The sequence below is a fragment of the Cebus imitator genome, unplaced genomic scaffold, assembly GCF_001604975.1.
Source record: "Cebus imitator isolate Cc_AM_T3 unplaced genomic scaffold, Cebus_imitator-1.0 Scaffold129, whole genome shotgun sequence".
In the NCBI taxonomy this organism is placed as follows: domain Eukaryota; kingdom Metazoa; phylum Chordata; class Mammalia; order Primates; family Cebidae; genus Cebus; species Cebus imitator.
The window spans coordinates 2,726,624-2,783,355 of NW_016107444.1; the positions used below are offsets into that span (position 1 = coordinate 2,726,624).

Below are 56,732 nucleotides of genomic sequence, written 5' to 3' on the forward strand. Positions count from 1 at the left end.
GGGAGAGATACAGATCCAGCCAAAAGCCCTCTTACACATCTGCCTCTCCAGGTGGGAGGGGCATTGCTTAGCGGGAATGCCTTGGTCACTTGGTCTCCTTTTCTTCCCAGAGCAGGTGCAGTCAGAGAGGAAGCCCAGGCCAGTGCCTCCTGCGGGCAGCCTGCCTACAGGGTTGGGGGGCTGAAACTATGCTCAGGAGCACCTGAGCCATAGCCCCCTAGCTGGCACTGGTTAAGTGGGGTTGAAGGCCACCTTACCTGCCCCTCACAGTACAGTTACTTGAGGGCAAGAGTGGTCAGAAGAAACTTAGCATGCTCAAAGGCACTGCAGGAGAGGCACGAACTCCACAGCTGCAAATGAGTAGGGGTTTCCAATCTCTGCTGGGAGTGGTGGGTGGGAGAAGGGTGGAGAGGGCAGAAATGGGGAGGCCCGCTGGGTGTAAGGAAGTTCTCGAGGTGAGGAGGGGATGAGTCAGGTAGCATTGGGGAAAGGCTGGGGGTATTGGGGGAAAGGCTGGGAGCACGTGGGGTATTTGAAGAACTAGGGTTGGAGGGAGGGAGTGGAGCAGGCAGCAGCTCGAGCGAGGGAAGGGAGGAACGTGCAGGCAACTAACAGGGTGTGTGTGTGTGTGTGTGCGCGCGCGCGCGTGTGTGCGTGTGTGTGTGTGTGTATGGTGGGGGGCGGGTTACTTTTGGGTGGTCGGAGAGAGTCAGGAACACGCGGGGGTATCTCTGAGCGGCGAGTGGCAATAGCCGTCGGAGGGCGGGGACAGAACGGTAGCTGCCCTGCCTGGGACGGGGGTGGGGGTGGGGACGGGGACGGCTCTTTAAGCGCCGGCCGCGCTAATAACCTGTCCAGGAGATGGCTCGTGGCAAATTGCTTTGTTAGTCTTGTCAGCGCGGCCGGGGCCGCCGTCAGCTCGCGCCATGGATCAAGATGATGAATCGCCGCGGACGGCGCAGATGCGGGCGGCCAGCGGTCGGGCCCCCGGGTAGGGGTGGGAGGTGGAGGGGGCCGCGGGGGGCCGGGTCGCCGCCATTAACTCCCGAATTAGCTCTAAGCCGCCCACCACCCAGCCACTGCCCCGGGGAGCGCCAGCCGTGGGGGCGGGAGCGGGCCCAGAGACCCGCGTCCCGCACCCGAACCTGGACCCAGCCTCCTCTGGACGCAAACAGCAGTGGCTGCTCCGGAGGGGCGGGGAGGGGCCCGGCCTCCAGTTTCGGGCTCGAGCCTTCTTCCCGCAGCCCCGTGTTCCCGCTCTTTGAGGACGTCTCCTGCCCGCGGGGAGGTGCTGGGAGGGCGGCCCCATGGGGCATTAGCTGACCCCACCCACCTGGCCCCAAAACCTCGCTGTGAGCTGCTTGGGAGACTCCGAGTTTTACGGGGGTGGAGGCGGGAACGGAGAGAGAAACAGAGAGAGAGGGACAGACAGAGGGTTGGGGTGGGTAGGGTGGTTGGGTTGGGCGTCGCTGCTCTAAACTGAGCTCAGAGACTCGCGATGGTGGGGCTGGGGCCTGACCTGGGACTTCAAGGGGACCTAGGCCCCTAAAGTGGCTCTGGGCAGACAGCGGAGGCCCTGTGTTCTTTGAGTTTCCAGGCCAGTCGGGAACCTGTGAGCACCTAGTTTTCCCAAGTTCCTAAATCAACCCACCCCTTCCCCACTTCCCCATTAGTCCAATTTAGAAACCTCTCTTCCAAAACACACACACACACACACACACACACACAAACAAACACCCAGGAGTTTACAAAATCACACAATCCACAGAAACACAGTCTACATTCACAAGTAAATGTGTATACGTATATATTACACACAAATATCGGAGTATATACTTATATGTATTCATATACTCAGAGCACAGAAAAATGAATTCTAACAATATAAAAGCACATCCAGAAATGCACCACTGACTGCAGCCCAGGGAAGTGTATTGGGGGCAGGTCCCCAGTTCCTCAGGGGACGCCTTTCTCTTAAGCCCTTTGAAGGTGTCAGCCACATCCCTGGGCAGGCGGGTGGGGCGGCTCCAGGAGGAAGGCCCTGAACCATTTCTGCTTCTTAATTCCTGTCTAGATGGTGGCACTTTCAAAATGGTTTTGTGAAATCACTAAAACCCACCCACATTGTGGCACATCAAGCTTCCCTGCGCCTGGGCCTCCCTAAAGGATGTGTTCACTTTCCCTGTCCTGTCCTGTTTTCCTCTGGACTTTCCATCCCAGCAAGGGAGCTTGCTAGGGATTTTTGTTTTTCCCCCAGCTTTGTTCCCACACCCAGGAATCTACAACCAGCCCTGAGCACAGCCCTTGGCTGCAATGTCTGTGAAATGTGTGGGGATAGGAAGTGAGTGAGGGACTGCAGCTCTCTCTGTCCATGATGTGTGTCCCTGTGAAAGTGGATCTGGCCTGTTAGTGTGGGCTTCTCCAGGTATCCGGGGATCTGAGTTTGTGGAAGACTGGCTGTATTACGAGGCTCAGGGCATACTGCCCACCCAGCCGCACACCACCTCAGACCTCCGGGATGGGGACAGCTGGCACAGGTGGGAGCCTCGGTAGCCTGGGATAAGAGGCAAGCAAGGGTTTCCCAGCTGGACTTAGAATCTGTGTGGTAGATGACTTCCTTCCAGAGCGAGTGCCTGGCTGAGCCGCATGCCCCACTGCCTCAGTAGTCCTCAGCCAACCAACAGTGCTTGTGCGGTTCTCAAGCCGCCTTCCCCCAGCTCCGGCAGGTCTGGTGCACTCAGGCCAGGCTGAGTTGAGGTCATCATTCCTCCAGCCTGCCCTTCAGCTCCTGTGCTGTCTGAGGTGGGGACCTAGGGAGGAGGTAAGTTGGAGTTGAGTCCCTGGGCAAAGAAAGATGATGCCCCCTCCTACTGGAAGGGGAGACCCAGTTGGGAATGGGGGCAGAGGGGACAAGGCCTACCTGAGCAAGCCTTCCTCGCTCCACCATTAGGGATGGCGGGGAGGGATTTTGGTGCCCCCTCTTTTGTTTCTCCATATGTGACCCTTCCACATGTGCACCCGTGCCCCTGTCTGTGTGTGTGACTGAATGATGGTATGTGTGTGCAGGGGATTGCAGTTTTCTCCAGAATCATCTGTGTGCCTGATTATGTGTGGAGGTCAGCCAGGTGGGGGCGCAGTGTCCTTCCCACCATCTCCCTGGCTGATTTGGAGCGCTACTGGCAGTCCCGATCATCTAAGCCAAAGAGGCAGCCTTGGTTGCCCTGCCCTTCCCTCCCCTCCTCTCAACTCCCTCTCGAACAGGGCCAGGATCCCTGAAGAGAAATTAAAAGGTTATTTAAAGCCCCCGCCTCCGCCTTTCTTGTCCCTTTAAATCGAGCCTAAACGGTTTTGCTTTGGCAGAAGAAATCTTTTCTGGAGCTTTGGGGTGGGGGTGGGGGATCCTGGTGGGAGAGAAGGGTCTAAGCGGCCTAATCCTCTTACCGCCCCCTCCTCTCCCCTCCTCTCTCTTCTGAGGCCCACTGCTCCCCCCACCCCCCCTCAGTCATCAAGCCCCTAACTCTGACTGAAGATTGACCCCAAACCTCAAATCTGACTGTGGCCCTTTCTGCCCCACCCAGGCCAAAATTCCTGATGCCCTCAACCCAGGCTGGGGCCCTAAAATCTACTGGCAGTATTGGCTAGCCAGCATCAGCTCCTCTCAGTGCCTGATCCACTAAGCAAGCAGCCCAGCTCCCAGGAGCTAGACCGGAGAGCTTCACTTATAGACCAGGGGGACTGCCAGAACCAGGGTCCTGCTGCTTAGGTCCCAAGATTGAGTGGCCACCCTGTGCGCAGCCACCTGGATTTGCAACTACGTTTGAGCTGAAAATTGCACAAGGACTTGCTACACACACACAAAGGACTCAACACCATAAGAAACCCCACAGCTGCACTTGGATTCGTGGTCATGGGAGCACCAGTCACAAGGGCACACTCAACATGTGAGTCACAGTTGCAGCCACTGAGGCCAAAGGCTGGTTGCACAGGGTCCCTTCCCCACCCACCCCACAGCCTCCACACACTTGGCCAAGACCTCTCCAGCCATCTCCACACAGCCACATCTACAGAGCCTCCCAGAGCCTCTATACAGCAACTTGCCACCCCTGCATCCACTGGCAGTGTGGGCGTAGCATACACCTGCCTCCTGGCACACAGCTTAGACACACACCTTTTGGGAAGCCGAGCCTCTGCCTGGTTGAGAGCCGGCCCCAGAACGTCCTCTTCCTGTGAGCGAGTTCCCGCCTGGAGGAAGCAGAGCGCTGGTAAGAGCAGGACAACCTCGGGCCCAGGATTTTCCCAATGTGAGCCGGTCTCGGAGTGTGTTTGTCCCCCCAGTTCCGGCGACAGGTGCCTGTGCTGTGTGTGAAGCCGTGAATTCAAGCCCGCAGCCTCTCGGCCCAGAGGCCGACATCCAGCTGCCAGACAGGTGAGCGGCTGCTAGGAGCGCCAACCAGCGCACCCGCGGGGTGTGTGGGCGGCGAGTTCAGAGTGCGGGCTGTGGCGCTGCGTGGTGGCGCGGGGGTGGCAGTGTTGCAGGTGGTGTGGAACTGATGGGGAGGGGTGTGTGTGCGTGCCTATGTGTGCGCGCAGCTCCAGACCAACCTTGAAGGGGCAGTGAGGCCGGAAGTCCGTCGGGGCGTCCCCAGGCCACCTCTACAGACCCCAGGTGCTAAGCATCGGGTTGGGACAGGGGAGAGGGAGGTTTCTCAAGACCTTTCAACACCCCAGGGATCGGCCTGCGGCTTCCGCGGACCCAAGAGAGGCAGAGATCCCAGGACCGGGAGCCAGAGATCGAGGAGCAGAGATTCGGGAGAGGTGACGGACGCGGGCCCGGCGCTCAGATCCACCGACTGTCGGGCCCGGGCCACCTTGGCCTGGAGCTGCGGCACCAGCGGGGCGGGGCAGGGCGGGAGCGACGCGTGATTGGCAGCCACCAGGGCCATTAGGAAGCGTCTGGGCCCGCGCCGGGCGCCCGGGAAACGCAGTTTAAAACTCCAGCCCCGGCCCTGGCGCGCGTAGATGGCAGCGGCGGCGGCGGCGGCGGCAGCGCGGGCCGGGTTGACCAGGTACGAGCGGGCGGGGCTGGCGGGCCGAGCTGGGAAGGGCGCGGGACTGTAGCTGCGGGGAGGACGCGGGCCGTGAGACCCCGGGGACAGCCTTCCCTCTTGGTGTCCTGTAGTCCCGGACCCACTGGGCAGATCAGAAAGTTTGCAGGGAGTCAGGGACTTGGGGACAGACAGAAGGCGCAGGGACAGAAGAAGCGGAGGGACTCCAGAAAGACGGAGAGTCGGGGACAGAGAGACCCATGGTGAGACAGAGGAAGCGATACCCGGGGCTGAAAACGGAGGCAGAAAGTGAGCAATCTAGGAAAACAGAAAGAGCGCAGAACTCGAAATTCCGAGGCAGAGAGAGCCAAGGGCGAGCCTTGGGCAGAGACGCGCCGAGGCGGAGATGCAGGCCTTGGCCCGCGGAGACGCAGGCATCCGCGGAGAACGCCTCGGATCCGTCATGGTTTTGCCTCATTTGGAAGATATTACTTCGCCCCTGAAAAAAAAAAAATACAAAAGAGGTTTGGATATTAAGCGGAGACAAATCCTTCTTAGTTTGGAAGGGGGCGGCATGGAGAGGGAGGTGGCCGGCGTAATGCTGAGCAGATGTGGCCCGGGGAGTCGCGAAGCCTGGGGTGGAGGCTGGGGAGGGGGCGCGGCCGGCAGCCCAGTTCCCAGCCCGCAAAGCGCAGAGGCCGCCCACACCTCCCCAGCTTCCTGGTCCACGCAAACCCCGCAGTGCCCCGGGCATTGCCCGGGATCTGGCTCTGGTCTCGACTGCGCGGATCCTGTTCAAACTCAGCTGCCACCAAGTGCGCCTTTTTTTTCTTGATTGCGATTCTGCACAAATTTTCCAATTGAGGTCGGTTCGGCGCTCAGCCAGCCTCTGCTCTCGTAGACGTGGTCTCGGGCTAGGGTCCTCCAGGTGGGTGTTTGGGGCGCAGTGGCCCTGGTTCCCTGGAATTCGTTTTACCTCCCGAGGCCTCAGCCGGCGTGGATCAGGTGAGCGCCGGTGGGGAACGGCAGGCTGGGGGCAGTCACCGGAGCGGCTCTCGGGGCGCTTCTAGGGGAGCGGTCAAAGCGTTGGGGAGATGGCCAGAGTCTTTCCTCTCTGGACTTCCCACACCGGATGGCCTGGCCGTAACTCGGTCGTGGACGACGACAGGCCAGGGGCCCTAATAGACTATGCAGGGTTCCAGGCACCACCGGCTGAACTTTCTGACGGTCACAAATTCCCGGAACCTGTGCAGAGGCTTCGGTGGCACTGGTAGTGCACTTAAGAAGCTTGAGAGAAACCTCCTTTTCCCCAAATTCGCACCAAATCTGGGGTCCCGACTTTTCCTGGATTCCAGCCACACTCAGTTTGGGAGGCAGTGGGCTCCTTAGGCTTGTGATTTGGGGCAGGAAGGAGTCCCAGAATGGGGAAACAAGGAGGATGAGCTCCGAGGCCTTTTCACCCTCTTTCCAAGCTTGCAATTCCCCAAAGCGGAGAACCCTCGGAGCCTGGGGCACCTCCGATACTTCAATCCCAGGCCCCAGAAAGTCTTTTTCGTTTGACAAAAGTTCTCCGAGGCCGCGGCAGGCCAGGCCGTTGCTGGTTTTCTAAGAGCAGCTCCGGTTTGACGACATTGGGGAAAGAGGAGGGCTTTATTGACTCGATGGGCCTCGGAGGAAGGGGCTGTCGGCACCGCAGGGGTTGTGTGCTCCACATCCGAGGAAATTGTGCAAGTTCCCAGCTGGCTGTGGCGATGGCAGGACGACCAGAGTCCTTTCCTCTCTCTAGTGCCGGGGCTCCTTTGCGCTGCAGGCGGGTCAGCTCTGTCTGAACCCTTTCTAGGAAGTTTTGTGGCCTGTTAGTTTTAGGTGGGCGTAGTGGGGGTCGTTTTCAATTTTTCGGGGATTTGTGTTTCACTTACCTTCATCCCTTGTCCTCCCCTCAAGCGGAAAGGCACTTTGGCCTAAGGACCAATGAATTTAGTTCCTACCTCCCCTTTCTGCAAACCAGCTGTGTTTATGTATATGTCTAGATGTTCAAAAAAAATCGAATTTGCTGCCTAGTGAGAGCAAATTATCTGGATAATTGGCTCAAAGCTCTCTCCTCTATGGCTGGGGTAGACACACTCTTGGGAAAAGAAGCAGGGCATTGCTACTCAGGAGGGGGGTAAACACCATACCCCACCCCTGCAGACCTTGGGGGCACCAACTCCTGCAAGGAGGTGGGAATTTGGCAGCCCAGACCCTGAACGGAATGCAGAACAGAAGGGCAGAGGTACAGAGGAGTGGAAACCCGCCCCAGGCGAAAGGCTATGATGAAAGGCAAGGACTCGTGCCTCTGGAAGGTCTCTGCCGGATAGCGGGCTTATGGGTCAGCTTCACGGGCATCGGGTGAGTGTCTGCAGGATCCCTGCACCCCTGTCCTGGCCACTTTCACATGCACAATCCTATGTGTTTGGGAAATATGAGCTGCTTCTCCATTCTTAAACATAACTTGCACTTGACACACTGCGGGCACACACCCATGCACACACTGCTGATTTTGAGCAGGAAATAAAGTTTCCATCCCCTCCTGGGCCTGGGCGCTCTGGGAGCATACAGCCTGGAATGAGGAGTCCACCATATCCCTTAGTGTCAGCCTCCCGGAGGCCAGGGGCCTTCTGAGGAGCAACCCATCTGGTGTGACTGGAGCATAGGGACATTGCCGGCGGTTTTTGAGGGAAGGGGAGAACCAGATCCAGAGGCGCAGTCCCCCCTGTGTCTGAATGAATGCTGTGTGTGCACACATATTTGCCAGCTGTCTAAATTGGCGGTCGTACACAGACACACATATAGAGGCTGACAGGCACACAGAACGGGACTCCTGGGTTAGAGTCACCCGGGCTATGGGTATCACACTCAGACTCACTTTGAGAAGTCACACAAGAAGATGCACAGGCAGATCCACTAAACCACACAAAACCCCTCTGATAGACACAGTTCCGTACTCACAGGCTAACCTCACACAGACAGACATGCCAACAAACGCAGATACCCGCTAGGGCAACAGTCCCAAGCGTCAAGGCCCTGCTTTGCGCAGAAGCCCCACGCAGCCCCAGGCAGGGTGCGTCTACATTTTTGCTTGGCCTCTGCGCTCCCTATTCCCGCCACTCTCTCCGGGCCTTGAAGCTTAGTCTCCTGGCCGGTCCTAAGTCCTTGAGGAGCCAGTCTTCACCTCCCCCACCCCTGCCTTCCCATTTTGCCCTCAATTCCACCCCTTCCCCACAGACTCGCTCGGCCGCCCCGCGGTGCCCATGTAAATGACAGCAATAAATATCTAATCAAGGCCCCGGGCGACGCCACTGCTGCCCGCCAAAGCCCATTACCGAATGAGTGTGGCGGGGGAGCTGGGGTGGGTGGGTGAGCTTCAGGCGGGGCATGTGTTCTGGTCTGCACATTCATCCTGTGTTGAGTGCCTCTTCTGTCTGCCCTTGAGTGAGTCTCAGTTTCCCCTTCTGTGAGAAGGGCACAGAGCCGGGCTGTCCCTTATCAGATTCAGTGGCCTCTCTATTTGGTCACTTGTCTGTTCTTCCGAGCTTATTTGACTCGGCCCCAGTGTTGCCTGATGGGTGGACCTCCCAGTTTGCACGGACCACAGATCCCAGTTTGCACAGACCAGAGCTCTGGTGGCTCTGGCCCCAGCTGTTGTTCGGACTTTAGCCAGGTTTTCGCCGGCAAAAGGGAATTCCCTGGATAGGAGAGCGGCAGGAGGGAGCACATTTCCCCGAACGGTGTCACTCCTTCCTGCCAGTCTACTGCCACTGTGGACATTACTTCAATGTGCCCGAGGCCAGTGGAGCCGACTGGATTTCACAGCCCCCTCCACCATCCACGGCTCTATCTTCAGGGTGTGTTTGCATCCCCAATGCGCTGTACATCTGTCAGTGTGCAGAGCTGTCAGTGTGCAGAGCAGGAACCGTGCTTTCTGTGCCCGAAGAACAGAGCCTCCTCCGAGTTCCTCCAGCCATTTGGAGGCCCTAACTTGGGCTTGGAACAGCTCTTCTCCACAGCGGACTCTGAAGTCCGTTTCCCAGCCCCTGCTTGGATCTAGATGGCCAAGAGCAGACCTGGTCATCCCTGAGGGACTTCGGGCCAGGGCTAACCCAGCAGGCAGGGCCACCACTTCTGCACCATGGAGAGGCCCGGAACATCCTGAGGTCCTAACCTATGCCCTGCTGCATCTTAGCTCTGTCCAAGTCTCCTTGATCTCCAGTGCGCTAGCTGGATCTCTGCCAGAAAGGAAGCAGAGAATCAAGCAATTACCCAGACAACTCTACTCTCAAGACTTGCAGTCAGGTCCTTCGGCCTCCTCCACTACCTGCCTGCTCTCAAGTGCTGAAGCTGGACCAGATTCGAGAAAAAGCAACAAAAAAAGTGGCTTCTCCCATCCTATTTTCCTTCCCTGGCTGCATTTTGCCACCTTAAAAAAAAAAAAATTACCTCCAGCCGCCTGATTTCTCTGCACCCTCAACATTAAGGACCTCGGGAAGCTGGAGGACTGTAGGCAGAGGGGCCTCCCTCAGTCTCGGCCCATTAGCCTGCGGGGGGCTAATTACTCCAATTAGCGGTTGATTTATAATTAATGACTCGGACCAAGGGATAATTGGATGTTAATGGATAACAGTTTGTGTAGGAACTAAGAGCCCCCCGACTCCTTCAAAGGGCCGATGGCCGGTGGTCGGCCCTGAGACCCACCGGGACCCTGGAGCTCTCCAGGTGGGTTCTTCTTGTAATCACTGGGTCCTCATTCCTGAGCCAAGAGGGGAGGTGAGAATCTCCTTTGAGAAATTTATGAGCTCTGTGTGCCCCTTATGATGTCCAGCACCCCTTCTAACCTGACCCTTGCAAAGCCACGTACTTCTAAGTCCACCTGCCTGCCACGCATGGCTCCAACTCCAGGCTCAGTTTGGGAGCCCTCAGCGGAGACGAAAGGAGGATGAGCAGATTCTTTGACCTCTACAGCTCATCCTCTTCCCATAAGGATCAAGCAATGTGGGGTTAACGGTGGCGACGTGAGGGTCAAGATGTCTATGTCCCTGGCAGGGGGAGGGAACATGGCCAAGGTGAGGGCAGTGGCCAGGGCTCATGTAGGATAGGGTTAGAGCTTAGTCTGTGACAAGGTCAGGGCCACAGCTGTGGCCGAAGGTGGCTTGGCTTCTGATGAGGACACTGGATTTTCCCTGCTGGGGCAGGGCAGAGCAGGCAGGGTGAGGAGGAAACTTTGGACCTTGGCTCACTCATTTCTGGGCTCTGCTGGCCTTCTCTCATCTCCCAGAGCTGGTCATGTGACCATCTGCAATTCCCCTAGAATCTGAGCCCCTTGAGCTGGAATTCATGACACTACTCCCAAAGTCCATCGCTCAACAAGCAGTGGCTCCATCTTTCTTGGTGGAATGAATGTCTGAATGGTGAAAGGCAAGGACTCGGGCCTCCGGGTTCTTGCTCTGGGAACTGAGTACTGAGTACTAGCTGGGGAACCAAACCCTGCCCCCAGTCAAGGGTAAGAGCTCTAGTGGGCACTGAGTTCACATTTTAGAGTTAGACTCCCGGGATTCCATCCTGGCTAAGCTGCTTAGCTGGGTAGCTTTGGATAAGTGACTTTACCTCTCTGGGTCTCAGCTTCCTTAGCAGTCAAATGGGGATTATGAGGTTGTTTTGAAGATTAAATGAGATGCTGCCAGTCAGGTCTCTATGAGGATAGCTGGTAATAATAGTTATTTATTATAAAACTTGGCAAAAGGTAGGCAAACAGGCAACTACAGTTTGGTAAGGATAGGAATTTAAAGAAGTCACCAGACCCAGTCAGTGACTTCTGGACCCAACCAGTGATAAAACTGGATGATTATAGCAAATTATCCAATCTTTCTCACCTTCCATTTCTGAATCAGTAAGATGGGGTTGGCAGGAGAGGCTCCCTGGAGAAAGGGGTGTCCAAGCTTAGTGTGAGAAGTCTGGAGTTCTCCAGGTCATGCTGGTGGAGAGACAACATTCCCGGAGTGGGAGGCAGCCACCTGGTAGCTTTGGAGGGCCCTGGCTCACTGGAGGGGGGAGGGTAGGAAGGAAGAAGGAGGAAGGAAGGGGAGATGACAAATTTGGATATGCCTTTTAAGAAATATGGCTTTGAAGGTATCTGGTAGAACTGGTCTGAGAGATGGGTCTGTTTGTTTCAAAGGAGGCCTGGCCCACCCCACCCTCTGGTGGGGATCCCTGGCTGGGAAGAATCTGGCCCCTGCCAGGAGGAGGAAGAGGCTGATCCCTGGCTTTCTGCACCTTTGAGTGCCTGATACTGACAGGAGATTTGGGGAGCGTGGAGGGTTCAGCGTGACCCATGAATGATCTGGGGCTCTTGGAGGAGCCCCTGTAGAATAAGCAGCATCTGAGAGTAATAGCTGGGGTTGTCCTCATGTCAAGTTTGCTCCCAAACCGTATGCCTGCAGGGTCCTTGGCCAGGGTAGGACCGGGATCTTCATAGCCCTTACGTCCTATGTTCCCACTGCAGATTCCTGGCAACCTGAACTAAGGACAAATGTGGAAACAGGGGTACTTCCCCATTCCCAAGCAGGCCAGCCAAGGGGACTCACCTTCCTTGAGCCTCAACTCCTCATCTGCAATGTGGAGATAATCATAGTGCTTCCCCCATAGACTTGGGGTAAGACATTAATGAGGTGCTGACGCTGAGTATCTGGCATGTGCCAGGGACAGAGCTTCCCTTAAAATCTTGGCTGCAAAGGCTCAGAGTTGGAAGGCTTCTAGGTCATCTTGCTCAGCCTGCCCCACAACACCCACACACTCGTGCACACACACATGCATACACATGAACGAGTCCCTCCTCTTCCGCCTCCCTCACATGTGGCTGGCCAGCCCTGGGTTACACACTTTTCATGACAAGGTCTCTTTCATGAGCTCAGAGATGGTAGGACCCTAGCTAAGGTCACAGGGCAGCCTGGAGTTGGGGCAGAAGCCCAGGCCTGCTGCTCCTGGGTTCATGTATTCATGATCTTCTACCTGAGAGAGTAAAAGTCCTTTTGGACTCCAAGCTGCGAAGCAGGAGGGACAGTTGCAGCGGCCTCTCCCCTCAGAGGGTCACTGGAGAACTTCCAGAGATAAAGGCAGCAGCATTTCTCAGGGAAGAAAGTCCATGGCAACAGGCTACTCTCCATCCCTCCCTCTGCCATTGACACTCAGGGCTAGTCTCACCAGGGCCTATCTCTTGGTCACACTGTGAAAATAAATACCAGGTAGCTCTCAGAGACTCAGAGACCTGGGTTCCCATCCCGCCTCCACCACTTACTAGCTGTGAAACCTTGGGCAGGAGACGTTGTCTCCCTGAGTCTCAGTTTTCTCATTCATATGCTGGGGATAATTATACCTACCTGGAAGGGTTCTGTGGAAGTTTATTAGGTGATACACCTGGAATGAGTGAAACAAGTCTTGGCTCGCAGTAGATGGCCAAAGAGAGGTGGCTGGTGGTGATGTCAATGAGATGACGTGCCTCACCGTGCCTGGAATAGACAGCGGGGTGAGACTCTCAGAGAATGTTGGTTTCTTCCTCTTCTGCTTCTCTTTCTTTTCCTCTAAATAAAGTTGTTTTGCCATGTTTCCACTGTGAATGGGAATGAGAAGTAACTGAGGGAGAATTAAAAGTTCAGAGAAGGAAAGGGAGAGGCAAAGAGTGGCGGGGTTGGCCTGCGGGGTGGCTGAGCCGAGTGTGACCCAAGGAAGGGTCCATTTTCCTTTTAATCAAAGACGTCTTGCATGCATTTTCATGGTACTGCTGCCGTTAATTTATAAAAAATGCCCTCTAATAAAATTCTGCTTGATTCTTCGATTGGCTGGGCATTAGGCCGCAGCCAGCAGCGACGCGGGGACATAACGGATGCATTTGCAGATTTGGAAAATTAAAGCCATCTATATGGCGCCTGTGGCGGGAGATCCGCCGATCTGCTTGCTTAATGAAATATAAAGATTCTTTTAACCAATGTAAGCACAATTCGACAGCTTGTGAAACGCGGCCGCGCCATGATGGATGGCTCTCCTGGCTTGCCAGGAATTGCGGGGCGGCACCTTTTAAATATATAATTGATTCTGTTTGGAGTGTGCAGTGGGCTGAGCCCACGCAGGGCCCAGTCTGGGGCCAGGAGTGTGGGGCCTCTGTTTAGAGGCTCCTGCAGGCCTTGTAGGTTCCAGCCTGGGGGGCCTCCCTATAGGGGCCACCAGGATTCAGAACTGGATGTGGAAGGGGCTCCTGCGGCTGGGCCTGGCTGAGGACCACCGTATTGCAGGTCCTGGCTGCCCCTACTGCTGGGAAAGGGCCCACTAGGCAGGAGTCGCCCCCACGAGGCCTACAGTCCTGGGACAGAGGAGGTCATGGGCTGGGACTCCGGGTCTCCCTTTCCTCCCGTGGACCATCCTGGGCTGTGTTGGTCCTGTCTCCCTCACAATCCCTTGGTCTAAAATTCCTTCCCACTCATTCGAAGTTACTGTTTCCTAAGCACCAACTGTGTACCAGGCTCTGTGCTAGGTGTTGCAGAAACAATGGCTAAGACAAATTATTTATTTGCTGTGTTGATTTATCTCCTTGCTTTTTTTTCTCTCTTTGTATTTTTCTCTTGTCCTCTCTCACATCCTGTTCAGGGGTGGAAGAGCCACAGTGCACTGACCTAGCAGCAGGGGATGGGGGCCACATGACTTTCCAGGGTACCAGTTAGTGTACATTTACCTGGTCACACACTCAGAGATACATTGTTTGTACACATGGGCTCACAGGCATGCACACCCACTGAGACACATAAAATAGCCAGATACACACATAAACAAAAGACAGGCACATACAGTCATGTGGCGGATCCCAGTTGGGTTGTGTACACACATGGCCACACATGGACACTGAGGTGAGCCACAGACCTGTGGCTGTGTGGGACTGCATGTGAGCAGCTTGGTTGGTAAGTAGCATCCACCGACAAGGGTCCCTCTGTGGCCTCAGAGAAGAGCAGGGGCCTTGAGATCCAGCTGTAGTGAGGCAGAGGAGTATGAGGCTGGAGGGAGAAAAGCTTAGCAGGGAAGATTTGGGCTTACATACGGCTTCATTTCACAGCACACACACATGCACACAATGTGCACACGAGCATGCATGCCAGAGGGAATGTGTTTTTTCTTTTCTTTTTTTTTTTTTTTGAGACCACGTCTCGTTCTGTCCCCCAGACTGGAGTGCCGTGGCGCGATCTCAGCTCACTGCAACCTCCGCCTCCCAGGTTCAAGCAATTCTCCTAACTCAGCCTCCCAAGTAGTTGGGACTACAGGCATGCACCACCATGCTTGGCTAATTTTTGAATTTTTAGCAGAGATGGGGTTTCACCATATTGGTCAGGCTGGTCTCAAACTCCTGACCTCTTGATGTGCCCGCCTCGGTCTCCCAAAGTGCTGAGATTACAGGCATGAGCCACCTCAGCCAGCAGAATATGCTTTTTCTTGCTGTCCTCCTATTGTCTTGGACCAATTAAGAGATGATAGAAATCAGAGAATGAGGCCAGGTGCGGTGGCTCACGCCTGTAATCTCAGGAGAATCGTTTGAACCCGGGAGGCGGAGATTGCGCCATTGCATTCCAGCCTGGGCGACAGAGCAAGACTCCGTCTCAAAAAAAAAAAAAAGGAAAGAAAAGAAAAAAGAAATCAGGGAATGGAATATGCTGGGGTAAGATCCTGTGTGACTGGGGCTAGGAAACACTAGCTAGTGGGAAGAACTTCACTGTTGACACCTGTTCCACCACTTTCTAACTGCATGGCCTTTAGCAAATTATCCAATCTTTCTCACCTTCCATTTCTGAATCTGGAAGATAGGGATAACATTTTCTACCTCCTACAGTGTTGGGAGAATTGATGGAGACGTCTGATGTAACAGAGGCATTTAATACACAGTTGTGATCATTAATTCATCATCTAATCCTTATTTCCTAGCCCTGCTTCTGCATTAGGCCCTGTGATCTGGGGGTGGGGTGGGTGTCCCGAAATGCATGAGATAATTTCTGCCCTCACGGAGCTCAGTCTGGTCTAGTCAGGGAGGTAGAAGTGTCATCACAGCACTGTGCTGCAGGCACTAGAATGAAGAAAATCCACCGAAGGTGTTGAGTGTGGTGTCCGGCACAGTGTGTTCAGGACATGATAGCTAGTATTGTTGTTGTCACCATTGCGGTCATCGTCATTTCTATGATCGGTGCATACAGATCTTATCTGAGCCTTGAGCGGGGAGAGATTCCCTGTCAGAGGAGAGCAGAGGAAGGCCCCGTTTCTGAAGAGGGATCAGTTCAGCTAGGTCTTATGGAGAGGGAAGAGTTTGTCGGGGGAAGGGAAAGAAGAGAGATGGTGAATCAGGTAGAGAGCCCAGCAAGAGTAAAGACATGGAGATGAGAAGGAGTGGCAGGTAGTCTGGTAGTGCTTGGTGCTGGGGAGGGGGAAGGCATCAGGCCAGGCTGGGAAGATCTCAGAGACCCTCAGAGGGCCACGGGGATGGGGCAATTGTGGGGCCCAGAGAGGCATCTCTCTGGCTTCAGTTAATAAAGCTGCGTTGTGCATCAAAAACTGTGAGATCAGCGATAATTAAGTCAATTAAAATGTCGCTTACCACATCAACAGCAGTGAATTTTAAAGCAACAAAGCCCCTGAGTTTGGTGGGGGAGAGGCATTCCAATAGCAGGAGTTGGAATGGATGAAATGACTTCTAAACTCCGTTCCCCCTTCCTCACCTGGAGCTTCTGACACACTCTGGAGCCTGGTTTCATCCTCATATCCAGCAAAAGACGTGGATACCTCCTCCCAGCCCCTACTCCCACCAAAAAAGAAAGAAAGAAATAATATAAATGTGAAAATCACCTGTAATCCCATCTGCTATCTCCCAGAGATAACCTCTGTTAACATTTAACGGTATCACCTTCCAGACTTTTTTCTATGCATATTTATACATGCATTACAAAAATGGGATCACATCATGCATATTGTTTTGTTGCCTATTTTTCCCACTCAACAGTATATTGTGAACATCAGCACATACAGATACACATCGTTTTAAATTGCAGTGCCGTATTCCACTGTGGGCCTACCTGTCCGCTCACTTGCTAAACTAATCCTCTCTCGATGGATAGTTAGGTTTTCAATTGTTTGCCATCGCAGGCAGTGCTGTGATAAATATTCCCATCATATCTCTGCATACTTGAAGGGTACATTTCTAGAAATGGAATTGTTGGGTCAAAGATGATGTACTCTCTAAAGGCTTTTGATGTAAGGAGTAAATAGCTCTTCTGCCGTCAAGGTAGGAGAAGAACCATTTCCCACTCCTCTAGATAACCCTGTGTAATAATTTTTCTTTATATTTGCTAATCTGATTGGTAAATAATGATCTTATTATTTTTGTTTTTGAGACACAGTCTCACTGTTGCCCAGGCTGTAGTGCAGTAGTGTGATCTCGGCTCATTGCAACCCCCGCCTCCCGGATTCAAGTGATTTTTCTGCCTCAGCCTTCCGAATAGCTGGGATTACAGGCATGGGCCACCACACCTGGCTAATTTTTGTATTTATTAGTAGAGGTGGTGTTTCACCATGCTGGCCAGGCTGGTCTCGAACTCCTAACCTCAAATGATCTGCCCACCTCAGCCACCCAAAGTGCTGGGATTACAGGCCTAAGTCACAGCGCCCAGCCTTTTTCTTTCTTTGTTTATAAATAAGGCTGAGCTTTTTGTCATGTCGGTTGGCTATTTGTATTTCTTTATTAATGAGTTGTTTCTTCATTTACTTAGCCTATCTTTCACTAAGGTAACCATCTTTTTATTTATTTATTTAGAGATGTGGTCTTGCTATGTTGCCCAGGCTGAATTCAAACTCCTGGGCTCAAGTGATCCCCCCACTTTATCATCCTGAATGGCTGGGTCTACAGGTGTGTGCCAGTGCACCCAGCTTTATTTTTTTATTCCCAAATAAGAGTTCTTTGTATATTATGGATATTCCCTTTTATTTGATTTGTGTTATTTATTTTTTATGAATTCCTCTATGGCATATACAGTATATAACAGATACTTTTCCAAATTTGTTGTTTGCCTTTTAGCTTTGTTTATGGATATATTCTGTTATATTGAGGGGTAAATTCTTCATCTCACCATGTCTATCACTCTTTTCTCTTTATTTATTTATTTATTTTTGAGACAGAGTTTCATTCTTGTTGCCCAGGCTGTAGTGCAATGGCGAGATCTTGGCTCACCGCAACCTCCGTCTCCTGGGTTCAGGCAATTCTCCTGCCTCAGCCTCCTGAGTAGCTGGGATTACAGGCACTACTACCACACCTGGCTGATTTTTGTATTTTTAGTAGAGATGGGGTTTCACTATGTTGGCCAGGCTGGTGTCAAACTCCTGACCTTATGATCCACCTGCCTCGGCCTCCCAAAGTGCTGGGATTACAGGTGTGAGCCACCGCGCCCCGTCGTCTATCACTCTTTTCTCTTAGCTTTCTGCCTTGAGGTTATGGTTCTGGTGTGTGGAGAAGGCTTCTGTAAGTGAATGCCGTTGGAGGAAGCTAGTGTGTTAGTGCTGACTCAGAATCTGTAAATCTAGCCCTCAGCTCCAGACTCCCACATCCAACAGCCAATTCAACATGCTTACCCGGAAGTTGAATTCATGTCAGTCACTCTTGCCATGTCCCTCCAAACCTTGATTTCCATTCTCTCCCTCCCCAGATCTGCTTCTCCAACTCAGTGCTCTTCATTCAGGAAAGGACCCATCTTTACTCAGCTGCTCAGGATGGAAACTTGAGTTATCCTATTTTTTTTTTTTTTTGGCCTCTTTTTCTCACATCTTGTAACTAAGCTATCAGCAATCATGCTGATTCTACCTTCAAACTACCAGAATCTGACCATTTTTTGTCACCTCCTCCACTCTAGTGAAGGCAGCATGGTCAGCAGCCTGGACTTCTGCGGTGTCCTAGTGGCCTGCTCTCTCTGCTTTTCTTCTTGCAACTCTGCAGTTTATTCTCTGTATAGCAGCCAAATTGAGCTTTTAAAAATAAATCATAGGCCAGGTGTGGTGGCTCACGCCTGTAATCCCAGGACTTTGGGAGGCCAAGGCAGGAGGATTGCTTGAGCCCAGGAATTTGAGACCAACCTGGGAAACATAGTGAGACCATGTCTCTATAGAAAAATTTAAAAAACTATCCTGGCATGATGGTGCACGCCTGTAGTCCCAGCATACCCGGGAGGCTGAGGTAGGAGGATTGCTTGAGTACCAGAGATTGAGGCTGTGGAGAGCCAAGTTTGTACCACTGCACTTCAGCCTGGGAGATACAGCAAGACCTTCTCTCAGAAAAAAAACAGAACAAAGCAAAAAACCCAGATCATATTATGTTACTCCCCTCAAGACCCTCCAGGGGCATCCCATCACACTCAGGATAAAATCCAGATGGGATTTCCATTGAGCCATAGGATTACAATGGGCGGTGGAGCCCTCTGGCTAGTGGCCTCTCTCTCTCCAACCTCACCTCCTTCGCCTGCTCCCTCCCTCTGTGCTCCATCCACCCTTGTTTTCTTGCTGCTCTACAGTCACAGCCTGTCCATGCCCCAAGGCCTCTGTCCTTGCTGTTCCTTCTGCCTAGAAAGTCTCCCTGAGAGCTCCACGTGCCTTGCTTCAAGTTTCTGCTCAAATGTCAGAGAACCCTTTCCTGACTACATGTTCTACAACAATTTCTCCTTTCCCTCTTGTCATCCTCCTCCCCTGCCTTATTTTTCTTCAGAGACTGTATTCCTGTCTGACATTAGTATGTATATTTTTATTCATTGTTATACATCCCCCCACATCTAGGAATTTAAATTCCATGAAGCTAGGGACTTTGCTACTTAGTAAGTGGGTGCTTAATAAATATATGTTGGATGAATATGTGTCATATAGAAATGGATGTGTGTGAGTGTAATGTTTGTGTGTAGATGTCTCTGCTGCATGAATAGATATCTGTGAGCATGTCTGTGTGTGGAATGGTGGGGAAATAACATTTTGTGTCTGTGAATAGGCCAGCTCTATGAATGCCTTGCCAAGAATGTCTGCCTACGTGTATTTGTGCATGGAACGTGCGTGTGCTTGCCTGCAGCTGTGCGTGATTCTGTATAGCCCGCATCTATTTCAGTGAGGAGCTGAGATACCTGCATATGTCTTCCTTTTATCAAATGGACCTACCATTGCCCCACCTTTTCTTTTCACCTCCCACACTTGGGAAATAAGAAACACTGTTGTGTTTTGGGGAGATTCCAGATGTGGAATCAGTTCCAAAAATGACATTTCACACTGCTGCAGGGTGGGTGAGGGTCCGGATGGGACCTTGGCAGCCTCCTGCTGACGGTGGAGCTGTCTCAGAAGGATGGACGTCTTCTCTGAGGAATGGAAGATTTCTTTGGGACAGTTGGCCATGAAAGAATAAGACTGCAGGAATGTGGAGTGGGGCAGACCCTGGACTGGCTGTGTGGCCTCAGCTTGACGCTGTTCTTTCTCTAAGCCTCAGTAGACTCAGCTGCAAGTGGGGCTCATCATTCTTGGTTGGCTTGCTTCTTGGAGATACAGTGAGAATAATGGGAGGTAATGGCAGGGAGCATACGACAGTCATAACAACGGTATTCTTACGTTTGTGAAGGACATTAGGGTTTATCACATTTCAAAGCAAATGCCTCAGTGGAGAATCTAGCTCTGGGCTTGGCTCCAAGTGGCCCTCAATGGGTATTGGTTGAATAAATAATAAGTGTGTGAGTGAATCAATGAAGGTAAAAATGAGTAAGTGCCCGAATAATTGAATGAAGAGATGATTGCATAAAGCAGCAAATGAATTTGTAAATCACAACGACTAATACTTTTGAGTACTGTATATAATATGATCCAGTCCTTTGTAAAAGCTTCTGTTAATCCTTGCAGTAACCCTATGAGACAGGTACTGATATTAACCCCATGTTGCAGATAGAGAAACTGTGGGTCAGAGAAGTGAAGTGACATGCCCAAAGCCACAAATCTCCTGAGTGGTGGAGTTGAGGTTTTAGCCTGTCCTGAGGTTCTGGCCCAGAGCCCACACTGGCCCTGCTGAGTGAATCAATGAATGAGTGGGTGAATGAAGGAGTGAATGCAAGAGCCCTCACATGGTAAGCCATGGACAAGACAGCCTCCTTTCTGATAGAGAGAGCTTCTGCCCCATCAGAAGGTGGGCATCAGCCGGGCGGGGTGGTTCATGTCTGTAATCCCAGCACTTTGGGAGGATGAGGTGGGCGAATCACCTGAGGTTGGGAGTTCGAGACCAGCCTGACCAACATGGAGAAACCCGTCTTTACTAAAAATACAATAATTAGCTGGGCATAGTAGTACATGCCTGTAATCCCAGCTACTTGGGAGGCTGAGACACGAGAATCTCTTAAACCTGGGAGGCGGAGGTTACGGTGAGCTGAGATTGTGCCATTGCATTCCAGATTGGGCCACAAAAGCAAAAACTCCATCTCAAAAAAGATAAAGAAGAAAAGAAGGTGGGCATCCAGTCTGGACTGGGGGTGGGTCCCCCTGAGGGCAGAGTCTGAAAGCCCTGCCTCATGTCTCTTTCCCTCTTCCATCTGTAGGCGGATGCCGCCATGCAGCACTACGGGGTGAATGGCTACTCGCTGCATGCCATGAACTCACTGAGTGCCATGTACAACCTGCACCAGCAGGCAGCCCAGCAGGCCCAGCATGCCCCTGACTACCGGCCTTCGGTGCATGCGCTTACATTGGCTGAGCGCCTGGCTGGTAAGGGCCCTGGGGACTGGACCACAGAGACGGGACTGTGGGGATTGGGGGTGGAGGTTCTGGAAGGCAAACAGGAGAGGGAGCACTGGGCAAGCTTCTTCCAGGCAGCTCCAAAAGACTCAGGTCACTTACCACACAGAGAGATGTCAATTCATCTCTGTGTGGTAAGATGTGTGTATATCCAGAGCGTCTTTTGTTTGCCAACACTGTCCAAGGCTCTGGAGCTGCCCTATGCCTTCAAATTCTCATAACAAGCCCATGAGGGAGGCATGCATTCGACTTATCTCACAGATGAAGAAATGGGGTAGGAGGGCCCAGAGTATTCCGGCTGGGAAGTAGCTGGAAGAGGCCCGGAGTGCCCAGGCAAGGAGAGTTCAGGCACAGGGAATTGTAAATAACGGCTTCTGTGTTTTGACACCAACTGTGGGTTAGGCACTGTGGGGGTCTCTCTTTCTGTGTGTATCAAATGATCCAATCCCCATGTAGAGAGGTATTTCCATTTTATGAACAAGGAAATGGAGGCTCAGAGAGGCTAAATCTGGGCTGGGTGGGGTTGGAAAATAACATGGCTAAAAATATGAGCTTTGGAGTCCCAGACTTGAAGTCAGCTCGGGGCTTTCCCACTCAGCTCTCTTCTCTGAGCCTCAGTTTCTCTTTTTATAAAAAGGAGACAACGGCCATGCCTATCCCCTAGGGTGGTTGGGAGGTGATCTGTGATAACATATTCAAAGTATTCAGCAGAGACTTGAGCAGCTGGTAAACCCACATGGGCCCAGCCCTGTGCCAGGCAGGCCTCAGATAACTTCAGGGAACTCCTAGGGAGAACAGGTGCCCATGACCCATAAGAGGGCACAACAGGAGGATGTCCAGGGTCAAATGCTGGGGCCGCTCAGAGCAACAGGATCAGCTGGGGTAGTCAGCTTTCTGAAGGCCATAGGGGCAGGAACCAGGCCTCAAAAAGGCATGGCAAGGAGTAGGGGGCCAACATAAGGAAAGGCACAGAATGGGAAGGGATCTGAAGACTCCACATGGGTAGCGGCACTGGCCTGGCAAGGAGAGCATGGCCAGTCTCACTCCTTTAGACTCCGCCAGGCCTCTGGGCAGAACTCAGTGGGTAAAAGTTTCCCTGGAGCAATGTGGAGGCATGAGTTTCTAGTGTGGGGATGTTGGATACAGTCCTGTGCCCAACCTGGTGGTGACATCAGCTCCTGACAGTATTCCAGGACCCGAGGACCAGAGCACAGAGAGGAGTCAGGGACAGGGGCTCATGTCCGCCGGTGGGGGCAGAGGAACTGGGGTGTTCAGCCCACCCCCAGCTAATTCTTAAGAAGGAAGAACATGAACTCCAGGTGAGCCTTTGTATGGAAGCCTTGCCTTCTAGCAGAGGCTCTGCCCAAGGTTTAAAGAGTCTGGCTTCAGAAAATAAAATAAAATAAAAAGAAAGAACAAAAAAAGAAAAGAAAACAAAAAACAAAAGAATCTGGCTTCCTTGTGACACCTACCCTGACTCCACCCCTGCAGTCCCTGGAGCCAGCAGTAGGATGCTGAGCTGTTGCTCCTCCCCGCAACCAGAGTAGGGCTGACAGAGCAGTCCCCATGTCTTCGCCTGCCCCAGGATGACCGACAAGAGCTCAGGGCTGAGTCAGGCCCAGGATTAAGGTCAGTCTGTGAGGGGTTCAGAGATTCTTTTTTAAGATGGAGAAGCATCTCAAAGTCTGGGGCTTCCTGGATACCAAGTTGCCTCTTCCTATTTTTTTTTTAGATGGAGTTTCCCTCTTGTTGCCCAGGCTGGAGTGCAATGGTGCCATCTCGGCTCACTGCAACCTCTGCCACCCGGGTTCAAGTGACTGTCCTGCCTCAGCCTCCCGACTAGCTGGGATTACAGGCATGTGCCACCACGCCTGGCTAATTATTGTATTTTTAGTAGAGATGGGGTTTCACCATGTTGGCCAGGCTGGTCTCAAACTGCTGACCTCAGGGGATGTACCGGCCTCCCAAAGTGCTGGGATTGCAGGTGTGAGCCTCCACACCTGATCTTTTTTTTTTTGAGATGGAGTTTTGCTCTGTCACCCAGGCCGGATGGAGTGCAGTGGTGTGATCTCAGCTCACTGCAACCTCTACCTCCTGAGTTCAAGGGATTCTCCTGCCTCAGCATCCCTAGTAGCTGAGATTACAGGTGCCTGCCACCACACCCAGCTAATCTTTTGTATTTTTAGTAGAGATGGGATTTTGCCATGTTGGCTGGGCTGGTCTCGAACTCCTGACCTCAGGTGAGCCACCTGCCTTGGCCTCCTAAAGTGCTGGGATTACAGCCGTGATCTGGCTTGTGCCTGGCTGCCTCTTCCTATTTAGGGTGTTGTGGATGACGTCCCATTCCCTGGAGCGCAGGGGAAGGACTCTGGCAGCCCAATGCAGAGGCTGAGATGACTCGAGTTCCCTTCAGCACAGACAGGGCAGGATCCAATTATGACATGATTGGAGGCAGTGAGGACAGAGGTTACTGTCTATTCTCCAGGGGCTATTCAAGCAAAAGGGCTAAAGGCTAGACCCCAGGATGGAGGCTAGACCCCAGCCCCAGGCAGGTACCTATCCTGGGTGTTATCATATTACCAGACATGTAGATGGTACCATGGAATCAACAGTCCATAGTCCTGTCTCCCCTCCAAGCCTGCAGTGGTTAGAACCTGGTCTCTTTGTCCTTCTGTCCTTGGGGAGGCAGCCACAGGATAAAGACGGAGTACAACAAGCCTTACCTGAGACCTGAGCCCTGCTGCCCCCACCCTCCCCTCTTCGTTCTTCCCCCAGCCAGGCTCTCTGTTCATGAAACAGAAGAGCAGGAGCCTCAGGCCCTGCCATCAGAGACTCTAGGCCAGCCGGGATGAGGTGGTTTACGTGTAGAGAACAGAGGATGGAGTGCTAGTGAATTCCATTTGCTTAGTCAGTCCTCCCTTAACTAGACGTTGAGATGGGTACCAGCCCAGCCTGGCTTCTCATGGGCCGAGACCAGTACTCCAATGCTAAAGATGTCTTAGTATTCAGAATCTAAGGGCTGTAGGGTCTTAGGACTCTTGTGATATAGACTTACAGATTATTAGCGTCATGGAGTCTCAAAATATACTCACAGTATCCATCTTAGGGCAATACCCACTTACCCACCCCCAATGCCGAATAACAAAGACCCCCCCCCACCCCAATCGTATGCCTGACAGCCATTTGTGGAGTTGAGTTAGACCTCTGTGGTACTGATGCTGCATAATGGGGTGGAGAGAACTTGAAAGCCCACAGCCATATGGAGATGGGTGATTTCTAAGGGCAAGGGACTAGGGCCAGCTCTGGCAGCAGCCTGGGTATCCACAGTGGGTCAGAGCAGGATAAGATTCAAAACTATTTCCCGTAATTAAATGGGCCCCCTCTCCTTGCCCTCCAACGGCTGTACATTTCAAGACATCATCTTGGAGGCCCGTTATGGTTCCCAGCACCGCAAACAACGTCGCAGCCGCACGGCATTCACGGCTCAGCAGCTGGAGGCCCTGGAAAAGACCTTCCAGAAGACTCACTACCCAGATGTGGTGATGCGTGAGAGGCTGGCCATGTGCACCAACCTGCCCGAAGCCCGGGTGCAGGTAGGGCCCAACTCTCCTGACTAGGCCTTGCAGACAAACACCAGCCCATCAGTCTGGCCTTGTCCAGGAGCCAGCATGTCACCCCTGTGCCAAGGTGCAACTGATCTCTCCATCAAAGCCTTCGGTGATAGGAGGGCAGTTTGGGAAGGGACAGAAGGTGTGTGTTCCCTAGAGGGGTGGGGGCAATGTGATCATGTACCTCTTCTCCTGGAGCACCCTGCTCCACGCCAACTCCACTTCTTTCTTGCCCACCTCGGACTGCTCCTTTCCTGTCTCCAGGTGTGGTTCAAGAACCGCCGGGCCAAGTTCCGGAAGAAGCAGCGCAGCCTGCAGAAGGAACAGCTCCAGAAGCAGAAGGAGGCTGAGGGCTCCCACGGGGAAGGCAAGACCGAGGCCCCCACTCCAGATACCCAGCTGGACACTGACCAGCCCCCACGTCTGCCTGGCGGTGACCCCCCTGCTGAGCTTCACCTGAGTCTGTCTGAGCAGTCGGCCAGTGAATCAGCTCCCGAGGATCAGCCGGACCGTGAGGAGGATCCTCGGGCAGGGGCTGAGGACCTCAAAGCTGAGAAGAGCCCTGGGGCTGAGAGCAAGGGGCTGGGCTGCAAGAGGGGCAGCCCCAAGGCAGGTGAGGTCTGAGGGGTGCCATGGGAGAGCTGGGGCCTGGGGGACCTGAGCGTGTGAAGCGGGTCAGAGGTAGGGAGGGAGTAATCAACTGCCCCTCAGGGGCATGGCCCATCAGAATGGACTGGCCACAGCAGGCTTGGGCCAGGTCTTCACCCTTTAGTTGCTGAGTTGTGGGAAGGTCCAGGGGGTTCTGAGGGATGGGCTGAGTAGCAGGGGAAGGATACTGCCAGAGCTCAGGGCAAAAATTATTTATCAACCATTTGGAAGTATTCCAGTTTCTTTTTCTGAGGCAGAGTCTCGCTCTGTTGCTCAGGCTGGAGTGCAGTGGCACCATATTGGCTCCCTGCAACCTCCACCTCCTTGGCTCAAGCGAATCTCCTGCCTCAGCCTCCAGAGTAGCTGGGACTACAGGTGTGTGCCACCACGCCTGGATAATTTTTGTATTTTTAGTAGAGACGGGGTTTCACTGTGTTAGCCAGGATGGTCTCAAACTCCTGACCTCAGGTGATCTGCCCGCCTCGGCCTCCCAAAGTGCTGGCATTACAGGCATGAGCCACCACACCCAGCCAGTATTCCAATATTTTAACAACCAGTTGGATGTCCTGGTGCATACTGGGCAAATACTGCATTGGTATTAGAGATTTCCACATGCAGCAGAGATTCCGAGCACATTTCTGAAGAAACAGAGCTCTGGCATGAGGCATATCTCAGACACAAACCCTAAGCCCAGCAGGGAGGGGACCAGGCTGTGAGCTGAAGGTTGGAGGGAGGGAATGGGAGCACTGGGCAGGGGAGCGGCAGGGGAGGTTACAACCCTTGAAAAGAAAAAGAGACAGACATGGGGGCCTTGGCAGGGCCCCCGGGGCTTTCCCAGGAAGCCTGGGTCCCTTTCTCCTAGGATTCTGAGCCTTGCTTCAGGGGATGCCCTGGCTGGGATGGGATGGATGTGGTTTCAGCCGAAGCCTGTCTTGTCTGTAGCGCCGAGGGGGTGAGAAGGCTGAGCGCACTTCACCTGGCAGACAAATGCTCTTGTCCTGAGTGCTTTATTCTTGGGTTCTCTGCTTGCAGATTCCCCAGGCAGCCTGACCCTCCCTCCTGCGGCCCCAGGGGGTGGCCTCCTGGGACCCTCCCACTCCTACTCCTCGTCCCCTCTGAGCCTCTTCCGTCTGCAGGAGCAATTCCGTCAGCACATGGCGGCCACCAATAACCTGGTGCACTACTCATCCTTCGAAGTGGGGGGTCCCGCCCCTGCTGCTGCCGCGGCGGCTGCTGCCGCTGTGCCCTACCTGGGTGTCAACATGGCCCCGCTGGGCTCACTGCACTGCCAGTCCTACTACCAGTCCCTGTCAGCAGCCGCTGCTGCCCACCAGGGTGTGTGGGGGTCCCCACTGCTGCCTGCACCCCCAGCGGGCCTGGCTCCTGCAACAGCTGCCCTGAACAGTAAAACCACAAGCATCGAGAACCTGCGGCTCCGGGCTAAGCAGCATGCAGCCTCCCTGGGACTCGACACACTGCCCAACTGACTGTCTGGCCTCCAACCCAGCCAGGGGTCTTGGGTGTCCCCTCCTCGCCCCGTGGTTATCCCCAGGTGGCTCTCAAGGAGTTAACTTCATGAGCCCAGGGATCCTAGGGCCTGGTGTCCTATTCCCTGCCCCACTTCCCCATACCCAGCCCGAAGTGAAGCCCACACCTACACACCCTCTGCATGGCCCTGCCCGGACCCCCTGGAGGCTGAATGGGGAGGAGGTGAGAGGCTGGGGTGCCCCAAGCTTTCCTCCGGGAAGTGAGAGGCTCTCCCTGGCTAGATCCCCATCTCAATAGTGCCTCCTCCCTTTCCTCCCTCCCCTTCTGCCACCCTAGTGAGTCTATGTGTGGAATGTGAGATATAAATATAAATATATAAAGCTATATTTTCAGGCACCTGCCTGCCCCAGGCCCCCTGCCCTGCCCCCATCTCTTCTTCCCTCCCACCCCTGCCCTGCAGCCTCTGTGGCTCACTCTAGCCATCCCTTCTCTTTCTGCTTCTCTCTCCTTCCTTCTTCCCTTGATCTCCCTCTTCCGGTCTCTGTCCAGGTCCCTGCCCTCATCTCCACCCAGCCTCTGTATTCTCCACCCTTGATCTTTCTCCCTGTTTCTCCCCGTGCCCTTGGTTTCTTCCTTTAGTGCTGGCTGTGTTGGTGTTGTCAATTCTTAAGCTATGTTTTGTTCAGGGCTGTGGCTGGTTTTGGGTTTTAGTAATTTTGCTACTTCTCGTTCCACTCCTCTTCCCTCCCTTCTGCCCTGCCTGCCATTCTCCTCCCTGCATCCACACCCTCTCTAGGCAGCTGTTCTTTTCCATGCCCAATAGAAGCAACAAGCCCCTAGCTGGAGACCCTGGGGATCTGGAGCTGCAGGTGGGAGGTGGCACTGGCTCCTACTCCCACCCTCACCCAGGCTGGCATCTAGAAGGTGTCATGAATTACTTTCTCTTCCCTCTTCTCAGTGTTGAGGTCCTCATTCCCAAGATTGAGGAGGCAGTAGTCAGGCTGGGCAGGCAGTAGAATGGCCAGCATTCCTGCCTGTAAAACCTCCAAAGACAGAGGCCTAGTGTCAGTGTTCATCCAGGACTGACCGCAGGGCTCTAGAGCTAAATTTGGAGAGACTTCCCTAGTTGGAGTGTGGCAGCAGGGGAAGAGGTGCTCTCAGAGACACCAGGGCTGGTGCTCCTCTCCCATAAGCCCAGCCTCCACATCCAGCAGGTACTGTCCATGGCAGGTGTGTGGGTGACCAGGAATGAAGGTTGAACTCTGCTCCTGTGCACAGTGTGTGCAAAGCATACAGCAACACATAGGCTTAGGCTTCTGTGGGCTTCCTGCCCTAGAGCCAGTTATGGAGGTAAGGGCTTCTCTCCAACTAGTCACTGGCATGGAAAAGTGTGTTCCTGTTTATAGCCAGGAAACCCAGATCAGCAAACTGCCTTTCAAAGCTGTGTGACTGACCGGGGGCAGTGGCTCATGCCTATAATCCCAGCACTTTGGGAGACCGAGGCAGGCAGATCACCTGAAATCAGGAGTTCAAGACCAACCTGGCCAACGTGGTGATACCCCATCTCTACTAATAATATAAAAATTAGCCAGGTGTGGTGGCATGTGCCCATAATCCTAGCTATTCAGGAGGCTGAAGAGGGAGGATTGCTGGAACCAGGGAGGTGTAGGTTGCAGTGAGCCGAGATCATGCCACTGCACTCTAGCCTGGGCAACAACGTGAGAATCCATCTAAAAAAAAAAAAAAAAAAAAGTTGTGTGACCTTGGGCAAGCCTGTAGCCTCTCTGGGTCTGTTTCCCTGTCTGGGTTAGATGGCTGTAAGGTCCTAGCCAGCTCTACTTTCTGCATTCTGTGCACAACCTTGCAGGACCGAAGTTTTTAGTTCAATTGACAATGACAGAAGGTTCTCAAAAGCACAATGTATGAATTAGAAAATTACTGTAGCCTTGCTGTGGAGCAAGGAGTGTTGTACGTAAAAGCCTCTCTGTAGACACTGCCTTAGTTTCCCCATAAGTATAATGGATTCCCTCTAGTTCAGACAATCTGGATTTGATCCTGATTTTCTTGAGTTCCAGTGCCAGTCTCTGGGATCACCCCATTTTCATACCTTTGCATGATCTCAGGGGCTCTGGGCAGTGGGAAGGGTGGCTTGGACAAATTCTGGGTCATGCTCCCCAACTCTTGGCTCACCATTGAACACTCCAACCCCTGCTTAAAAACGATCTGAAAACCAGGGTAAAGATTCTTAAGGCTTGTCTCCTCACTCAGTGGGAAGAGAGGGGTTCTGTTGGTTTCCTGGAGGATTGGTTTGCGAAGAAGTCAATGTCTATCACCCTTGAGGGGGTCAGCCTCGGCTGGGGCAGATGGAGAAGGCTTCGGACAGGAGAAAAGTGAGGGGGATGGTAGTCTGGGCCAGGAGAACCATTTGAAAAAAGCAGCAGAGATGAGACTCCACAGACCACAGGAAAGGGGTGGCTGGCTTCACGAGAGGTGAGGTTAAGGGGCCTGGAATCCAGGCTAAAGACCTCACCTACATGTGGCAAGTACCAAGACAGGCAGCTGAGGGTTTCTGAATCCTCAAGTGTCTTGCTGGGTCTGGAATCTGGAAGGGGAATCCACCAGCCATGGGAGCATCAGAGAAGAGACTGGCAGCGCTGTGGGAAGTTGGCAGATTCCAGGAGGGATAGAGGAGGTTTTTGGTTTGGGAGGGCTTCTGTGGCCAATGGCCCATCCACTGTCCTCTGGGATTAGCTCCAGGAAGTTCTGTTTTGAAAAAAAAATAAATAATCATCTGGTAAGGTATGGGAAGCTTCCTAGCTGCTTTTAGACTGACACTTTTTGTCAGTTCCTGGGTATGAGTGATTGTCACTGGGCCTTGGAATCCAACAGCCCTGGATATCACCACCTCCTCCAGGAAGCCTCCCCTGACCTCCTAAGGGGCAATGTTCTGTCATGGCGGGAGGCAGGCCCACTCAGGAGCAGCCCAGCTTCCCTCAGATGTTTGTTAACACTTGTCCCATTCAATTGACCCAAATCTACAAACCCAGAGAAGGCAGGAAAGGTCCATGTGGTCCTGCCCTTGGAGGGCTCTCAAGTTTAGGGCACCAGCCTTGGGTATGAAAGCGGCTGGAGAGCAAGAGCAGAGCACGCTCGTGTATCACGCACACTGGTAAGCGGCACCATGCATCTCCTCCGAGCACACTTGTAAGCAGCACTGAGCGTCCCTTCTGGTGGGCAGAGGGTACAGGCCCACCACACCTCATGCTGGAGCCCCTCCCAGGCCTGCGGGGCCAACCTGGGCCTGAGACCAGAGGCTCAAGCTCTGACTGTCCCTTCGCAGAATGCGGAATGCCTCAAGCCTGGCCCCTCCCTCCTATCGGAGTCTCCCTTTCCCTGCTTGCTCACTCCCCCAGAGCATGGTCCAGGGACCTGGGTCCCCACCCCAACTCCAAGGCTGGTGGGCTGTACAGACTGCTTTCCAAACCAGCTGTTTTGTGACCATTTGTGCTTAGAGCTTGTGCCAGCCCATGGCAAAAACACTGTGTACTGTATTTATTTATTCTGTTAGTTGAAAAAGCAAGACTTAATTCACCCTTGCCTGTCCCCTCCCCTGCCCCCTATGTAGTACAGCATGACACTCTGTGTATCTGTCCTTCTGTCAGTCTTATTCCCTGTGATGTTGTGACCTGTTCTTTACCTGGCAAATAAAAGAGAACCCAGCAGCCCAGACGTCAGTCCATTTCATTCCCAGAGATGCCTGCAGTAGGCTGAACAGGCAGGGTCTCCAGATCTGTTCACTGCCCCTCTGTTGACGTGGCCAGTGGGGAGGGAGGCCCGCCTACCTCGCTATTGGCATTGTCACTCTGACTGTGTAGTGTAGCTCTCTCTGTGGCCCTTACCACTCTGGTAAGGAGCCACTCTGGAGTGGCTGCAGGAGAGCAGATAATGGGGGAAGTTTCCATCTTCTCTAGGCTGCTTGGACCTCACCCAAGCACAAGTGGCAGAGTAGCGGGGACAGGAGACACCGGCCCGCCCGGGATAAGCAATGCCTGGGAGTTTTCAGGGGAGCCTGCAGGATGGGTCTGCAGGACAGAGAGAGGCAGGGGATTCTGTGGGAAACTGCAAGTAAGCCAGGGCCACAGGGGAGTGGTAAGAAGACACATTTGGATATACAGCCAGAGCTGTTCTCCAGGGCAGAGGGAGGCCTTCAGAGGGTATGAGCTCTGTCCTCAGACGTGAGCAAGCAGAGGATGAAGGGCTTTCTGCCACGGTGCACTGTGGTGTGTCTGTGTTATTGTAAGTCTATCTGCAGGTCTGAGAACCTGTGCTATGAATTCCTAAGTGTCTGTTTGCATCTGTGTGTGTATGAGCACATTCACGATGCTCAAGAGAGACGGCGTGAGATAGATGGCGAGACTGTACATACAGGCAATAAGGGCAGAAAAAATGCACAGCCAGGAAGTTCTTGCTGTGAAACCCTGCTCCCTCCGGCTGCATTTCAAGAAAAAGAAGATGAGATTTCTGCTCAGTCCGGGCTGCTTTGGCTCCACCTCCTTCCCCCGAGCTCCAGAGCGCCTGCACAGGGACGAGAGCCAGAAGGGGTGATGCTGACACCTGGCTGAGGTTTGGGGGAGGTGACAGTCTACCCTGCCTGCGGATTTCCTGGTAGGAGAACCCAGCAGTCCTGAATGTATGTAGAAGGCTGTCTGCTGGGCTTCCCAGGGGCGGTCCCTGACCTCCCCACTTCCCAGGTCCACCCCAGGAGACGCATTCCTCTCTCCTCTGTGGCCTAGGATCTGGGCGGGGAGCATCTTGCTTTCACCTTGTCCCCGGCCTCCCTGGGAGGAGCTGAGAGATCAAATGTCTGCCTCAAATCTCCCACTCCTCCCCCAGCCTGAGCCATTGAGTGCCTCCTATGTACTTCAGCCCAATTGGACACACCTTCCCTGGCATAAAGGACACCCTGGTAACACTGCAGTTCAAATCACTCATGTACTCAGCATATACAGAGCACCTGCTGTGTGCCTATCCCTGTGCTGGGAGCTGGGTGGAAAGCAATACAACACAGGGTGATATGGTATTCAAAAAATGGAGACCTTGGGCCGGGTGCTGTGGCTCACCCTGTAATCCCAGCACTTTGGGAGGCCAAGGTGGGCAGATCACCTGAGGTCAGGAGTTCAAGACCAGCCTCCAACACAGTGAAACCCTGTCTCTACTGGAAATTACAAAAATAGCCGGTCTTGGTGGTGTGTGCCTGTAATCCCAGTGACTCATCTGCTCTGGAGGCTGGAACTCGAGAATCACTTGAACCCGGGAGGTGGAGGTTGCAGTGAGCTATGGGGTTACTGCACTCCAGACTGGGTGACAGAGCAAGACTCTGTCTCAGAAAAAGAAAAAAAAAAAAAAGAATATTTGTGGGCACACAGAAGAGGACCCTTAGCTCAGTCTAGGGAAATCAGAAAGGCCCCTTGGGAAGGAGACTTTTGACCTGACTCTCATGGATCCAGCGTTCACCAGGAAGTCAAAGAGAAGGGTTTACTGGGAGAGGCACAGCTCATAGAAAGCTGCAGGACTGAGCCAGCTCACCAAAGCCCTGAGCCCTGAAAGAGAAAGGGATCTGTCTGGGTGGGGCTTGAGGATGGTGGGCATGGTGCCAGTGGGTGAGGATGAGAAGGGAATCAAGGGCCTTGCACTCAGGCCCAAGGGCCAAGGCTGTGGGGGGCACTGGAAGCTGTTCCCAGTGAGGGAGTGGGGTGATCAGTGTATGTTTTAGTTACCCTCACCTTTGCTGCATGACGGTGCATGAGAAGGAGCTGGGGTAGGAGATCAGAGGAGGCCAGTGTCTGTCACTTCCTGGTAGAGTCGGATGGCATCCATCTGGACTGGGGGAGGGGTGGGGAGCAGGGGTCTGATTGATGAGAGATTTCAGAAAGAAAATCGTTGTGATTTTCAGCACGATGGGCAGGGTCAAGGGTACTTTCGAGTCTCTGGCCAGACAATAAGGTAGATGGAGACCCCCTACACTGTTGAATGGGGTGAGTGTCCGAAAATGGTCCTGAGCTCAGAGTAGTCTAATTTGCTGCCTTTGAGGATCCTTCAGTTTATTCAAGGGAAGATGTAGGGTCTATCTCTGCTGCTGACACAGACTTTCTCTGTGCCTGGGATCTTACACATAAGAAGTCACTTAATTCTTACCCAACTCCATGGGGTAGGTACTATTACTATCCTCATTCACAGATGGAAAACTGAGGCACAGAGGGGTTAAATAACTTGCCCAGGGCCACATAGCTAGTCATGGGCCAACCAAGGGCTGAACCTGGCTGGCCTCAGAATCCATGCTCTTAACCTTGATGGTTGTCATAGGGAGATGGAATGAAGCCATGTCACTAAATGAGATTACACAGAGAGAAGTGGAGAATGGGACCTCAGGGAAATGCTGACCACGAAGAGAAGGGGAAGCTACTGATGGAGCCAGGAGGAGCTAAGGCTGGCTTGCTGTTGACTGAGGGCAAATAACTGCCTCTCTCTGGCCTGCAGTCTCCTCTTCTGCTGACAGGGAATCTTTAGCCAGGTCCAGCCTGCTTCCTGGGTGGCTCAGAGGAGGTAAAGAGGAGAAGGTACTGGGGAGGCTGAGAAGCTGAGCAGTTCTGGGCCCAGCGTGTTGTTGGTGCTCAGATAGCCCATGGTGGGGGAAATGGGAAGGGCTGGGGGGGGTCCCCAAAGCTTCTGTCCAAGTTCTCCCTTCTTGTTCTCTGTTTTTTTTGTTTTGTTTTGTTTTGTTTTTGAGATGAAGTTTTGCTCTGGTTGTCCAGGCTGGAGTGCAATGGCGTGACCTCGGCTCACTGCAACCTCTGCCTCCTGGGTTCAAGTGATTCTCCTGCCTCAGCCTCCCAAGTTGCTGAGTCTATAGGCACCAACCACCACACCTGGCTAATTTTTTGTATTTTTAGTAGAGATGGAGTTTCACCATGTTGGCCAGGCTGGTCTCGAACTCTTGACCTGAGGTGACCCACCCGCCTTGGCCTCCCAAAGTGCTGGGATTACAGGCGTGAGCCACCACACCTGGCAATTCCCCCTTCTCTTAGGCCTAGGTCGAGGTGTTCTTGCAGTTCAGGGGTCTGGTTCCTTAGGAGCCCTCGGGGAAGGGGCCCCTGCTGAGAGGGTCTGGGGGATGGACCCCTTTAGGGCAGGGCACCTCCCTCATCTCTTTCCCACAGGGCTGCTCTGGGCTGGAGCCCTCCACCCCCATCACTCATTCTCCTTTAGCTTCTGGGAAAGCCGATTAAGAGGTGGCCTTCTGCCCGCCCCTCTGACAAGTGTGTCTGAACTTCCAACAAAGGCCCTCAGAGGGTTGCAGACGGAGGGTTCGGCACTGGGAACCTGACACCACTGGCCCAGGATCACCCCGCAGCCTAGGAGGCAACTCTGTGGGGCTGCCCACCCTTCGCAGGCAGGAATGTCGCTCTGAGAGGGGACCGGGTCCCTCAAAAGCCTGGGGGCTGGGCTGGGGCAGCTGGAGAGGTCTTCACCTGGGAGCCCCTCACAATAGGGAAGGCAGCAGGGGCCAGCGCCCAGGAAGGCAGGTGGGAATAGGCATACATGCCCCCATACACTGACAGTCTCTCTCCCACTCTCCCACACAGTCACAGCACACGCGCACACACACCCTCTCACACCCACGGGACACACTGACTTCTCCGCTGTACCACACCATGCCAGGGCGACTGCCTCCTATCTCCCATGCCTGTGCATGCAGCCCCACTCCAAGCCCGCAGACACACAGCCATGCTCTGTTGCCTGATGCTTCACACACCACTCCACCCCCAGACATGCATTCTTCCTGGCTTGCTCACGCTCCAGACAGACCCCGTATGCTCAGTGGCACCAGCTCCCCTCTAAATACGGCCTCCCGAGCCACACTGCTGGCTTGGTGCCTACAGACTTGGCGGCAGCTGCCCTACGCTTGTGGAAGATGCCACCCAAATGTCCACATGAGAGTCAGACACTGGTGCCATGTGAACACCCATGTGCACCAACCCCCACATCCACCCCAAAGGGCTGCCCTGAGACCCCCTCCTCACAGTGTGCTCCCTCCTGCTGCTGCTTCATGGGAGTGTGATCCGTGCAGTCACACAGGGCCCTGGGCTAAGGAGGGCCCGTAACGTTCTGATGTCACCATCTTGAAGTCCTTACTTTTTAAGCAGGGGCCCTGCATTTTCATTTTGCCCTGCGCCCCAGGAAATATATAACTGGTGTCACCCCCACCCCATCTCTTTTTATTTATTTATTTGGGACAGAGTTTTGCTCTTGTTGCCCAGGCTGGAGTGAAATGGCGTGATCTTGGCTCACTGCAACCTCCATCTCCCAGGTTCAAGCAATTCTCCTGCTTCAGACTCCCAAGTAGCTGGGATTACAGGCACCTGCCACCACGCCTGGCTAATTTTTTGTATTTTTAGTAGGGACGGAGTTTCACCATGTTGGCCAGGCTGGTCTCTAACTTCTGACCTCAGGTGATCTGCCTGCTTCGGCCTCCCAAAGTGCTGGGATGTCTTTCGGCTAACTCACTGGCCTTTCTGTGGCTTCAGAATCCCAAGGCCTTCCGAAAGCCCTTGGCTTCTCCCACCTGCCCAAGGACCTCCACTTCCTCTTCCAGCTGAGGTTTCCCTCTCCACCCCATTCCTCACCAGGCCACGGAGTGTGAGGGGCGGAGGAACGACCAAGAGCGTCCTATACTTCTACATGCCTCCTCCGAGTGTCACCTCGGGGCTCAGTATTCTCCTTGGTAAAGTGGAGTGAATGATAAAATGATCATGCCCGCTTCAGGGTTCTTTGTGAGGAATAAAAGATAACATCTGCAAAACACATAGCACAATGTTGGCATTTAGTAAATGCTCAATACTTGCTTGTTTCTGTTTGTCTTTATTTTTATTATTTGAGGTGAAGTCTCACTGTGTTGCCCCAGCTGGCCTCTAGCTCCTGAGCTCAAGTGATCCACCCATCTTGGCCTCCCAAAGCTGGGATCACAGGCATGAGCCGCCACGCCCAGCCAACACTTGCTTGTTATTATTGCTCTTATTACATAATGATAAGTGCTGCTAAACAAAAATAGACTCAGTCCTTGCCTCTATATGTAGTCTAGTGGATAAAACAGAGATTACTCAAAAAATCACATATATATCCACGTAAAGGGGCAGGGGTGAATGAGAAGCGTACACGTCTCTGACCTGGAAGGGCTTATGGCTAGCAGGAGAAGCAATCTGCAGCTAGATGCAGGATCAATCTAGGGCAAGTCACAGCTCAATTAGAGGTCAGAGCTGGAGCTCAGAACGGGCATGGCGGGACTCAGCTCGGGGCAGGGTCAGCTCAGCCTGTGACTGGTGCCAAGTCAGTCACAGTTTCATTTCTAACACTGAGTCGCTGTGGACCACTGAATAAGCTGCTAGGCTTCTGGGAAGCTCTGTTTCATCATCTGTAAAATGGGGAGACCTCTGTCTACCCCCAGGGCTTGAGAGAAATGAGTGAGCTAATAATGGAAGTGAAGGATTAGGCTTCTGTTGCCACCACTAATGACTCCAAGCCTGGCCTCATGGAGCTCTCCTCCCCCAACTCCTTCCAGGCCAGGGAGGCTGTGTGGCCCTCACCCATGTCTCCCATCTCCCGCTGCAGGAAACTGCCACCTCAGCCCGGGATCCTTTCCAAGAAGAGGCTGGAGATTTCACAAAGCCCTTTGAACAACAAAGACTGCAGCAGCGATATTTCCTCCTGGGGTTGACGGCCCCGTGGCTCCTTTATCTTGGCAGCCAGACTTGAAGAGCTGTTCTTGGAAAGAGCCCGTGTGGGCGTGTGTGGGTGCATGCGGTGTGAGCTCGGGCATAAGCTGCTCTTTGTTGTTGGTCTCACCTGAGCAGGACGACAGACGCCCAGGCCTGGCCCTTCACAGGTCACCCTGCCCAGCCCCTGGCCTCTGCACAGCATGTGCTGGGCAGCCAGGAGGGAGGGGACACATTCTTTTTTACCTTAGGATTCTCCTGGAGAGAACTCCAGGACACAGGAGCCCCAGTGCTTCAGAAAGAATCCAGGTTCACCGAGGTGGAAGCTCGATCACAGGGGAGAGGTGAAGGGGAGGCAAGGGCAGGTGCGCCTCGGCTGCCTGTCGCCGGCTCCTCAGCACGCACAGCCCCTGTGGAGGCAGGGCCCAGGAGACATCTGACAGGTTCACCTCCTTCAGGTTTACCTCCTTCAGTCTGCCCTTGATAGGCCGCCTAGAAAGCTCCAACCTGCCTCTCCACCTGTGGGCTATTGGAAAAGCCTGTCTCTAGGCCTCAGTCCCTATTATTTTTTTAAAGACAGGGTCTCACTCTGTCTCCTAGGCTGAGATACAGTGGTGTGATCACGGTTCACTGCAGCCTCACTTTCCTGAGCTTAAGTGATCCTTCCCCCTCCGCCTCCCAAGCAGCTGGGACTGCAGGTACACATCACCATGGTCAGCTAATTTTTGTATCTCTGACAGAGGCGAGGTTTCACCATGTTGCCCAGCCTGGCCTTGAACTCCTGAGCTCAAGTGATCAGGCGGCCTTGGACTCCCAGACTGCTGGGATTACAGATGTGAGCCACCATGCCCGGACCTCAGTCCGTATTTTTTTTTTTTTTTTTTTTTTTTGAGACAGTCTCGCTGTCGCCCAGGCCGGAGTGCAATGGTGCGATCTTGGCACACCGCAACCTCCGCCTCCCAGGTTCAAGCAATTCTCCTGCCTGAGCCTCTAGAGTAGATGGGACTACAGGTGCACGTCACCATGCCCGGCTACTTTTTGTATTTTTAGTAGAGACAGGGTTTCACCATGTTAGTCAGGCTGGTCTTGAACTCCTGATCTCATGATCCACCCACCTCGGCCTCCCAAAGTGCTGGGATTACGGGCGTGAGCCACTACGCCCAGCCATACATTTTTTTTAAGTGGGGCTTTGGACAACTCCTGAGCCTGATTTAAGTACCCCACCCTGCCACCAGACTGGGTGGAAGCCCCGGATACATAGAAGAATGACTGAAAAAGCAGTCTTTCGGTCTGCCTTGTCACTTCCCTCTCCCATATTCCAGCTACCAGCGGCTAGCTGAGCCCAGGAGGATGGACCAGGTGCGGGGGGCGGGGGCGGGGTCGCCTGCTGAAGAGCCAGGCCTGTTGATGTCTGGTCATTTCTGCTTCAGGTTCTTGGGATAGACATCCTCAGGGGTCTCTAGTTCCGCCTCCATCTGGGGAGGAGTCACTGATACCCAGCCCCTACCCACAGTCCTGAAGGGGTGGGCAGCTCACTACCTTCCAGGGCAGACTGCACCCGGGCTGTTGGAAAGTTCTTCCTAATATTGTCTGAAATATGCCACCCAGTAGTCTCCTTATCAGGCCTGGCTTGGCCTGGGAGCCACACAGAACATGTCTATTCACATTCCTCTGGGGTGTGTCACCCAACTGGCACACACTCATTGTGCCCTCTCCCCGGGTACCTCTGTTCTGCCGGTCCCTCCTCCTGAGGAGAGGCTTCACTCTTCCGATCCCAACCACAAACTACCCGCTCCAGGAAGCCTTGCTAGATTATCGCAGGGGAGGGAGATGCCACTCCTTCTCTTGACCCCTCTGGCCACTATATAGTTCTCATCCACTGCCAGATGGAGCTCCCTGGGCAGAAGCTGGCATGGCACACAGCCTGGTACAGAGTTTGTGTTCAACCAGTACTGAACTTGTTAGACAAACTTGGAAGAGCACCTGAGGGACCAGCTCTGGGGAGGACTGCAGGGAACCTGGTTTCTGTCTGGGCCTGGCCATAGCTTTCCATGATGGGCTTGGGCAAGCCCTGGCTCTTTCTAGGCCTCTGTTTCTGTTTCCCATGTAGAGGTTGGACAGCTGGTCCATACAGCCACCTTTTTCAGACAGCCTTTGTTTCCAAGAGTCTTGCTGGGTTTTTTCTTCCATGTGATATCATCCTGTTTCCTCAACTGCTCCATCCAGAGCTGCTTCTTCCCATGCTGGGTCCTCCTGGCTGGGGGTGCAGATGGGGCTTCGAGGTCATCAGAGGGCAAAGGCACATCGGCCTGGGGAAGTGGAATGAGAGGGTCTCCTGGGACGGCACTCAAGGACAGGTGGACCCTCTGTCCTCGCAGGGCTTCTCGCTTTTCCTGCCTGCCTCCCTCATGCCATCCTTAAGAGACAAAGCTGGGCCCAAGGCAGCGACCATGCCGTAGGCGCCTCTCTCCTCCAGAGGACATGGCCCTGTCCCGGCACAGTGTTTAGCTCCCCCCTCCCTGTCCTCAGCATCAACGTCCAGAGTTCAGGGAGCACACCCCAGTCTTTGTGAGGTGGATGGGAAGTCTATGTTAGTTGAGTGAGCACCATTGTGTGCAAGATGCAGCCCCGACACTGGGAATACAGTGCTGAGCAGGGCAGCACCTAACGTCGAGGGGGAGACACACAACAAACACAGAAGCAGCGGAATGCACCTTCGGCAGGCTGATGAAAGGTTGTGAAGACACTACAACAGGGCATGACGTGGGGGCTCAATGCATGGCTGGAGGAGACAGATGGAATGACTAGACCAAGAGTGAGGCCAGGGATGACCAGGCAGGTCAGGATGACCTGACCAGGCCAGGATGACCAGTGCGACTGCCAGGTGGACAGATATGAGGAAAGAAGCTGGCCCAGGCCCGGAGGCAGGACTGAAGGCTCCTGGGGGGAGGGATGGCGTGGGGAGGCGAGATCTATTACGCTGATGACTCCTGGCCCTAATCCTGTGCCAGGCCTGGCGGGTGATGTGTGCGTAGGGGGAGGGGAGCGCCCCCGCTGGGGTGTAATTTCACGCTGAAAGGCCTGATGGGGCGTCCCAGGGACTGATCCTTTCTGGATCAGAAAACTCACTTCCCTTTGTCGTATGCAAGGCGATTAGCGCCTTAACCCTTTGTGGGCTGGTCCTGGGCCAGCCCCACCCCATCGCACCTCCAGAGCCCTCTGCCTTCAATCCAGCCAACTCCTCCACCTGGTCTAGTCTGCAGAGAGAGAGAAGGTGTTGACTGAGGAAAGCCAGGAGCTGGATTCTCAACTTCTGTCTGTGTCCCTGTTCCATGGCATCTAGCTCTCCCAAGCCCGTGTGTCCCCAGAGAAGTGAGCTCACCACACCATCTTTTCAGGCTCCTCTTACAGCTCAGATCAAGTTCAGTCACCTTCAGCAAGTCTAGGGTCTAGTCTAATCCATTGCCTTGTTTGGGGAAACCCCAACTCATAGCATTCCCACGTATGCTTTGATGGGGAGTCCACTACCTGCTGGCGATACAGCCACTACCTTCCCCTCCCACTGACCTCTCATGGGGAATGAACGCTGACCCCAGGAGGCCAGGACCATGCCTCCAGTAACATCTCAGAGACATCCTTGGCCAGTTTGTGTAATGGCAGCATTCCGGGACTGGGTAGGACATCACAGCGAGCCCCCTGCCTCCCTCCCCTCTTTTGCTCATGTACTCTGATTCTGTTAAAGACTCACCAGGAAGTTGTCTCAGTTTCTTTGGCTCCAATGGGTTGTCCCTTTCCCTTGGGGAAGTCTTCCCCTCAGTCCTCCCAAAGCTAACTGCAATGCATCTCTGGGGCGGCTCCCACAGGTCCTCCTCTTGGGGGCTCCCCTAGGGTGGGGGAGAAGGCAGGGACCAGGTTGGGCCTCCCCTAAGCTCCCTGGGTCTCTAAAACCCCAGCCCCTTTAAATGAAAGCCCCTAAATGTTATTTACACTTTGGAGTCTTAAAAACCATTAACAAAAGCCACTTAATTCAATTACCTTCCCGGCTGGCTCAGTTCTCAGCGCTGAGCGCCAGCTCCCCTTGCCGCACCCCCGCCCCGCCTGTCCCCCCACCACTGTCATTGTGTCGGGCTAATGAGGTAAACTGAAGCGAGCCCTGTCCCCCCTGACAGGTTTATGAGAATTTAATAAAGCGTGGCCGGGACCAAATGAGTTGCCTCAGCCTCGGAGAGCTCATTGTCTTTGGCGTCAGCGTTTTTTGACTCGAGCCGCCCCCTCCCCCGCCCCAGCTCCTGCCCGGCTCGGCCTCCACTCCCGCCCTCGGAGCCTCCCTAGGTGAGCCTGGAGGCCAGTGGGCCCTGCAGCGGGAGGGCACCCAGGCTGAACCGCGGGGACAGCAGAAATGGACTTGGCCAGTGTGTCCTGGGGAGGGACTGTGCTGTCCTTTGCCCTCACCTAGCACACCTTCACATGCTGCAGACTCCAGAACATGCTGGGCCCTGGGGACTTCCCACGCTCTGCCTTGTGCTCTTGGGTCTTGGCCGCTGTCAACCCAACGCCCTGCGGAAGCCACCTTGAGCCTGCCTGACTTTTTCCCCCTGGTTTAGAGTAAGCAGCCAAAGTGAGCTCCCAGAGGGAGGAGCTTCTCTTCCCACCAGGGCATGTGTTGGGGGCAAGGGGCCCTCAGTCATGGCCTGGTTCCACCCGTCGCACGGAATGTCGCCTCCTCATTTTCCCTGAAAGCTAACAAGGGGTGGAACAGAGACCTCAGAGCAGAAGGGAGTCAGAAGTGCGAATGAAGAGGCAGTCAGTCGGGAGCCTCCCCAGATGGACAGGCAGGCAGAGGAGCCTCCGCCCCCACAGTTGTGGGGGTACCTTGAGAAGGTACCTGGCTGCCCTTCTCTCCTCACATCCTGGGCAGCCTAGAACTGGCCTTTCTCTGCCTGGCCTCTCAGCGGTCCAACGCAGAGGCGTTTCTGGACCATTTGGAGACCTAGAATTCCTTCTCTCCCCAACAAAAGTGTTTCCAGGAATTACTTCCTTCTGAGACTAAAGCTTGGCCTGACACAGGAGCCTCATCTGTGAGGTCCTTAACTCATTGGGATGTTGGATGAGCAAGTCTTAGGGATCAAGGCTCAGTCTGTGACCACGATAAAGGCTCAGTAGTTGTCCAGTGTCAGGATTCAATGCATATGGATCAGGATCAGAATTCAGGTTGGCACCAGATTCAGGATCAGGCTCAGTGATCAGAGCCAGAGTTCAGTGTATGGACCAGGGTCAGGGCTGTGTGTTCCCAGGGTCAGGGCTCAGTTTATGGCCAGAATAAGGTCGAATGTGTGTCCATGATCAGTCTGTGTCCAAGTCAGGATTTACTATATGGTAATGGTCAGGGTTTAGTCTGTGGGCTGGGGTCAGAGCTCAGCCTGGATCAAGGACAGGGTTATGAACAGGCAGGGTCAGAGCCAGGGTCAAGTTCAGTCTATGATTAAGGCCAGGACTCAGTATGTACTGGGGTGAGGGCTCAGTCTAAGATCAAGGTCATGGTTTAGTCTATAGGCAGACTCAGAACTTATCTGTGACCTTGATAAAGGCCAACTAAGTCTCTGTCCAGGATGCAGGCTCTCCCTGTAACAAGGTCAGGTTCCAGGGTTGGATGAGTCACTTAGTAAGTCTGAGTTACTTAACTACCCCCTTTCCCCAACTCCCTTGATCTCCCCATTTCTTTTTCTTTTTCAATTTTTTTTTTTTTTGAGACAGAGTCTTGTTCTGTCACCTGGACTGGGGTGCAGTGGCGTGATCTCGGCTCACTGCAACCTTCGCCTTCGGGTTAAAGCAATTTTCTGCCTCTGACTCCCGAGTAGCTGGGATTACAGGTGCCCACCACCACGCCCAGCTAATTTTTGTATTTTCAGTAGAGACAGGGTTTTATCATCTTGGTCAGGCTGGTCTTGAACTCCTAACCTCGTGTTCCAACTGCTTCGGCCTCCCAAAGTGCTGGGATTATAGGCGTGAGCGACTGCGCCTGGCCATCTCCCCATTTCTTAGGGCCTTGGAGCTCAGAAGAGGAAAAGGCAAAATTGTGCAGTCTGGTTGGGCTGAGTGGTGTCTGTCTCCTGCTGTGTGCCCGGGGTGCCCTCTGGTGGCAGTCCCCAGCAGTGCCGATTTCCTCAGGCTTGGTCCCTTCATCTGGCTATCTCCTACTTTGGGGAGCCTGGGCCTCAGGCTCCACGCTGATCTAGTCAGCCCTTCTTTCCCGTGCCACCCTGCCTCCCCACAGAGAAGTAGAAAACAGTGCAATTGGCTAGGGGAACAACTCCCATACACATGAGGAGATTTTCTCCCTTCCCTCCCAGAGTTAGGCATCTTAACAAACCCATATTACTGAGGACCTGGAATCAGCTGTGCAATGAGATCCACACCTTTTCCTTCTTCCTCCAGTCCACAGGCATTTGCTGAACACCTACCTTGTGCCAGGTGGGCACTGAGGGTACAGGAGTGAACAAGTCAGAAGTCCTGGCCCCTTGGTGCTCACATTCCGCTTCTCGCTAATCCCCCACTCCTAGTCCACAGCTCTCATCAGGAAGTCTCCCTCACAGAAGGCTGAGCGGGATTCAGAAGTCAGCAACACAGGCTCCCTGCTTCCCCCTGGAGTCCGTGGTTAGATTATTTTAGGTTCTGGGTTCTCTGTCTTCATCTCTCCTCGGAGCTTCACCACCATCCACGTGCCGACAGCTTCTGTCTCCATCCCAGCACCTCCTCTTTCCAGAACTCAGGGCGGTGGCTCCAGCTCCTGTGGGACAGTACCTCTGGGCTAACAGGTCTTATGCCTTACTACGCCATCGCTTTTATCTCAAAACTAGATCCTCCACCATACACTCTGGTGCTTAAACCAAAACTTTAGAACTTCCTTAGGATTCTTTTCCTTCATGTCCCCAAAACTCCCCCAACAGCTGCAGAATCCGTCCAGTCCGAGCAACCACCTTGGTCTCAGTGCCCGTATGTCTCACTGCTGGGACCTCCTAACCTGCCCTTGCTCTCCCTTTTGCCCCTTGCCACTCTGTTGCTTCCACACAGCAGGAGGAGCAGTCTTTACAATCATAAATCAGATCATGTCACTTCCCTGCTTAAAACCCTCCAGTGGATCCCATCTCACTGAGGATCAAATCCCATCTCCTCATGGGGGCTTACTAAGCCCTCCACGAGCTGAGCAATACTCCTCCCCACTCTCCAGCTTCACGTTCCACCTCTGTCTCAAAGCCCTTCTTTCTTGTTCTGACACACGGAGCCCAGTTCATTCTCACCTTCGGACTTTGCACCAGCCGTTTTCTGAGCTTGAAATGTTCCTGCTCTAGACCTTTGCATGGCTGACTCTTGCCATTCAGAGCTCCGCTTCAGTGTCACCTCTCAGAGGAGATCCCCCAAGCACCTAATAAGTCCCTCTATCACAACGTCCTACTATAATTTTCTGTGTAGTGCTGTTCACTAGCTAACCTTTTTGGTCTCATTTGCTCACTTATTTAATTCTTTATTGTCTGTCTCCTCCAAATAGAATGTGAGCTCCATGAGAGCTTGTTCATCTTTATATTCCCACATAGCCGGGAACGTAGCAGGGCTCAGGAATTGTGAAATTAATTAGTAAAAAACAATTTTAAGGCTGGGCACATTGGCTCACACTTATAATCCCAGCACTTTGGGAGGCCCAGGTGGGAGGACTGCTTGAGCCCAGGGGTTGAAGACCAGCGTGGGCAACATAGTGAGACCCTGTCCCACAAAAAAATTAGCCGGGAATGGTGGGGTGCGCTGGTAGTCCCAGCTACTTGGGAGGTCGAGGTGGGAAGATCACCTGAGCCTGGGAGGTTGAGGCTGCAGTGAGCTGTGACTGCTCCACTGCACACCAGCCTCAGGAACAGAGCGAGATCCTGTCTCAAGATAATAATTTTAAAAAGGTTCTAAGTGGCTGCCCTCATGTCTCCTAGAGGGAGGAGAGTGCGGGGAACCTCATTTTCTGGCCCCTTAATGGGATCCCTTGTCCAGGCCAGCAGTAGTTTCCTTGGGGAGGCAGGGGTCACTCACCACCTGTAGCACCCTAGAGCTCCCGCAGGCCCTGGAAGGACCAGCTCTGTGTCCTCTACCACAGCCCCTGTGCCTCTGAGGACAGGCCTGGTGCCTCAGTTCTTAGACTTTCAGGGCTTAGGGTGGGAATGGGAGGTTTCACCCTCATTCCAGCGCCAGTCTGCAGCATCCCTGCAGGAGCTACTGGTCCCAGCTCAAATTCCCCAAGGTCAGGGGGCTTGATGCTTCTGTGCTGTCAGAATCACATCCTTTCCTCAACAGAAGCCTGCCTCCCAGAGCGCCCTTCAGGGCCTGGAGCCTGCCTGGGGGAGTCCTGCATAGGAGTGGGGACACAGCACACCCTCCAGCCTCACTGTGTGTAGGAGTATGGGGCTGCCCTATGGCCTCACTGGCCATATTGCCCTAGAGGGGCCTGCCCCTGGCTGTCACCCAGGGAAGGGGTGTGAGGTGAAGAGTCCTCATCGTGGCTGACTGGAGCTGATGGGAAAGTGAGCCCTGGGGCACTGGATGTGGAAAATCTCTTCTGGTGTGCCTGTGAAGGAAGGGGGACACAGAAGAGATAAATGATGACCTTCAGCTGGGGGTATAAGCTGAGGGGACTCGGGGCAGCCAATGTCCACTCTACTCACACCATTGATCCATGTCCTACTGCCTTGAGTCCTTATCGTAGGTTCACACTTCCTCTGCACTAGCCAGGCTCGCAGAACAGGATCTGGAAGTCTTGTCCGGGAAGAGGAAAGAGAGTGTAATTCAAGGCATCTAACAGCAGGTGGGAGAGGGGTTTGGGCTGAGCCTGGCATTGCAGGGATAGAATCTTGAGGCAGGAGGAGAAGGATGGTTCTGACCACACCCCAAGGCTGTGTCAGCGGTGGCCCCTCTCACCCACGGCTCTACCATGGCAGCAGGTGGCATCTGTAGCTGCAGACCAACACACCAGAAGAGACAGGACTGGAGCCTGGAGAGATGGCCTTCCTTACACACATACAGGGTGGAGTTGGGGAGCTCAGGGAAGAGGTCATCCGCTCTAGGTACTGGATGCTTCAAAGGTTAAGGCCCATCGACATGAGCAAATTAATAGAGATGGCCTGCTCAGCACCTGCTCAGGTAGATTTGCTCTTCTCCAGGTCAGTGGGAGAGGGAGACAGTAGGAGAGATGGAGGCGGAGATGGCACCAGAGGAAGGAAGAGCCCAGGGCTGGTGGGAAGTGTCCGAGTCATGATAGAGTAGTAGTAAAGCCTGTCTTGGGAGGAGAAAGGGAGGCTGGTGATGAAGCCAGGAGTGGACGAGCGGGGAGTCACAGCCCTGGGCGGGGGATCAGCATGTCCCCCAGTCACTGCTTGCCAAGATCGCTGCATGGAGAGGAAGCGCTAGCCCAGAGTTGCAGTGTCTCCTCCTCAGTCCCCTGTACTCCCTTTTCTTTTTTGTAAGGCAGCCCCTATTCCTCTACCTGGCCCCTTTACCTGCCCCCTCACCTGGAAGAACCACAGGCTAGGCCCAAACTCTGCAAGTCCAGCTAGCCGAAGCACAGGGCCTGGGCTTTGCACACCCTGTGGAGCACTTCTGCATTTCTCCCCCCACCAGCCCTGCTCAGCGACCACGCCCTCAACCACTACTGCTGCCTTCACACCCCCCATGCATGTGTGATGTCAGATCGTTCCCCAAACACTCACTCCCTGTCTCTTCCAAGGGCCAGGCAATCACACCCATAGTCACACTCCTATGTCCGTCCAGTCCCCCAATCTGACACATCTGTTCCCACAGACATTCACCAGCACAAAGTCTTATAGTCTTTTGCTCAGTCACACACTCCTCTCCCCTGGAGCCCACTTCAAGATCTCCAAGAGGGACTGGTACCAGGATGTGGAGGCACTCAGCCACAGGCTGGGAGGGCCCCAGAGCCCAGGGTGCTCAGCCAGAGGCCCCACAGCCACTCCCCCCTCCCCAGCCTGCACTGTCACAGACCACTGACTCCAAAGGTGCTTTATTGAGAGTGAGGCATGCAGTAAAGCATGGTGTGGCACTGCCATGGTGGGTGGGCCGGCATTGCTGGTAGTGAAGGTCACACTAGGACCTTCAGGGCTGCAGAAGCCCCCTCACCACTCACCTCTGTCAGGGCCCCAGCCTCAGCTACCCCCACTCCTAGTCAGACAGAAAGGGTGGGCAGTGCTCACCCCCACCCTACTTCTAGGGCCCATCGAGGCTCAAGTCAGAGCCACAGCTTCTCAGCCAAATTAATCCCAAAGGTCATGTTGGGGTAGAAACAAGGAGGGTGGGGAGGGGCAGGAGAGGGGCTGGAAGACCTTCACAGTGTGTGCAAGGACAGAGACAGTCCAGGCTGACATTTGTCCCTTCTTCCTCCCACCTCCCTGGGGGAACTGGCATTGCTGGTGGTTAGCCCCTTCAGGGTAGGTGCTCCTTGGTTCACAGTGCCCAAATGCCAGGAGGAGGGGGCAGTGTTAGGGTTTGAGGGTCCAGGGGCCTACTTTCACCAAGCTGGGTGGTTAAGGTTTAGTAGAGACCAGAGGCTCCACCTAAGGGGCAAAGGCTCTGCTGCTCCCTTCTTTGGGGTGTGACCCTGACACCACCATCACATTCTACCCCCTAGAAGTTTGGGAGATGGGAAAGATGAGGCCACTGGTGCCCAGCACCAGACCTTTGTGAAAGAGAAAGGAAGGAAGGGAGGAAGGAAGGAAGGGAGGGAGGCAGGAAGGGAGAGAAGAGAGAGAAAGAGAGAAGAGAGAGACAGGAAGGAAGGAAGGAAGGAAGGAAGGAAGGAAGGAAGGCAGGCAGGCAGGCAGGCAGGCAGGCAGGCAGGCAAGCAGGAAGGGAGGGAGGAAGGAAGGAAGGAAGGAAAGGTTTTCTTTTTTCCTTTTTTTTTTCTTCCCCCACTAAATGGCACTGAACGAAGGAGAGTGAACCGGACAGCAGAGTCACGGCGGGGCCCTGGTCCGCTAGGGGGCGGCCGGCTCTCGGGGCAGGTGGAGCTGGACCCCTTCCGAGCGCAGCGTGCAGAGGGCCGCGGGCGCCTGGGCCTCCAGGGCGAGAGGGCTGTGGCCGGGGCTGCCGGCCGGACGACGCGGCGGAGAAGGCAGGGCTGAGCTGCACGGCGGTGGTGTCCTGCGCTGTGCGCTCGCTGCTCTCCATCTCCAGCGCCACGGGCCCGCCGCGGCCGCCACCCTGGCCAGGGCCCGCCGCGGCCGCAGAGCGAGCGCGGGGCGCAGGACCCCAGCGGCTACACACGCAGCAGGCCGCGAAGAAAACGAGCGCCAGCGCCAGCAGCGCCGGCCCCACGACGAGCGGCGCGTTGTGCCGGGGAAGGAAGGAGGCGAAGGCGCCCGCCAGCGTCACGTTCACGCCCGCCAGCAGCGCGCACAGACCGCAGGCGCAGCACAGCACCGGCGATGGCAGGCCCGGCCCCCGGCCCCGGGCGCGTTCCGCGGGTGCCGGGGCCGGCGGCCCCTCGCTCTTCTCAGCGGGTGGCATCGGCCTGCGCACGCCGGGCTCGCATCAAGCTCCCTCCGGCCGCCTGCCCTGAACAGCCCACCTGCCAGGGGCTGCCTCACGGTCGTCCTGTGGGCACACAGCGAGAGGGTGGGGTCAGCAGGGTATCTCGATCTGCAATCCTAGGCTCAGTCTGTAGCTACATTTAGTGCCTGGGTGGGCAGAGGTCACCTTGGCCAGCCCTCCGCCTCTGCCTCTGGGAAGCAACAACCCACCCTATATGAGAAGAGTCGGCTTTTGTTTCCCCATCTAGTTCCCGGGGTCCCTCGTGGCCAGCCTTGCCATCCTCCCTATTCCCTCACTTTCTTTGTCCTCCAAAAAGACGCTGCCCCCCAACCCCTCTACTCCAGGAAGCCTACCTGGACTCACTGAGTGGGAGAATGGCTGGAAAGTGCTCAGCACAGTGTCCGGTTCAGCTTAGGTGCTCCACATGATAATCATCGTCTTCAATAATACTAACTAGAAGGCAAATGGCAGCTCTTGGGATTTAGACAACTCACTCTCCCAAGTGGAAGAGACCCTGGAAATCATCTGACCTTGCCCCCCACCCCCAGCCCCTTATTCAGATGAAGAGACGGAAGCTCCCAGAGGTCTAGCAGTTTATCCAAGATCCAGAGCCAGGACCTGAATGACCTTGCCGATTGGCCTCAGCATCCGCACCCAGGCTCAGGTAGGCATAACAATGACATTAACTCTCCTGAACATCAGATGAAGTCCTGGAGTGAGTGGCCACGTGGGAGTGAGGAGCTCCCGATGGTTCAGACGGTCAGTGATGGGGTATAGTCCCCACATGGGCTGGGTTGGGCTGCAGCAGATCTATGGCACCGGGGTCCTTTCTAGACTGGGCACTCTGTGAAATTCCAATCCTACCTCCATTCCACTCCCCACTGTTCTACTGTTGAACCTGGATTCAAAAGCCTAATCGCTGGATGCTAGAATTCCTTTCTAGGATTCTCTGGATGTCTCTGGTTCTGGCATCTATCACTGGATTCTAGAACTCTGGAAATGCAGACACAAGAGTAATAAAATTAGAGTCTAGGGATTTATGACTTTGATTTGAGAATTCTGTTCTATAACGCATAAAATCATGGTTGTTACAAAGGCCCTCAAAGGATGAGATCTTAGCTAGTGAGCTATGTTAGAATTGTGGGGGGAAAAATGCCAGAAAAGGGTCCTGGATGGGGATGAAAGGGAAGTAATCAGATGGTACTGCGGTGGGAAGGGAGCATGCAGGGTGAGGAACAGGGAGTGCCACCTGCACCGGGGGCCTGACTCTCCTGCTTCCATTTCATCTCCTGTAACACGGGGCTACCAATAGAACCCACCTCATAGGGTGCAGTGATAACTAAACACTTAAGCTAAATCAAGTGCTTAGAACAGTGAGTATTTAACAAATATTAACCATGCCCTTGTGGTGGTGGGTGACAGAAAAGGGAGTCGTGAAGTCTCAAATCTGGGAGGCTGGTCATGTTAGGTTTGGAAACAGAAAAGTTGGGTTGTGTCTCAAGTGGAGGTACCTTTCTGAGTGTCCAAACCCTACACCCAGTGGGGTTGGAGAAAGCTTGATCACTGAGTGAAAATGAGGGGTAGTGTCAGATCCTTCACTCTCCACACAGGATGGTGTCACCCTGGCCCAAGCAGGTCAGAGGGCCCGAAAGGCCACCTCCAGGCCTGTCTAGAGCTGATGACTCCAGGGCTCCCTCTCCTGGCACCATGCTGAGAGATGGCAGCTTTACTGAGATTCCTGCCAGAATCACCTTGTTGCTATTCCAAGCTGGCAGGAAGTCAGAAATTCCTACGTCTGCATGAACATCTGCTCTCTAACCTGCTGTTGATGGTTCTGTCAGGCAGGGATGCAACCACTAAAGGGTACAGCAGTTTACAGTTTGCAGAGCACTTTTACATCCATGATATCACAATCTCTGCTACTGCTTGTTGCCTATTAATAGCCACACTTTGGCCAGGTGCAGTAGCTTACCCCTGTAATCCCAGCAGTTTGGGAGGCTGAGGTGGGCAGATTGCTTGAGCTTGGGATTTGAGACCAGTCTGGGCAACAAGCCAAAACCCTGTGTCTATTTTTTTTTAAGTATAAAAAGAACTAATTTTTTTTTTTTTTTAATAGACACATGTTACAGCTGAGGAGACTGAGGCTCAGAGAGGGAAATAGATGGGGGTTCTGGTGGCTGGACCAAAAGAAAGACAGAAATGCTGAGACGAGAGTCAGAGAACAGATGAGCTTGCTCACACCCTACACAATCTTGCTTAATTTTAAAGAGAAGGATTTGATCCTCAGGAGGGGCTGTGAGATTCCCAGATCTTTCCCTTTCAAACCTCTCCCCCACCTCATTCGTCAACATCTGACATTATCTGACAAGGCAGGGGTTCCCTGCCTGTGGGGAGGGCTCAGTCTGAGCATGCCCTGATGGAGGGGAGGGAGTCCAGCTTACCTCACTTCACATCAGTCTCTTGGAAGCTGACATTGGCATAGGGTCAGGGAGGCCCTGGGGGCTGGAGAGTCCAAGGGTCTTGCTTCTTTTACCATATGGGGAAGACTCTCCTTTGCCTTTGGGTTTTTGGCAGTTTTGCTGTGATGTGCCTAAGTGAGTTTTTCTTTGTATTTATCCTTCTTTGTAGATGCTTTCTTTGTATGTATCCTTCCTGGTGCTTCTACAATCTGTGGCTGCATCTTATCTCCCCCCAGGTCAGGAAAAACTTCAGCTCTTATCTTTTCCCCATTCTCTTTCTCCTCTCCTTCTGGGACCTTCATTGCACGTATGTTCAGCCATTTGTTATTGCCCCGCATGTCTCTTTTACACTTTATTCTGTATTTTCTAGTCCTTTTCTTCCCTCCTTCTGTCTGTTTCAGTCTGGATATTTTTCTACTGAAATATTTTTCTACTATCCAGTTTACTAATCCTGTTTTCACATGTGTCTTCTCTGCTGCTAAATCCATCAATGGAGTTATTGATTTCATTTGTTATAACTTTTCAGTTCTAGAATTTCCACTAGATCCTTTTTCATAGATTCGAGTTTTCTATTGAAAGATTTCCTCTCATCATCTGTTTTCTTCTGGAGTCCATGTCTGAAAACTCCAACATCTGGATCTCCAGAGGGCTTGTTTCTATTGTCTGTTTTATTGCTCTTGTCTATTTTATTGTTTTTGTTCATAGCTCCTGAAATGCCAGATAATTTTTTCTTGGATGTCCAACACTGTGTATAAAAAAATTATAGAGTTAGCATGAGGCTCTGAGTAATATTATCTTTCTCCAGAGGGGATTTGCTTTTGCTTCTGACAGGCACCTAAAGAAGGACAGGCCACTGATTGGAAACTTTGTTTCAGTCTTTCTGAGTCTAGTCTATATCTGGTTAGCCTTTTTTTCCTACAGTGTTGCCCTTTGGTCTTCCCAATAAAAGTTGGAGGTGTTTAACAGGACCCTTCCCCTTTTTAGGCCCCAAATTCCAGTTTTGACTCCCCAGTCTCATGACCATGCCTCCTACAAGCTGGAAAATGCCTTTAGGGAAAAATTGAAACCAATATTACTTCTCTCCACAATCTTGGGCCTGTCAAGTCCTCACTGCCTTGGTAGCTCTCCCATGCCTTTAAACAGATTTCTTAAATGCTTACTAGCTTTTAAAGTTATCCTCAACAGGTAAATTGGTCTGATAGAAACTAGTCTACTTTAGCCAGAAACAGAAGTCTAGATGATAATCTGAAGTTAGCACTTTTAGATCTATAACTAAGTTATGCTATGCTAAGCACTTGTAATAATATTTAATTTAATTTTTACAACATAAGATTAAGTATTACTATTACATCTCTATTTTACAGAGGAGGAAATTGAGACACAGAAAGATTAAGTAAACTCACCCCACACCACTCAATGGCAGTGGTAGTGCCAGGATTTGAAATCTGGTGCACTGATGCCGAAGCCTGAGCTGTCAACCCAGCACAGTGCTAGACTTGCTAAATGTTTGTTGAATGACTGAAGCACAGGCTCTTCTGAGGCCATGTAGATAAGCTCCTATAATTAGAACTTACACACTCAAATGTCAGCAGAGGAAGACAGGTTTTCTCTGGTTCAAAGAAGGTAAAACTCACTTTGCTTCTCCCTTGGTTTGGCAAACTAGGTTCAACAGAAAATAATTCCAGCCCAGGGGCTGAGCTTCTAAATGATTCTTATCTGCTCCTGGGAGGCAGAGCCACTGTAAGACAAAAAGATCTCCACCCTAGGCACAAAAAGGACTAAGAACAAGGGGGTGTCGGGCTTATTCCTGAGGTGGCCTCCACCCTGGTTAATTGGGATCTAGGGGTGTGCAGGGGTGAGGTGTTGAGTCTGCTCAGCCGTTGTAATTCAGTTTGGGCCACCATTTCATCTGGTGGACTGTGGGCTCCAGCTGCTGTTGCAGTGTTGGTCCTGCTTCGTTGTGGGTGTTCTGGATAGCTCTGTTGTGGGGTGTCCTTGGCACTGTTCACTAAATCTTTCTGGTTTTCACTCTATTGAGCACATGTTAAGATTGCACTTTCTGGCTGATTTGTGATTAGGTGGCACTGTGTGACATTCTGGACACATGCCAATTCCAGGCTGGCCTATTGGATTACGGAAGGAGGACTCTCTGAGTTGATGCTATTATGGAAGGAGGACTCTCTGAGTTGACGCTATTGCTCTCCCTAGCCCTCCAAACCCCTTCTATTTCATTCCAAGCCCAGCCTTCAACCCCAGTGCCTGAGCAGGAGGGAAGGACATTCCTCTGACTCCTGAGTTGCTAAGACTGGAAGACCTTGACTTATTTAATGAGTACTCCAAGCTGCTGAGCCCATGGAGATCACCTAGTTCTACCCCTAAATCTATAGATGTGGGAAACTGAGGCTTGGGGTAAAAGAGGTCTGTGGCCAAGCCAGACCAGGCCCCTTTCCCACCCAGCCAGGGCTCTGAACACTGTCATTCAGCTGCCCATGACCCTAGCCAAGCAATTCACCCTCCCAGCTGCCCTGCCTTTGGCTGGGGAGGCCTCACGGTCTCTAAGTGGGACTTTGGGGCAGGGGCGGACACTGGTTAGGCAGCCTGGGAGAGCTGGGGTCCTTCTCTGAGCCTTAGCTGTCTAAATGTGAAGGAAGGGGTATAATGAGGTTATTGTCCCCAAACTGAGGTCCCTCAGCAATCAATCTGTTGCCCCACCCTCAATTACTTGAGGTTTATAAAGGTGGAAATGAGAAACTGCTTAGAAATTACTGTCAGTGTATAAAAGGTCTCATAAAATGGCACATTGATCTGTATATGGCTGTACCTGCTCAGTGTATCAGATTCTTTGCTTTAGGCTGGGATTCTGCTATTTCCCTGGGAAGACAGGGTTTCTGGTTGAGGGGGAGGGGCACTCATATTGAGCAGCAACTCTGTGCTAAGCACTTTCCTTCCATTAGCACATTTAATCTTCACTGCAACCTGTGAGCAGTTGCAGTCCTGCCCCCAGTTGACAGGGAGGCCAGTGAGGCTCAAGGAGGCGAAGGGGACTTACTCCAGTTTACTCAGCGGGAATAGGGAAAGCTGGGATTCAAACCCCATTCTGTCAGATTGAAAAGCTTATGTTTCTGCCTTATTAGAATTGCTGTTTGCAGAAAGGTAGGGAGATGTTTGCTTATTTAAAACAATTTGGGCTCAAGGTGGGTGGTCCTCAGTAGGTGGGGGCAAGAGCTCCTGGAGAGGGAGACTCTGCTCGAGGTCCCTTCAGGTCAGCAGGTCAGCCTGCGTCCCCCTCTACCCCCAGCCCATGGTTCTGGGAAGTTCGTGTTGTACAAGAGCAGTTACTTGACTAGAGGTAGCTGCCAGGCCTCCTGGCTCCACATTCCTGGCCCAAAGGCCCAAGAGCCTCTGGGCTTGGGGGCTTCAGTCCAGACATCAGCCACTGGCCCCAGCCCCCTGTCCTCCATGGGAGGCTGAGCCCCTCACTTGCTCAGTTTGAACTCTTTACCACTCACTATGGACTCCTCTATTCCTTTTAGTCTTAGCTCTTCTGTTCCCCCTCAGTCCCTGGAAATCTGGGCCAGCTCTCTCCCCAGCACCCCCCATCCTCAGAAACCTCCCATATCACTATTACGCATTGCTGGCTGGGCTTATTCACTTCCTTGGGAGCTCTCAGCTTCTGCCAACTGAATTCTACCCAGAGCCCAAAGAGCTACTAGCACCCTCACCCTAGTCAATCCACGGGCCTGTCCCCACCATAGACCCATAGACAAATCCAAGTACATGCATACTCACACATGTGTGTACACACACACACCCACACACACACACACAGAGTCTCCAAGCTGGAAACAAGATTTGAGGTGGCGTGGCTTTCCAGCTCCTGTGTCTGATTCCTGGCATCCATCATCTTCCTCCCTGAGCCCATATGCATACACAAACACACACTCACACACACACACATTACAGACACATACTCAGTGACTGGACATAAGAAATACACAGATGTATTACACACAGAGAGTTGCAGACACAGACCAACATGTGACACATTGTCTGCCTATCTTGTGGAGATGAGCTGCTGCCCGGAATGAGGAGCTCTGGAGACTTCTCCTTGCCTGGAAGTGTGGTGGTGGAGGGAAGGTGCTTGGGAGCAGGAGCCCCCGGGAGAGGTGATGGGTGGATAGGAGTTCCATTCTGGCTGCTGTGATGGTGCCTCCCCATTCACTATGGGTCTCCATGCTTGCAACAGGCAAGCACTCACCATTCCCCTCATTGGGGCCCAGCTCTGCCATTGGTAAAGTGCGAGGTTGATCTAGATGGTCTTTGCAGGCCCTGGAAGCTCTGGCTTCCAGCACAGCTGAGGGGCCCCAATGACACAAGACTTTGAAGGCTTCTTTGAGCAACCACAGGTCTGTGTTGGTTAGACCAAGCCTTTCTAACAATCCAGGCAAAGATGCTCCCTTCCAGTCCTTTCTGATGCCCTTGGACTTCCCCACCAGACTCCTCAGGCCACAGTCCCCAGCAGGGGTTATGTATGTGGCCAGACTGGGATCTCTAACCTCCATCTGGGCCTCTGCCTCTACCCTAAGCAACTCAGCTGCCAGGAGCCAGCCAGAGGAGTGGAGAGAGGGGACTCCAGACTGGCAGGAGTGGAACTGCCCTTCCTGTCTGTAGCCTTCCTTCCAAGCCTCTGAAACTAGCTCCACTTTCCTCTCCAGCCTGAGGGACTTCAGCATCTTTTGCCCAACCACCCAGCCCCTCTGCCCTCTTAGTTTCTTGACTCCTCATTTTCAATCCTCAATTCCTTTATTCCAGCTCAGCTACACTTCCCCATACCCCATCCCCTTCAAGACCTTATCACCCTTGTCATCACCCTGTACCATCCACCTCTGAGAAACCCAGACACCCTACTCTTGACTGTAACCCCACTGCTGCCTCCATACAAACACGTATAGCACAAACACTGTTCTAAGCCCTTTACGTATATTAATTCATTTAAGTGCCATGACAACAACTTAGGTAGCACTACTGCCGTCCCTAATTTGTGGATGGGGAAACAGAGGCCTGAGACATTAGAAGAATTGCCCAGGGTCACAGACATCATGATAATACATGGCAGAGCTGCGATTGAAACCTAGGCTGTGTGGCTCCTAAATCTGTGCCCTTCTTAACTCCACACTACCTCTGGCTGTAACTAGTCTCTGATGTCATGTAATCCCTGGAACTCCACATTTTTCTCCACAGTCCTCTTGCTTCCCCTGCTCTCTGCATCTATCCAAGAACCCACACTGACTTAGTTCCGTTACTCTCTTGCAACTTAACTTGTCCCTTTGTTCTGCCAAAGCTGCCAGCAAAGCCTCAATTGCAACAGTCTGGCTTTCTGCCACCTCAAGTCTATGCCTGAACTGGTAAGCCTTGTAGGTGAAAAAACCACAGCTGGGCGGCATGGGCCCTTTGTACCTCCACATCCCAGAACGCATCACTCTGGTCCTTAAGGATCCCGGCAAACCTCCCACTTCCTAGTCTAAGCTCACCAACCCGCACCTCACACTGGATGCACCTAAGTAAGCCTTCTCCCTCTTGAAACAAAGCCCTCCTTCGGCAGGTCTCTGCTGGGCCGTGGACGCGTGTCTCTGTTCCACAGGATGGGGTTTGTTAAAGTTCTTAAGAATAAGGCCTACTTTAAGAGATACCAAGTGAAATTTAGAAGATGACGAGAGGGTAAAACTGATTACTATGCTCGGAAACACCTGGTGATACAGGATAAGAATAAAAACAACACACCCAAATACAGGATGATAGTTCGTGTAACAAACAGAGATATCATTTGTCAGATTGCTTATGCCCGTATAGAGGGGGATATGATAGTCTGCGCAGCATACACACACGAACTGCCAAAATATGGCATGAAGGTTGGCCTGACAAATTATGCTGCAGCATATTGTACTGGCCTGCTGCTGGCCCGCAGGCTTCTCAATAGGTTTGGCATGGACAAGATCTATGAAGGCCAAGTGGAGGTGACTGGTGATGAATACAATGTGGAAAGCATTGATGATCAGCCAGGTGCCTTTACCTGCTATTTGGATGCAGGCCTTGCCAGAACTACCACTGGCAATAAAGTTTTTGGTGCCCTGAAGGGAGCTGTGGATGGAGGCTTGTCTGTCCCTCATAGTACCAAGCGATTCCCTGGTTATGATTCTGAAAGCAAGGATTTAATGCAGAAGTACACCGGAAGCACATCATGGGCCAGAATGTTGCAGATTACATGTGCTACTTAATGGAAGAAGATGAAGA

At 53.2% G+C, this 56,732-nt stretch overlaps 2 protein-coding genes, 1 long non-coding RNA gene and 1 pseudogene across 4 annotated transcripts in view; 2 read left to right on the forward strand and 2 right to left on the reverse strand.

The window, feature by feature from the left end:
* Positions 1-2,391: 2,391 nt before the first annotated feature.
* Positions 2,392-4,967, reverse strand: LOC119473031. The gene is made up of 3 exons (XR_005202202.1): positions 4,603-4,967; positions 4,169-4,242; positions 2,392-2,810 (listed from the first exon to the last, which is right to left on the reverse strand). It is a non-coding gene; the product is annotated as an uncharacterized LOC119473031 (long non-coding RNA).
* Positions 4,964-30,357, forward strand: DMBX1 (diencephalon/mesencephalon homeobox 1). The gene is made up of 5 exons (XM_017541030.2): positions 4,964-5,066; positions 20,696-20,861; positions 24,306-24,484; positions 24,764-25,112; positions 26,180-30,357. The coding sequence occupies exons 2-5, from the start codon at positions 20,708-20,710 to the stop codon at positions 26,632-26,634; spliced, it is 1,137 nt and encodes a 378-aa protein (XP_017396519.1). The 5' UTR covers positions 4,964-5,066; positions 20,696-20,707; the 3' UTR covers positions 26,635-30,357.
* Positions 30,358-47,375: 17,018 nt separating this feature from the next.
* TMEM275 (transmembrane protein 275) lies at positions 47,376-48,431 on the reverse strand. Its single transcript, XM_037742893.1, is given in 3 exon segments — positions 47,376-47,541; positions 47,543-48,045; positions 48,346-48,431. Coding segments are annotated over 2 exon segments (531 nt in total). The 5' UTR covers positions 47,959-48,045; positions 48,346-48,431; the 3' UTR covers positions 47,376-47,426.
* Positions 48,432-56,060: 7,629 nt separating this feature from the next.
* LOC108312788 overlaps positions 56,061-56,732 on the forward strand; it is a 2,434-nt pseudogene continuing 1,762 nt past the window's right edge. Inside the window, exon 1 of the transcript XR_005202191.1 lies at positions 56,061-56,730. The product of XR_005202191.1 is annotated as a 60S ribosomal protein L5-like (transcript). The remainder of the gene's footprint in view (positions 56,731-56,732) is intronic.

Coding starts and splice junctions, on each gene's coding strand:
- DMBX1 (XM_017541030.2), top strand. CDS start 20,708: ATGCAGCACTACGGGGTGAATGGCTACTCGCTGCATGCCATGAACTCA. Junction 24,485..24,763: donor TGCCCGAAGCCCGGGTGCAG/GTAGGGCCCAAC, acceptor TCCTGTCTCCAG/GTGTGGTTCAAGAACCGCCG. Junction 25,113..26,179: donor GAGGGGCAGCCCCAAGGCAG/GTGAGGTCTGAG, acceptor CTCTGCTTGCAG/ATTCCCCAGGCAGCCTGACC.